At 32.3% G+C, this 62,377-nt stretch overlaps 10 protein-coding genes, 1 long non-coding RNA gene and 1 pseudogene across 13 annotated transcripts; all 12 read right to left on the bottom strand.

The window, feature by feature from the left end:
• Positions 1-3,812: 3,812 nt before the first annotated feature.
• On the bottom strand, positions 3,813-6,822 carry LOC123192256 (cysteine-rich receptor-like protein kinase 25). 2 transcript variants are annotated; one of them, XM_044604735.1, is made up of 8 exons: positions 6,071-6,209; positions 5,661-5,979; positions 5,413-5,529; positions 5,168-5,289; positions 4,869-5,079; positions 4,551-4,788; positions 4,325-4,469; positions 3,813-4,239 (listed from the first exon to the last, which is right to left on the bottom strand). In XM_044604735.1, the coding sequence occupies exons 2-8, from the start codon at positions 5,791-5,793 to the stop codon at positions 3,916-3,918; spliced, it is 1,290 nt and encodes a 429-aa protein (XP_044460670.1). In that variant the 5' UTR covers positions 5,794-5,979; positions 6,071-6,209; the 3' UTR covers positions 3,813-3,915. The 2 variants fall into 2 exon arrangements, with proteins under 2 accessions (XP_044460670.1, XP_044460669.1); XM_044604734.1 differs by having other exon boundaries at positions 5,661-6,822.
• Positions 6,823-12,390: 5,568 nt separating this feature from the next.
• LOC123192259 (cysteine-rich repeat secretory protein 38-like) lies at positions 12,391-14,085 on the bottom strand. The gene is made up of 3 exons (XM_044604740.1): positions 12,907-14,085; positions 12,718-12,775; positions 12,391-12,525 (listed from the first exon to the last, which is right to left on the bottom strand). The coding sequence occupies exons 1-3, from the start codon at positions 13,708-13,710 to the stop codon at positions 12,455-12,457; spliced, it is 933 nt and encodes a 310-aa protein (XP_044460675.1). The 5' UTR covers positions 13,711-14,085; the 3' UTR covers positions 12,391-12,454.
• A 1,494-nt stretch (positions 14,086-15,579) lies between these two features.
• Positions 15,580-16,994, bottom strand: LOC123192261 (cysteine-rich repeat secretory protein 38-like). The gene is made up of 3 exons (XM_044604743.1): positions 16,121-16,994; positions 15,928-15,988; positions 15,580-15,734 (listed from the first exon to the last, which is right to left on the bottom strand). Exons 1-2 carry the CDS (start codon positions 16,938-16,940, stop codon positions 15,945-15,947), a joined length of 864 nt encoding a protein of 287 aa, XP_044460678.1. The 5' UTR covers positions 16,941-16,994; the 3' UTR covers positions 15,580-15,734; positions 15,928-15,944.
• A 4,082-nt stretch (positions 16,995-21,076) lies between these two features.
• LOC123192255 (putative receptor-like protein kinase At4g00960) lies at positions 21,077-23,768 on the bottom strand. The gene is made up of 7 exons (XM_044604733.1): positions 22,952-23,768; positions 22,704-22,820; positions 22,459-22,580; positions 22,160-22,370; positions 21,843-22,080; positions 21,611-21,761; positions 21,077-21,525 (listed from the first exon to the last, which is right to left on the bottom strand). Exons 1-7 carry the CDS (start codon positions 23,751-23,753, stop codon positions 21,178-21,180), a joined length of 1,989 nt encoding a protein of 662 aa, XP_044460668.1. The 5' UTR covers positions 23,754-23,768; the 3' UTR covers positions 21,077-21,177.
• A 1,083-nt stretch (positions 23,769-24,851) lies between these two features.
• LOC123192262 lies at positions 24,852-25,235 on the bottom strand. The gene is made up of 2 exons (XR_006496844.1): positions 25,178-25,235; positions 24,852-24,983 (listed from the first exon to the last, which is right to left on the bottom strand). It is a non-coding gene; the product is annotated as an uncharacterized LOC123192262 (long non-coding RNA).
• A 52-nt stretch (positions 25,236-25,287) lies between these two features.
• On the bottom strand, positions 25,288-26,199 carry LOC123192080 (cysteine-rich repeat secretory protein 38-like). Its single transcript, XM_044604545.1, has one exon. It carries the CDS (start codon positions 26,167-26,169, stop codon positions 25,288-25,290), a length of 882 nt encoding a protein of 293 aa, XP_044460480.1. The 5' UTR covers positions 26,170-26,199.
• A 5,212-nt stretch (positions 26,200-31,411) lies between these two features.
• Positions 31,412-32,848, bottom strand: LOC123192260 (cysteine-rich repeat secretory protein 38-like). Of its 2 annotated transcripts, XM_044604742.1 has the most exons (3): positions 31,970-32,848; positions 31,770-31,830; positions 31,412-31,571 (listed from the first exon to the last, which is right to left on the bottom strand). In XM_044604742.1, exons 1-2 carry the CDS (start codon positions 32,820-32,822, stop codon positions 31,787-31,789), a joined length of 897 nt encoding a protein of 298 aa, XP_044460677.1. In that variant the 5' UTR covers positions 32,823-32,848; the 3' UTR covers positions 31,412-31,571; positions 31,770-31,786. The 2 variants fall into 2 exon arrangements, with proteins under 2 accessions (XP_044460677.1, XP_044460676.1); XM_044604741.1 differs by lacking the exon at positions 31,412-31,571 and having other exon boundaries at positions 31,628-31,830.
• Positions 32,849-37,482: 4,634 nt separating this feature from the next.
• Positions 37,483-39,013, bottom strand: LOC123192258 (cysteine-rich repeat secretory protein 38-like). The gene is made up of 2 exons (XM_044604739.1): positions 37,914-39,013; positions 37,483-37,667 (listed from the first exon to the last, which is right to left on the bottom strand). Exons 1-2 carry the CDS (start codon positions 38,911-38,913, stop codon positions 37,600-37,602), a joined length of 1,068 nt encoding a protein of 355 aa, XP_044460674.1. The 5' UTR covers positions 38,914-39,013; the 3' UTR covers positions 37,483-37,599.
• Positions 39,014-44,184: 5,171 nt separating this feature from the next.
• On the bottom strand, positions 44,185-47,213 carry LOC123192777 (putative cysteine-rich receptor-like protein kinase 16). Its single transcript, XM_044605427.1, has 7 exons — positions 46,228-47,213; positions 45,979-46,125; positions 45,713-45,837; positions 45,364-45,574; positions 44,976-45,045; positions 44,745-44,895; positions 44,185-44,668 (listed from the first exon to the last, which is right to left on the bottom strand). Exons 1-7 carry the CDS (start codon positions 47,042-47,044, stop codon positions 44,339-44,341), a joined length of 1,851 nt encoding a protein of 616 aa, XP_044461362.1. The 5' UTR covers positions 47,045-47,213; the 3' UTR covers positions 44,185-44,338.
• A 625-nt stretch (positions 47,214-47,838) lies between these two features.
• LOC123192775 (putative receptor-like protein kinase At4g00960) lies at positions 47,839-50,872 on the bottom strand. The gene is made up of 7 exons (XM_044605424.1): positions 49,910-50,872; positions 49,635-49,781; positions 49,368-49,492; positions 49,024-49,234; positions 48,635-48,872; positions 48,404-48,554; positions 47,839-48,321 (listed from the first exon to the last, which is right to left on the bottom strand). Exons 1-7 carry the CDS (start codon positions 50,703-50,705, stop codon positions 47,995-47,997), a joined length of 1,995 nt encoding a protein of 664 aa, XP_044461359.1. The 5' UTR covers positions 50,706-50,872; the 3' UTR covers positions 47,839-47,994.
• Positions 50,873-52,279: 1,407 nt separating this feature from the next.
• On the bottom strand, positions 52,280-55,363 carry LOC123192779 (annotated as a pseudogene).
• A 593-nt stretch (positions 55,364-55,956) lies between these two features.
• On the bottom strand, positions 55,957-58,893 carry LOC123192776 (putative receptor-like protein kinase At4g00960). The gene is made up of 7 exons (XM_044605425.1): positions 58,003-58,893; positions 57,728-57,874; positions 57,461-57,585; positions 57,117-57,327; positions 56,728-56,965; positions 56,497-56,647; positions 55,957-56,414 (listed from the first exon to the last, which is right to left on the bottom strand). Exons 1-7 carry the CDS (start codon positions 58,796-58,798, stop codon positions 56,088-56,090), a joined length of 1,995 nt encoding a protein of 664 aa, XP_044461360.1. The 5' UTR covers positions 58,799-58,893; the 3' UTR covers positions 55,957-56,087.
• Between the last annotated feature and the right edge of the window lie 3,484 nt (positions 58,894-62,377).

The following is a 62,377-nucleotide window of genomic DNA, read 5'->3' as shown; positions in this document are numbered from 1 at the left end:
TCATCAAATCTCTGTTTCTAATTGAATCGAAATTTATTGATGTCATTCTCCAAAATTTCCAAAGATTGATTTGAATACACATAGAACAAGGTAGATCTACTTTTCTAATGCATCAAGCATGAAAGTATCCCTGCCGATGTTGCAAAATTAGTTGGCGCGGGAGGTGGAGATGAAAATATACTTCTTTCCCGCAGCATCCAAGAACTTTGTTCAGATCAAAACTTGTTGAGTGACCAAAGTTAGACATCTCATGGGTACTCAAATCTTGAAAACTTGATTAACAAATTGTAAATTGTAAAGGTAGCTTAAATGTATATGATAGGAGAACAAGAACCACGGAAGCACAATGGCCACGGAAGTCTAGCCGAATGCGTAAGCCACCCATGTGGAGCAGAGATTTGTTTGGTAAGTACTATTGGTGGTGTAATTACCGTTGTTAACATAACAGCCATGGTACAGAGATTCTAGCTTACCAGCAATGGCAAGATAAAAATAGTAGAAGAAATACAGGAAAAGAAAGAATCGCAATCTTGAAGAAGAAGAAGCCGTGATTGTAATTTCTGACTCGTGCTCAACAGGTTGAGTGTTGAAAGTTCTGATGTGATGAATAAATATAAAAAAGACAAAATGGAGCCTACTTTATTACAGGAAAAATAAGTGGGCTGCCCTTGAAATTGGCAGCACATTGAGAGACTCTTCTTTCATATACTCGACTAAGTAGTGATGGTGAATATCAATCTCACTCCACTTGTCCCATCTCTATCTTTATATTTTATACAACAGATCATCTTTTTTTATAAACTTGTCACATCTTGTGAAATTTCGCTTTTAGGGGAGTCAAATAATTTAAAACCCCGAGCATATACCCTGTGAAATTTGGAAATCGGAAGATCCAATAGTTTAAGCTTTGAAACACTTTAGTTGAAAGAGTAAAAAAGAATTATAATTTAATGAGATAAAAAAATAATAATATTATGTATATCAGTTTTTAATAATCAAATGGATATATACTTATATATGTTATTATGTAATTATATATTACTTTATTTTTAATTTAAGATTATTAAATTACATAATAACTATAGCATATTTTATCTGATAGACCGATTCACCATCAAGATGTTATTCATTTTGGACACAAAGTCTAATATAGTTTTCCTTCTTGGCTTTGCAATATAAAATGAGTCTTAACAGCTTAAGAGGCTTACAAATTATTTAACCAATCAAATTCTCTTACCCTACTCCTAACTGATGTTGGATACACAGATAGACCTAACATCTCTCTTATGTTTTGTCAGTGTGAGATTTATCTAAAGTTATCACATACATCCTCTCTTACAGAACTAAACATTTTTGTTGAAATTTGCTCTATCATAGTTCAAGAGGACACGTGAAGCCATTTTGATATCATTTGTAATATTTTTGGTTCAATAGTTTGATCTACTGTCAAGATAGTGTTCACTTTGGACACAAAGTCTAACATGATTTTGCTTTTGGGATTTGTAACCTAAAACACATATTGATAATTTAAAAAACTCACAAGCTATTTAACCAGTCAAATTCTCTCATCCCACTCCTAACTGATGTGGGATACACAAAGAGAGTATAGACAAACCCAATATCTTTCTTATACTTTGTTGATGTGGTTGATGTGGGATTTGCATAAGATATAGACATAACCAACATCTCTCCTGTGTTTTGCCAATATGGGATCGACAAAGCATAAGAGAGATGTTGGATATGTTTGTACTCTGTCTATACATCTCACATTGGTTAGGGGTGAGAGGATTTGATTGGTTAAATAATCTGCAAACTTCTTAAACAGCTAAGACGTGTTTTAAATTGTAAAACCCAAAAGGAAAATCATGATGGACTATGTATCCAAAATAAATAATATTTTGATAGTGGATCAAGCTATTGGACCAAAGATTTTACAAATGATATCAGAGCGGCTTCACATATCCTTTTGAACAATAGTGGGGTAACCCTCAACGAAGACGCTAAGTCCCATAAAGGTTGTATGTAGAGATGACAATTTAGACCCGATTTTAGGGGCCCCGACCATCCCCGACCCTAACGGGGAGGAGATTCCTCGATAAAAACGGGGAAAGGGGCGGGGATGGGGATGAAAAAAATCTCCGTAGTCGGGGACGGGTCGGGGACGGGTCGGGGACGGGGATACATATGGCCCCGCCCCTCCCCTCCCCTCCCCTCCCCTCCCTCCCCGCCCCGGCCCGGCCCATCCCCTCCCCTCCCCACCCCACCCCTTCCCACCCCTTAAATCTAATATATTAATATAATAATTTCTAAACTATTAAGTTCTAGAAATTATAAACTTGATAAAATCAATTAAAGTAAATGAAAAGTGTTAAATTTAATGTTATTATAAAATTACCCTAAATCACATATATAAAGAGCTACTAATGAAGAGATTGATTATTGCATATTGTTAGATTTTATGAAAACTTTGTATTTGAACTAAAATAATAATGAATATTTTGTAGTTCTTGTAGCAAGTGATATTTTGGGAGAATATGATTTATTTTATTTATTGAAATACATAAAAGAATTAAAATTTATATTTACGGGTATGGGGAGGGGATTTTTCCCCGCGGGGACGGGGCGGGGATAGGGAGGGGATTTTTTCCCGCGGGGACGGGGAGGGGATGGGGAGGGGATTTTCCTTCGCGGGGAGGGGACGGGGATTCTTTTTTATCCCCGTAACGGGGACGGGGCGGGGACGGGGATTGATATCCCCTACGGGGACGGGGACGGGGACGGGGATTGATATCCCCTCCCCGGCCCTCCCCATTGCCATCCCTAGTTGTATGTGATACCTGAAGTAAATCCCACATAGGTAAAACACATAAGAGATGATAAGTTTATCTATATTCCATCTATGTATCTCATAGTGATTATGTCTTTTATATCTTTATTAAATAAAAACATTTCAAAATTGTATTCATTTAAAAAAATGAAATACGCTTTTTTATTAGTAAATTTAAATCGATGGAGACAAAAAATTCAATTTTATTGAATACCACTTGTGTCTTTTTGAGTCTTTTCACTAAATTATTGAGTTTAAAGCACTTTTGGCCCACCATATTTACAACTCTACAAATTGATTAATTTTTATAAGCCCAATGACCATTTTCCACCCAAACTTTTATGAAATAACTTTTCCATAAGTAGATTTGAAAAGTCCAATTTTTCCCTCGTCTGTTCAAGTTAGACATTATTTTTTACTGTCAAAAGATACTTTTGTTACTTTGTACATCATATATAATATTGTTCATATATTTAATAGTACTAACAAATGACATTTTAATTTTAATATTATTTGAGTCAAACAATATTAGTGTATATTCTATAAATTCTATGGATATAATTAAGATCTCAAATGAGGAGCTCTGGCCTCCCAAACATTTTGAATTTTGATTCATATATGGAAAGACCTTTTTTTAAAGCTAAAATCCATTGTTAAATGGTGAAAATTTGATAATATATTGATTAATTGGTTTAGTAAAACGATAATTTTAACCAAAAAAGTTTGACAATTTTTCCATCATCAAACATGAAAAACCTAGAAAGTGTGATCGTGTCTACTCACTATTTATCAAAGAATTTAGAGTTGAAAATTTTTGGTAAAACATTTTTTTTTTTACCATATCTTTATAATCCATATAATATTGCTAAAATTTTCACGTTTTTTAAAGGTATAAAATTGCAGGAGATATAAAAATTAGATAAAAGCGTATCCTGACTTAAATTTAAAATGTGTCAAATACAGTGAATTTGAAATAAACACCGAATCCCTTAATAGTATTTGTAATTTATTGAATTATCCAGAACTACAGCCTACTATTCTATTGCCTGGAAGCTGCTCTCAGGAGACCCATTTCAACTTCATTCACACTATCTAGGACATAGCTCTGTAATTGAAACGTCATTTTGTGATAATGGGGCGCCTTCAGTTCGGCGTCGAATTAAGTTATTTGGTGTCGTCCGTGATTCTGTTGCAGTATACGTATAGAATCCAGGTCTTTTAGGCGCTGGGAGATTGACAGAGTCGCTGTTAAGCATATGAACAACTGAGCCTATGGTTGGTCTGTCAGATACATTTTCCTGAACACATAACAAAGCAATGTGGATGCATTTCATCATTTCAGTTGTTGGATTATCCCTCATAGAAGGATCAATTAGATTTGCAGCTGACCCTTCATTCCAGCTTTTCCACGCCTGTAAAATTATAACAAAATTCGCCATCAAATTAGACATATTTCTGGCTCATATAGAATTGGAGCTAAATTGTTTTTATACTCACATAGGTTAGAAGGTCTTCGTCCTGGATTTCGAAGCCACTCCGCTTCTGATCACTTACGATTTCTAAAATTAGAACGCCAAAGCTGTAAATGTCTGACTTAACTGAGAATTGCCCATGTTTTATATACTCTGGAGGCATATACCCACTGCATATAATCAGAAATTTCCACCGTTTTGTCACAACAATTTCCACTATATGTAAATAGTTAAGCTTTGTTTATACTTACAAGGTCCCCACGACATGATTTGTGTTACCTTGACTCTGATCCATTTCAAACAATTTTGCCATACCAAAATCAGAAATTTTTGGATTCATGTCTGCATCTAACAAAATGTTACTTAATTTGAGATCACGGTGAATAATTCGAAGTCTTGAGTCTTCATGGAGATAAAGTAGCCCTCGAGAAATGCCTCCTATGATCTTGTAACGCCTTTCCCAGTTCATATATTCATGGTTGATTGATTCTACAATTTGAAACATTGAAGGATTTGAATTCAAAAAACGGCAAACTGCTAGATGAATGAGATCAGAAGTACAATCTTACTGGATATGTAGTGATCGAGGCTTGAATTAGGCACAAATTCGTAGATGAGAATCCTTTCATTTCGTTCCAAGCAGAAGCCAAGGAGCCTAACCAAATTTCTATGCTGAAGCTTGGCAACTAGTTGGACCTCATTCTTAAATTCTACTTCTCCTTGATTAGAATGTAAAGACAGTCTCTTAACAGCTACTTGTTGTCTGTCGGAAAGCATGCCCTGGAATATCAAGAAAATGTAAAAGCATGCCTTCAAGAAAATTATCAAAGCTTTACATTCAACACCTTTTTACATTGAAATTACTTACCTTGTATACCGCTCCAAATCCACCTTGTCCCAGCTTATTATCATCAGAGAAGTTGTTTGTGGCAATCCTGATGGTGCTGAAGTCGAACTGTAAGGACGCTGTATCTATTATATCTTCCACATCTTTAAGAGATCAAGTAGTAAACAACAACAATTTAGTCTTACTATGTGAATAATCTTCTTCAGATACAAAAAAACAGAGCCCGAGTCTTCTGAATCATTAGAACAAAAACAAAATGAACTTACTTTGATCTTTCTTCTCCGATTTCCTCCGTCTTATAAAGATGATGACGACTATGATTAGTATCAACGATATAGCAACCGAAACAACCACAATAATGATGAAATTATTGTTCTTCTTTCCTGCAGCATCCAAGAACTTTGTTCAGATCAAAACTTGTTGAGTGACTAAAGTTAGATATCTCATGGGTACTCAAATCTTGAAAACTTGATCAAGAAATCGAAAATTGTAAAGGTAGAGTGAGTTGTGGTACCGGATGGTGGTGTTGGAGAGGGGACTGGAGGTTCTGCAATTGAAGGATTGTAGAATTCGCTTATCCCGTATCTGAAACTACAGCTTGGGGTTATTACTCTCCCCCCTTGGCTTGTTTCACAACAATTTGGCATAAGTTTATTGGCATCATTGAGGCACTCATTGCATTTACTTTCGGTTAAGTCAGGAGTGCACTGAACAAGTCCATATAATGTTAAAATTCCTGAAACTACTTGTTTTCCAGCAGCATACTTGTCAGGACCCCGAGCTGCAGCTTCACTTGTTAGCCACTGCAACAAGCTCTGCCGTGTTTGATTGAACTGTTCCACATTTTGTGTGATGTTACTTTCCGTATACACAAAAAAATAAGGAGCATTTTCCATTACGCCAGTATAGTCATAATCTGCGTACCGCAACATACAGTTAGTGTAGTTATCATCATCGTATCCGCCGATTGCCATTTTATGCTTGGGACAGAGAAGTGTCAGGTTCCGAGTGGCGAAAGTTACACAATCTCGGCAACTGTCTGGATCCGTGTCTGGTCTGCAGATTGCACTTGCATAAACTTTGTCAGAATTTTCCCCATAAGAGGAATTGTAAAATCCATTGTATATGGGGGTGGTGTTGGTAAGGGAATTTAGAAGGTGGTTGAGGTTTGCCTGGTAGGTACTATTGGTGGTGTAATTTTGATCGTTGACGTAACAGTCGTGGTACAGATATTTCAGCTCAGCAGCAATGGTAAGATAAAAATAGTAGAAGAAATACAGAGAGAGAAAGAAACGCCATCTAGAAGAGAATCCCATGATTTTAATTTCTGAAGCGTGCTTCAAAGGTTGGGTGTGGAGAGTTTTGATATATGAATATAGGGTTATTATCAGATACCTTCCTCTTTCCCATAACCTCTCTCGTTTTCCAGCTTTCACACAGCTAAGACGGCCGCCAGCAACAAAAAGAAATAGAACATGAATATTGAAATTTGAGGGGAGGTTTTTAAGAATTTCCGATGCTTGGGGAAGGCATTTGGAAAACCTGATACCTCAGAGCAGGAACGTGATCATAACCATGACTTTATTATGTAGGGACTGAACATGATTTCTGTGAAATTTCCATGTAGGGGAGTCAAATAATAATTTAGAACACCGAGATTGAATGCTGACTAATCACGACTTGTGAAATTTCTACGTGGAAAATGGATCTGGAAGAGTCAATAGTTAAACTCTAGAATTAAACTCTAGAACACGCTAAGTTGAAAGAGTCAAAAAGAAATATAATTTAATGAGAAAAAGAAAATTAGATTATGTGGGCGCTATTTGTGAGAGAAATTAATTAAAATAAGTATGAAATTAGCCATGTAAACCTTTTTCAACAAAATTTTTGTAGTTTTATTTTTTTAAGTAAATTGTATTTTTTCTTTCAAAAATACCCTTTGTCTTTTTTCTTCTTATACAGAGTAGTTTTTATTGGAAAATCCTATTTTTAAAAGTATACAAATTAAGTTTATATTAATTTTTTTATAATTATTAAGATTTATAAATAAAAAACAAATTAATTTCTGATGTAGTAATTGATATTTACATATCATTACAAAATGATGAACATAACTACACGGGATGTGTGTGAGTTGTGCACGGATGTAAAAGGGTATGAAAATGAGTGAAAGGGTGTGCTTCTTTTTTGAAAGGGTGTGTTTTTTTCGAAAGGATGTAAAAATATACGAAAGTGTGAAGGGGTACGTGCAAATGTAAAAGGATTCGTAATAGTGTAAAGGGGTACGTGAAAATATAAAAAGATACGTGAAAATGTAAAGAGATGCGTAAAATAAAAAAAATGTACGAAAATTTAAAAAATGGTGTATGAGAATATAAAAAATAGGGAAATTGAAATTTTTAGACTTATTTTAATCTGTGTATATATATATATACCACTCATTTCAAAATTTAAACAAATATACCACAACAGTAATTTACTTCCTTAAAATACACCTCTTTAAATAATCTATATAGAAATTCCCTTTTTTCTTTGAAAATTTATTCTCTCTTCTTCCTCAACTTTTAAGTGAGAACTAATGCAAATAAATCCTCTCTTTTTTTCTCTATAACCTTAGAATTGTACTGTGATGAATTAAAAAAATCATTTGATAGAATTTAACTAAGAAAAATAAATAGTTCACGTTTAACTAAACAAAAACAATTACAAAAAAATTTTAAAAAAAGTTGGCATTGAATTAAAAAGGGTTGGCATTGAAAAAAGGGTTGGCATGAGCCCACATTTTTATAAAATAATAGAGTTGGTGTTGGCCAACCCTTTTTTAAAATAAAAGTGTTGGCGTCACGCCAACCCTTCTTAAAACTAAAAGCCAACCCTTTTATTGGATTGTTATGATTTTTTGGATTTTCTTTCATGTGATGGGGTCATATAAGTTAAAATATTATTTTTATGAAAGAGAATACAAAAATTTTCAAATGTAGTGGACCCTATTATATAAAAGAGAATCAAAAAATCTTTAAATTCAATGAGACCCACTGTATAGATGTTGGCGTGCACTGAATCTTCCATGCAGTGAACTAAATTTTAAAAAAATATAAGCCAGTGGGTGTTGGCGTTAATGCCAAGGGGTTGGCGACGCCAACCCGTTCTTCATTTGAAAATTTTTCAGATTTAAAATTTTGTATTTTATAACCATTAATATAATATTATAATAATTTTAAACAATAAAAACAATATGAAATAATAGTATTAAATAATTTAACAACATAAAATCATAACAAAATTAAATTTCATATGAACTCATGAACATGAATCTACCATGCATTATTTGATTTTCAATTGTTCATAAAGAAAACACATAACATATAAGTTTTATTGTTCAATCACATGTTTTCTTTGTTGAAGAATTTTTTTTTTCCATACTATAGAGATTTTTTTTCCATACTATAAAGAAAAAAAGAGATATGATATTCTCTCTTTCTGCATGAGTTACATTAATAAGGGTATTTTAAAAAAATGTTATACTGTTGTGGTAGTTTTGTTTAAACTTTAAAATAAGTAGTATATATGTATACACGGTAAAAAAAAAGGGTAAAAATTTCAATTTTCCTAAAAAATATATATTATATTATATAATATATATATATTATATTAATAATATAATATATAATATAATATATATATATATATATTACATTATATAATATAATATATATATTTTATATTCTCATGCACCATTTCACATTTTTACGCATCACTTCACACTTTGATGCACTCTTTTACACTTTCACGTACCCCTTTATATTTTTACGAACTCCTTTACACTTTCACGCACCCTTTTACACTTTTAAGTACCCCTTCACACTTTCATATATTTTCACACTCTTTCGCACATTTTTGCACTTTTTTAGAAAAACGTACCTTTTCAAAAAAACGCGCATCCTTTTGCATATTTTTACATCCTTTAAAAAAAAAATGCTCACCCTTTTGCACGCACTTTGTATAGTTATGCTTATTATTTTGTAATGATATGTAAATATCAACTATTACATCAGAAATTAATTTGTTTTTTATCTGTAAATCTTAATAATTATAGAAAAATTAATCTAAACTTAATCTGTATACTCTAAAAAATAAGATTTTCTAATAAAAATTACTCTGCATAGAAAGAAATAGGATAAAAAATATTCTTGAAAGAAAAAATATAATTTATTTAAAAAAATAAAACTACAAAAATTTTATTAAAAAATATCTACACAGCTAATTTGGTGTGTATTTTAATTAATTTCCCTTGTTTGTGACAAGGACTAGTAAGCATTGATAATGATATAAATAGAACACATCCCCCAAAAAATAAAGAGACAAAAGATGTTGCATCGTTTTCTACCATCCAAGCGCAAGCTGAAAAGACGGGCTACCGTGATGAAAATCAATAATAATGGGCCAAATGACTATTTCCCACCCAAACTATGAAATGTCAAAGTTCCCCCATTAATTATGAAAATACCGTTTACCCACCTATGAGCAATTAAAATTAACGGTAATAAGGGTAAAATCGTTATTTTATATTTAATATTAAAAATAAATTTAAATATGATTTCATTTCCCCCCCTAAATTTAAAAAACTAACTTTTCTCTCCTAATTCAAGTTTAAAAAGATCACATTTCCCCCCTTAGGGTTTAGTTTCCAAACCCATTCACTTTCTCCGGTGCCATAGCTAGCTGTCACTCCCTCTCGAAGGTTTCTCTTCCACCAATGGCCCATCTCAACCGCACCCCAACCCATCCGGCACCGAGAAACGTCGTATGAGAAGAGAAATCGTCTTCCCACTCATCCGAGAAGATGATTTCTCTTCCTAGATGACGTTTCTCGGTGTCGGATGGGTTGGAGTGGGGTTGAGGTGGGCCGTCGGTGGAAGAGAAACCGTCGGGAGGGAGCGATGGCCGACGATGACACTAGAGAAAGTGAACGGGTTTTGAAACTAAACTCTAGGGGGGAAATGTAATCTTTTCAAACTTAGCTTAGAGAATAAAATGTTAGGTTTTAAACTTTTAGGGGGTAAAATGAGATTAAATTTTTAGGAGTTAGAGTTCTGTTAATTTTAACTGTTTATGAGTAAGTAAACGGTATTTCTATAGTTAATGGGGGGAACTTTGTTAGTTCAACATAGTTTGGGTGGGAAATAGTCCTTTGGCCATAATAATGATATTATGTTGGGTAAGCCACCCAACTTTGGTCTGCCACCAACTTTGGTGTCTTATTATTGCTAGTCTTCTTTGTGGAAATGCAAAGAAGAGTACATGTTATGTTAGGTTTTGAGAATATTTTATTATTAAAATATTATTTTAAAAATTATTAAATATAAATGATATTATGTTTAATAAGATTTAATAAAAATAAGTAGATATAAATAATTATTGTGTTTAGTTAGAGATAATAAAAGAATACTAGTATATTATTTTACTAAAATATCTTTAGATATAATTATTCTAAAATATTTTTTATGTTATTTGTTATATTAATTGAAAATAAGATTATTTTTGTTCTAAAAAAATTAACAAATAAATTATATATTATAATACAATTAAGACTACCTCAATAATCTTTTAATACCTAAAATACAGAATCTTTTAATACCTAAAATGCAGGTAGTAATCAAATTATCTTTTATATTATCTACCACATCATTGTTGATAATAAAAAATTATCAAAATATTTTATTAGTTATAAACCAAACAAAATAATGTAAGTAATAAAAGATAGATTATCAGATTAACCTTTAATACCCCAACCAAACCCACCCTAAAGGTTATGGATTTTATCCCTCTTCCAAAGGATGATCATCACACAATACTAATCGATTGAACATTAATGCCTTCTTTAATCATCCAACTGGGCAACGAGTCATTTATGTTTTAACTGAAAGAGAAATCATCATTGCAATCAAATAAGAAGAGGAAGGACATACTCCTAACGATGATAACACAGAAATACAAAAAATTTCTGTGTCCAGGAAGATGTAAATACATGGTTGAAAAGTTAAATATTTTGGCTTCAATAAGAAGATGTTCATGCTAGTGAGTTAATATGTACCTTAAGTTCAAAAATATGGTAACAACCCTAACAAACAACTTTGAATAAAAATTTTATTTCATCTCAAAACTTTAATGTAAAATATATATATATATATATAAATATTTATATAAATATTTGTCAAATTTTTATAATTTTTCTTATTTGGAAACAAGTTTTTCACCTAAAAAATTCTAACTTATTATAATATAAAATTTATTTTTATTTAAAACTGACACAGTTTGGGGATATTAATGAAAATAGTTTATTTTTTTCCTATTTTATATATATATATATATATATATATATATATATATATATATATATATATATATATAATAGCCTAAAATGTAAAATATTTAAAATACCCTTAAACTTTATACTCACTTAGCTAAACATAAACTCACCTAGTCAAAACAAAAAATTCACCTACTCATTCAATCAAAGTTGAGATATGTGGTGAAATAAGATAGAAATGTAAAATTTTTTAATGACTTTGGCAATGAAAAAGTTGGTTGAGTGGTTGGCCAACAAGCCAAACACCCAGCCAACCAATTTATTTTTAAAAAATGGGTTGGCTAGATGGTTGTCTAGTTGGCTAAGCACCCAACCAACCAATTTTTAAAAAAATTGGTTGGTCGGGTGGGTTGGTGGTTGGCCGACCGGCTAACCCATCCAGCCAATCCGGCAACCCATCTAATCAACCTAAAATCTCAAATTTTTTTCTTTTTAAAGACAAAATCAAATTAAAAAGTGTTTGTATTTGTATAGTAAGAAAAAAAGTGATTATATATATATATAAAAGACAAAAAAAAATATGTAATTTAATTAATATCCCCCCAATTTGGGACCAAAATGAGTAAAACTATAAAAAAGTTTTACTCTCTAATTTTGAATCACTTACAAATTTGCCTTAATATTTATAGGGTATTTTGACCTCTGAAGCATTTGATCAGCTGTATCTTATTTTACATCATACCCAAATTAGTACAATTTATTTTAAGCATATATAAGGTATGAATTTCATATGTGAACATAATTGTTGGTTAGAAAATAGACGGCATTTTAGCAAATGAATTATTCTGTATTGTTAATTTCATGTAGATGCTAACTTTCCTTTAGTTGTAGCATGCTGAAAAGAGCTGTGAAGTTTTGCCAAGAGCCTTATTAATTGCTACATCAACATTATTTAGATAGATAGATGAAATTTACTGAAAGTAAATTCCTGAAGCGCATTACAAATATTGCAAAAGCAACAAGGGAACCGCAATGTGGAGGACAGTTTGAGACAGGTTACTCTGCTTTCCTGCAAATACCATAAATAAAATTTCATTAGCTAGATTAATGCATAACAAATTATCTATGGCTTTTTCAAATCTCTATTACTAATTGAAACGAAATTTAATGATTTCATTCTCCAAACTTCCTAAAGATCGATTTGAATACACATAGAAAAAGGTAGATTTACTCTTGTAATGCATCAAGCATGAATATATACCTGTCGATGCTGCAGATTTAGTTGGCGCCGGAGGTGGAGATGAAAATTTACTTCTTTCCTGCAGCAGCCAAGAACTTTGTTCAGATCAAAACTTGTTGAGTGACTAAAGTTAGATAACTCATGGGTACTCAAATCTTGAAAACTTGATCAAGAAATTGAAAATTGTAAATGTAGAGGGAGATGTGGTACCTCGGGTGGTGGTGTTGGAGAGGGAACCGGAGGTTCTGCAATTGAAGACTTGTAGAATTCGCTTATCTCGTATCTGAAACTACAGCTTGGGGTTATTACTCTCCCGCCCTGCCTTGTTTCACAACAATTTGGCAGAAGTTCATTGGCTTCATTGAGGCACTGTTTGCATTTACTTTCGGTTAAGTCAGGAGTGCACTGAACAAGTCCATATAATGTTAAATTTCCTGAAACTAATTGTTTTCCAGTAGCATACTTGTCCGGACTCCGAGCTGCAGCTTCACTTGTTAGCCTCTGCAACAAGATCTGCCGTGTTTGATTGAACTCTTCAAAATTTCCTGTGATGTTACTTGGCGAATACACAAAAAAATAAGGAGCATTTTCCATTACGCCAGTATAGTCTTCATATGCGTACCGCAACATACAGTTAGTGTATTTTCCATCATCGTATCCGCCGATTGCCATTTTATGCTTGGGACAGAGAAGTGTCAGGTTCCGAGTGGCGAAAGTTATACAATCTCGGCAACTGTCTGGATCCATGTCTGGTCTGCAGATTGCACTTGCATAAACTTTGTCAGAATTTTCCCCATAAGAGGAATTGTAAAATCCATTGTATAGGGCGGTGGTATCGGTGAGGGAATTTAGAAGGTGGTTGAGGTTTGCCTGGTAACTACTATTGGTGGTGTAATTTTGATCGTTGACATAACAGTCATGGTACAGAGATTCTATCTCGGCAGCAATGGTAAGATAAAAATGGTAGAAGAAATACAGAGAGAGAAAGAAACGCAATCTAGAAGAGAATGCCATTATTTTAATTTCTGAAGAGTGCTCGAAAGGTTGAGTGTAGAGAGTTCTGATATATGAATATAGGGTTATTATCAGATACCTTCCTCTTTCCCATAACCTCCTTCATTTTCCAGCTTTCACACAGCTAACACAGCCGCCAGCAACAAAAAGAAATAGAACATGAATGCTGAAATTTGAGGGGAGGTTTTTAAGGCATTTGGAAAGCCTGATACCTCAGAGGAGGAATGTGATCATAACCATGACTTAATTATGTAGGGACTGAACATGATTTCTGTGAAGTTTCCATGTAGGGGACGTCGAATAATTTACAACACCGTGATTGAATGCTGACTAATCACGACTTGTGAAATTTCTATGTGGAAAATGGATCTGGAAGAGTCAATAGTTAAACCCTAAAACACGCTAAGTTGAAAGAGTCAAAAAGAAATATAACTTAATGAGAGAAAGAAAATTATATTGTGTTAAAGCTATCGAGGGGCCACCACGATGAAAACCAATAATAATGACACGGCTTCTGGAATTGACTTTGGTAACCCCCCCAACTTTGGTGTCTTATTTTTAGTCTTCTTTGTGGAAATGCAAAGAAGACTATAGAGGTTATGGATTTTATTCCTCTTCCAAAGGATGATCATCACACAGTACTAATCGAATGAACGTTAATGCCTCCTTTAATCATCCAACTGAGCACCAAGTCATGTATGTTTTAACTAAAAAGAAAATCATCGTTGCAATTAGATGAGAAGAGGAAGGAGATACTCCTAAAGATGATAGTATAGAAATACAAAAACTTCGTATCAAGAAGATGTAAATACATCATTGAAAAGTTATATATTTTGGCTTCAATATGAAGATGTTCATGCTAGTGAGTTAATATGTACCATAAGTTAAAAAATATAGAAACAACTCTAACAAACAACTTTGAATAAAAATTTTATTTCATCTAAAAAATGTAATGTAATATATATATATATATACACACACACACACAAACACACACACATACACATATTTGTCAAATTTTTATAATTTTTCTTATTTGGAAACAAGTTTTTCACCTAAAAAATTATAATTTATTATAATATAAAATTTATTCTTATTTAAATCTCACCTAATTTGGGGATATTAATTAAAATAGTATATTTTTTTCTTACTTTATATATATATATATATATAAAACATAAAATAGTTAAAATATTTTTAGACTTTGTATTTACCTAACCAAATATAAATTCACCCAGTCAAGATATAAAATTCACCTACTCACTCATCTAAAGTTAAGATATGAGGTGAAATGAGATATAAATGTGAAATTTTCAGATGATTTTGATGGTGAGAAGGTTAGCTGAGTAGTTGACCGACCAGCCACGCACCTAGCCAACTAATTTATTTTTAAAAAATTGGTTGGTCAGATAGTTGTCTAGCCGACCAACCTATCGAACCAATCCAAAATCTCAGAATTTTCTCTTTTTAAAGACAAAATCAAATTAAAAAGTGTTTGTATTTGTATAGTAAAAAAAAGGTGATTATATATATATAAAACACAAAAAAAAAGGTAGGTAATTTAATTAATATCCCCCAGTTTGGGACCAAAATGAGTAAAACTATAAAAAGGTTTTACTCTTTAATTTTGAATCAATGATAAATTTGCCTTAATATTTATAGGGTATTCTGACCTCTTAAGCATTTCATCAGCTGTATTTTATTTTACATCATACCCAAATTAGAACAATTTATTTTAAGCATATATAAGGTAAGAATTTCATATGTGAACATAATTGTTTGTTAGAAAATAGACGGCATTTTAGCAAATTAATTTCATGTAGATGCTAACTTTCCTTTAGTTGTAGCAAGCTGAAAAGAGCTGTGAAGTTTTGCCAAAAGCCTTATTAATTGCCACATCAACATTATTTAGATAGATAGATGAAATTTACCAAAAGTAAATTCCTGAAGCACATTACAAAATTGCAAAAGCAACAAGGGAACTGCGATATGGAGGACAGTTTGAGACAGGTTGCTCTGCTTTCCTGCAAATACCATAAATACAATTTCATCAGCTAGATTAATGCATAACAAATTATCTATGGCTTTTTCAAATCTCTATTTCTAATTGAAACGAAATTCAATGATGTCATTCTCCAAACTTTCTGAAGATCGACTTGAATACACATAGAAAAAGGTAGATTTACTCTGTGTAATGCATCAAGCATGAATATATACCTGTCGATGCTGCAGAATTAGTTGGCGCCGGAGGTGGAGGCGAAAATATACTTCTTCTTTCCTGCAGCATCCAGTAACTTTGTTCAGATCAAAACTTGTTGAGTGACCAAAGTTAGACATCTCATGGGTACTCAAATCTTGAAAACTTGATCAAGAAATTGTAAATTGTAAAGGTAGCTTATATGTATATTACCTTGGTGGGCTGTGGTATTGGTTGGTGGTGTTTGAGAGGAGACTGGAGGTTCTTCAATCGCAGAATTGTAGAATTTGTTTATCTCGTATCTGAAACTGCAGCTTGGGGTAATTACTCTGCCGCCTTGCCTTGTTTCACAACAATCTGGCAGAAGTTTATTAGCATCAATGAGGCACTGTTTGCATTGACTTTCTGTTAAGTCAGGGGTGCACTGAACAAGTCCATATAATGTTACAGTATCTGAAACTGGTTCTTTTCCAGTAGCATACTTGAGAGGACCCCGAGCTGCAGCTTCACTTATTAGCGTCTGCAACAAGCTCTGCCGTTTTTTATTGAACTTATCAAAATTTCCCGTGATGTTTCTTAGCGAATACACAAAAAAATAAGGAGCATTTTCCATTACGCCAATATAGTTATAAAATGCATAACGCAACATACAATTAGTATAGCTTCCATCATCGTATCCGCCGATTGCCATTTTAAAGTTGGGACAAAGAAGTGTCAGGTTCCGAGTGGCGAAAGTTACACAGTCTTGACAACTTTTCGGATTCATGTCCGGTCTGCAGATTGCACTTGCATAAACTTTGTCAGATTTTTCCCCATAAGAGGAACTGTAAAATCCATTGTATAGGGGGGTGGTATTGGTGAGGGAATTTAGAAGGTGGTTGAGGTTTGCCTGGTAAGTACTATTGGTGGTGTATTTACCGTTGTTGACATAACAGTCATGGTACAGAGATTCTGGCTTACCAGCAATGGTAAGATGGAAATAGTAGAAGAAATACAGGGAAAGAAAGAATCGCAATCTAGAAGAAGAAGCCATGATTGTAATTTCTGACCAGTGCTCATCAGGTTGACCGTTGAGAGTTTTGATGTGATGAATAAATATAAAAGAGACAAAGTGGAGCCTACTCTTATTACAGTAAAAATAAGTGGCTGCCTTTGAAATAGGCAGCACATTAAGAGACTTTTACATATACATGACTAAGTGGTGACGGTGGATATCAGTCTCATTCCACTTATCCCATCTCTTCATTTATATTTTATACAACATGCTCATCATCTTTTTCTTTTTTTTTTTAAAGCTTTAATTACTTTTTTATTGTCTTATTCTTCGTCTTCAATAAATTCATTAATTAAAATTGCCACTTTTTTCTAATAAATTTTTTTATCCAAATCAGATCATTTCTTTGAAATATAACTAATCATATGAATAGATAAATTTTTAAATACAGATTATTTAAATTGATATTATTTTATATATAAAATCTCTTCTTTTATCCTTTAAATTACCTTTTAAAACTATCCCAACACCATGCTGATGAATTTCATTTCATTCTCTCTCAATTGGGTCCCTTTTGCTTCCATTATTTTAAATTGATTGGATATTACTGTCTCTGGTCACCTACACTTTACCTATTTCCTTTATTAAAAAAAAAGAACTCTCCCATTCGCTTTATATTTTATGTCTTTGTATCAATCTTCACATCTTCTTCTTCTTCTTCAATAATAATTAATTTTCTTTCTTAAAAAAATTATGCATCAGCCCCTTTGCTTTTACGTTTAAGACAAGACTCTTTTTACTGAAATTAGCTTATACTTATTTGTCTAACAAGAATTATCTTATTTTCATACTATTGAGATAAAGAATTTATTCACATGTAGATTTTGATCTATCAGGGTCATGATTTTGGCATTTCGACCACCTCCCTGAATCAAAATTTACATATAATATACCTATTATGCCCGTATGTAATTCAAGGCATAATTATTTTAATTAATCACTATATATTATATATGATAACATTTTCCACCATTTGAGTGTTTGCACAAGTGGGGTTTTGGATGTAAACATTGAAGGGATGACAATTCAACTCGGCCATCTTTGGACATCAAATTCTTATCAAATTGTCACAAAATAAATTATAACAATAGTAATAATGCGATCTTCCAAGTGCTTTTGGAAATCTAAGTGAATTCCTAAGGTATTTTATTATATTTATTATTGTGGACTTTATATTATAGTTAGTCAGTTGGACCACCATAAGAATTTATTAGTACTGAATATATATTCAGATTTTGACTGGTCAAATTAGGCATGATGACTGAGCTTTTTTGTTTATGTTTTTAAAAATTAAAAGAAAATTCAGGGTTTTCTTTTCCTTACAAGGAACACAGGATTTATCAAGAAGCTTGACTATGCTATATATATTTGCAGTTTTTCATTCATATTCTAAGTTTGGGCAGTCGTCAAGATTAAATTCTTATTTGGGTTGTCAACTGTAATTTTAAATAATAAAATTATATATATTTATTTTTAAATATATATATATATATATATATATATATATATATATATATATATATATAATATATGTTATCATATAATTAAATAATTTTAAAATAAAAATAAAATAATATTCAATCATATTATTATACATATAAATTTATACTAATTTATGAATTTAAAATATTGTGCTTCGAGTGGTTATACTTTTTTATCTTTGCCTGTAGTCTCATAAGAACACTAATCAAAGACTATAAAACTAACTGATAAGATTTCTTTGATCTCTCACAATTTTCTCCGGCCTTTTAATCAGTACTATTCACTAAGTATTACTTGTGATGCTAAAATATTAAGTAAATTGGATATATTTTATTATCCGAAAATTTTTGTCCAATTATTTTTTATCATATATATATTTTTTTAAATTTTATTTTTGTTAATTGTCTACTGTACATCTAACATTATTACAATTGACGGTTCGTTGATTTGCTTTTGCTCTAATCTTTGAAACCGAAGTTCCATTTAAGTTTAAAAAGTCAATTTGAGTGAATGCTGACTTGTCACATCTTGTTAAATTTCTACATAGAAGAGTCAACAGTTAACCTATAAAGCACGTGAAGTTGAAAGAGTTAAAAAGAATTATAATTTATTTCCACGTAATATCAGTGAAATTCCAAAGTTATATATGTTAATTTTTAAAAATTTAAACATTTATTTATCATCCAATTTTTGTTAAAGTTAAGAGTAAAATTATTATTTTATCAATAATATTAAAAAAAATTATAATTTTATCTCATTTTTCCTATAAGTTTTAAAAACTTGCAATTTCACTATAATATAAATTTTTTCAATTTTGAAAAGTGATATTTCCTATTAAATCCTTAAGTTTTTTTCCCTCTCTTTGACGACTATCCAACGACGGTGGTCATTTGAAGACGAGACTAAGAGACGTGTCTCATCACGAAGAGACGTCTCCGTCGACAAAGAAACGTCTACCAATGGGAGATGTCTCTTCGTTTCATTTTCAAATTGTCACCATCACTGGATAGTTGCTACAGAGGGAAAGAAACCTATGGATTCCTGGGGGGGTATTTACTCAATGAAATAAATAAATAAATATCAAAATGTCTTTACAATATAAAATATCTAAAAACCCTCCATATTTACCCTAAATTATTTTAACCCCCCATACTTGTCAAACATTGCATTTAACCCCCATATTATGACATAAAAACTAAACTTAACAAATAAAATTAAGTTTTAGGCTAAGATTGACATAAATACCTTTTTTCGATAAATAGTATTTTTTCGAGTCGAATTTAAAAATACGAACTTCTTTCGTCCGACCGAATCCCTACTAATTGATCTTGAATAAAAATGAAAGTGAGAGTGAGTGTTTGAGTAATATGAGAAGTGTGTGTAAATAAAGTGAGTGAGGAGAGTTTATATAGATGAGAGGAAAGGTAATTTTGATATTTTAGAAAAAGTAATGAAATAAATAAATAAATATCAAAATGCCTTTACAATGTAAAATATCCAAAACCCCCATATTTACCCTAAATTCATTTAACCCCCATACTTGTCAAACATTGCATTTAACCCCCATATTATGACATAAAAACTAGACTTAACAAATAAAATTAAGTTTTAGGTTAAGATTGACATAAATACCTTTTTTTGATGAATAATATTTTTTCGAGTCGAATTCAAAAATACGAACTTCTTCTGTCCGAACGAATCTCTACTAATTGATCTTGAATAAAAATGAAAGTGAGAGTAAGTGTTTGAGTGATATGAGAAGTGTGTAATAAAAGTGAGTGAGGAGGGTTTATATAGATGAGGGGAAGGGTAATTTTGACGTTTTAGAAAAAGTTTGAAATAAATATATAAATATCAAAATGCCTTTATAATGTAAAATATCCAAAAACCCCCCATATTTATCTAAAATTATATTTAACCCCCATAGTGAGTGAGGAGAGTTATATAAATGAGGGGAAGGGTAATTTTGACATTTTAAAAAAAGTTTGAAATAAATAAATAAATATCAAAATACCTTTACAATGTAAAATATCCAAAAACCCCCCATATTTATCTAAAATTACTTTAACCCTCATAGTGAGTGAGGAGAGTTATATAAATATGAGGGGAAGGGTAATTTTGATATTCTAAAAAAAGTCATGGGCATTTTGTTAGGAATAGTGAATTTGGGCATTTTGGCTTAGAAATAGTGATTTTGGGCATTTTTGCTTAATGGAAGGGTATTTTGGCCATTTTTTAAAATTTCCCTATTATTAAGATCTCAAATTAGGAGCTTTGGCCTCCCAAATATTTTGAATTTTGATTCATCTATCAAAAGATTTTTTTTAGTAAAATTCTGTTGTTAAATGATGAAAATTTGATAATATATTGATTAATCAGTTTAGTAAAACGATAATTCTAATCCAAAAAATTTGACAATTTTTCCGTCATTAAGCATGAAAACGTAGAAAGTGTGATCGTGTTTTTACTTACTGTTTATCATAGGTTTTGGAGTTGAAAATTTTTAAATTTTTTGTAAAACATTTGTTTTTTTTACTATGTCTTTATAATCCATATAATGTTGCTAAAATTTTCCCGTGCTTTTATGCAATAAAAAGGTTTAAAATTGCAGTGAATTTGAAATAAACACCGAATCCCTTAATAGTATTTGTAATTTACTGAATTATCCAGAACTACAGCCTACTATTCTATTGCCTGGAAGTTGCTCCCACGAGACCCATTTCAACTTCACTCACTATCTAGGATATGGCTCTGTAATTGTAACGTCATTTCGTGATAATGGGGCGCCTTCAATTCGGCGTCGAATTAAGTTATTTGACCCAGGCTGCTCAAAAGATGATGGTGTCGTCCGTGATTCTTTTTCGGTTTGCATAAAGAATCCAGGTTTTTTAGGCGCTGGGAGATTGACAGAGTCGCTGTTAAGCATATGAACAACTGAGCCTATGGTTGGTCTGTCAGATACACTTTCCTGAACACATAACAAAGCAATGTAGATGCATTTCATCATTTCAGTTGTTGGATTATCCCTCATAGTAGGATCAATAAGATTTGCAGCTGATCCTTCATTCCAGCTTTTCCATGCCTGTAAAATTATAACAAAATTCGCCATCAAATTAGACATATTTCTGGCTCATATAGAATTGGAGCTAAATTGCTTTTGTACTCACATGGGTTAGAAGGTCTTCCGATTCGTCCTGGATTTCAAAGCCACTCCGCTTCTGACCACTTACGATTTCTAAAATTAGAACGCCAAAGCTGTACATGTCTGACTTAACTGAGAATTGCCCATGTTTTATATACTCTGGAGGCATATACCCACTGCATATAATCAGAAATTTCCACCATTTTGTCAGAACAATTTCCACTATATGTAAATAGTTAAGCTTTGTTTATACTTACAAGGTCCCCACGACTTGATTTGTGTTACCTTGACTCTGATCCATTTCAAACAATTTTGCCATACCAAAATCAGAAATTTTTGGATTCATGTCTGCATCTAACAAAATGTTACTTAATTTGAGATCACGGTGAATAATTCGAAGTCTTGAGTCTTCATGGAGATAAAGTAGCCCCCGAGAAATGCCTCCTATGATCTTGTAACGCCTTTCCCAGTTCATATATTCATGGTTGATTGGTTCTACAATTTGAAACATTAAAGGATTTGAAATCAAAAACAGCAAACTGCTTGATGAATGAGAACAGAATTACAATCTTACTGGATATGTAGTGATCGAGGCTTGAATTAGGCACAAATTCGTAGATGAGAATCCTTTCATTTCGTTCCAAGCAGAAGCCAAGGAGCCTAACCAAATTTCTATGCTGAAGCTTGGCAACTATTTGGACCTCATTCTTAAATTCTACTTCTCCTTGATTAGAATGTGAAGACAATCTCTTAACAGCTACTTGTTGTCCGTCGGAAAGCATGCCCTGGAATATCAAGAAAATGTAAAAGCTTGCCTTCAAGAAAATTATCAAAGCCTTACATTCAACACCTTTTTACATTGAAATTACTTACCTTGTATACTGCTCCAAATCCACCTTGTCCAAGCTTATTATCATCAGAGAAGTTGTTTGTGGCAATCCTGATGGTGCTGAAGTCGAACTGTAAGGACGCTGTACCTATTATATCTTCCACATCTTTAAGAGATCAAGTAGTAAACAACAATAATTTAGTCTTACTATGTAAAAAATCTTCTTCAGATACAGAAGAAAAGAGCCCGAGTCTTCTGAATCATTAGAACAAAAACAAAATGAACTTACTTTGATCTTTCTTCTCCGCTTTCCTCCATCTTACAAAGATAATGATGCCTATGATTAGTGTCAATGATATAGCAACCGAAACAACCACAATAATGATGAAATTATTGTTCTTCTTTCCTGCAGCATCCAAGAACTTTGTACAGATCAAAACTTGTTGAGTGACTAAAGTTAGATATCTCATGGGTACTCAAATCTTGAAAACTTGATCAAGAAATTGAAAATTGTAAAGGTAGAGTGAGTTGTGGTACCGGGTGGGGGTGTTGGAGAGGGGACTGGAGGTTCTGCAATTGAAGACTTGCTAAATTCGCTTAGCTTGTATTTGACACTACAGCTTGGGGTTATTACGCTCCCCCCTTGGCTTGTTTCACAACAATTTGGCATAAGTTTATTGGCATCATTGAGGCACTGTTTGCATTTACTTTCAGTTAAGTCAGGAGTGCACTGAACAAATCCATATAATGTTAAAATTCCTGGAACTACTTGTTTTCCAGTAGCATACTTGTCAGGACCCCGAGCTGCAGCTTCACCTGTTAGCCTCTGCAACAAGCTCTGCCGTGTTTGATTGAACTGTTCCACATTTTGTGTGATGTTACTTTCCTCATGCACAAAAAAATAAGGAGCATTTTCCGCTGCGCCATTATAGTCATAATATGCGTAACGCAACATACAAGTAGTATATTTATTATCATCGTATCCGCCGATGGCCATTTTATGCTTGGGGCAGAGAAGTGTCAGGTTCCGAGTGGCAAAAGTTACACAATCTCGGCAACTGTCTAGATCCCTGTCTGGTCTGCAGATTGCACTGGCATAAACTTTGTCAGGTTTTTCCCCATAAGAGGAATTGTAAAATCGATTGTATAGGGGGGTGGTGTTGGTGAGGGAATTTAGAAGGTGGTTGAGGTTTGCGTGGTAAGTACTATTGGTGGTGTAATTTTGATCGTTGACATAACAGTCATGGTACCGAGATCTTAGGTCAGCGGCAATGGTAAGATAAAAATAGTAGAAGACATACAGAGAAAGAAAGAAACGCAATCTAGAAAAGAATGCCATGATTTAATTTCTGAAGCGTGCTCGAAAGGTTGAGTTTAGAGAGTTTTGATATATGAATATAGGGTTATTATCAGATACCTTCCTCTTTCCATAACCTCCCTCGTCTTCCAGCTTTCACACCGCTAACACAGCCGCCAGCAACAAAAAGAAATAAAACATGAATATTGAAATTCGAGTGGAGGTTTTTAAGAAATTCTGATACTTGGGGAGGCATTTAGAAAGCCTGATACCACAGAGGAGGAATGTGATGATAACCATGACTTTATTATGTAGGGATTGAACATGATTTCTGTGAAGTTTCCATGTAGAGGAGTCAAATAATTTAGAACACCGAGCAAGAATGCTAACAAGTCACCTCTTGGAAGAGTCAATAGTTGAATTCTAAAGTACGCTAAGTTGAAAGAGTCAAAAAGAAATATAATTTAATTAGAGAGAAAATTATACTGTAACGATTTTAACAATGGAAAGGTCGGCTGAGTGGTTGGTTGGTCGGCCAAGCATTCAAACAACCAATTTATTTTTAAAAAATTGGTTGATTGGGTGGTTGTCAAGCCAAACCAAGCACCCAACCAACTAATTTTTTTTGTTTTAAATCGGTTGGTTGGATGGATTGGCAGTTGACCAGCCAGCCCAAAATATTAAATTTTTTTTTTTAAAACAAAATCAAATTAGAAAGCGTTTGTTTTTTTTATATAGTAAGAAAAAAAGTGATTTTATATATATATAAAAGACAAAAAAGAGTGGGAAATTTAATTAATATCCCCCAGTTTGGGACCAAAATGAATAAAACTATAAAAAGGTTTTACTCTTTAATTTTGAATCACTGACAAATTTGCCTTAATATTTATAGTGTATTTTGACCTCTTAAGCATTTGATCAGCTGTATTTTATTTTACATCATACCCAAATTAGAACAATTTATTTTAAGCATATATAAGGTATGAATTTCACATGTGAACATAATTGTTTGTTAGAAAATAGACGGCATTTTAACAAATGAATTATTCTGTATTGTTAATTTCATGTAAATGCTAACTTTCCTTTAGTTGTAGCATGCTGAAAGGAGCTGTGAAGTTTTGCCAAGAGCCTTATTAATTGCCGCATCAACATTATCTAGATAGATAGATGAAATTTACTAAAAGTAAATTCCTGAAGCACATTACAAATATTGCAAAAGCAACAAGGGAACTGCAATATGGAGGACAGTTTGAGACAGGTTACTTTGCTTTCCTGCAAATACCACAAATACAATTTCATTAGCTAGATTAATGCATAACAAATTATCTATGGCTTTTTCAAATCTCTATTTCTAATTGAAACGAAATTTTATGATGTCATTCTCCAAACTTTCTAAAGATCGATTTGAACACACATAGAAAACGGTAGATTTACTCTTGTAATGCATCAAGCATGAATATATATACCTGTCGATGCTGCAGATTTAGTTGGCGATATACTTCTTTCCTGCAGCATCCAAGAACTTTGTTCAGATCGAAACTTGTTGAGTGACTAAAGTTAGATATCTCATGGGTACTCAAATCTTGAAAACTTGATCAAGAAAATGAAAATTGTAAAGGTAGCTTATATGTATTTTACCTGGGTGGGTTGTGGCATTGGTTGATGGTGTTGGAGAGGAGACTGGAGGTTCTTCAATCGAAGAATTGTAGAATTTGTTTATCTCGTATCTGAAACTACAGCTTGGGGTAATTACTCTGCCGCCTTGCCTTGTTTCACAACAATCTGGCAGAAGTTTATTAGCATCAATGAGGCACTGTTTGCATTGACTTTCTGTTAAGTCAGGGGTGCACTGAACAAGTCCATATAATGTTACAGTATCTGAAACTGGTTCTTTTCCAGTAGCATACTTGAGAGGACCCCGAGCTGCAGCTTCACTTATTAGCGTCTGCAACAAGCTCTGCCGTGTTTGATTGAACTTATCAAAATTTCCCGTGATGTTTCTTAGCGAATACACAAAAAAATAAGGAGCATTTTCCATTACGCCAGTATAGTTATAAAATGCATAACGCAACATACAATTAGTATAGCTTCCATCATCGTATCCGCCGATTGCCATTTTAAAGTTGGGACAAAGAAGTGTCAGGTTCCGAGTGGCGAAAGTTACACAATCTTGACAACTTTTCGGATTCACGTCCGGTCTGCAGATTGCACTTGTATAAACTTTGTCAGATTTTTCCCCATAAGAGGAACTGTAAAATCCATTGTATAGGGGGGTGGTATTGATGAGGGAATTTAGAAGGTGGTTGAGGTTTGCCTGGTAAGCACTATTGGTGGTGTATTTACCGTTGTTGACATAACAGTCATGGTACAGAGATTCTGGCTTACCAGCAATGGTAAGATGGAAATAGTAGAAGAAATACAGGGAAAGAAAGAATCGCAATCTAGAAGAAGAAGCCATGATTGTAATTTCTGACCAGTGCTCATCAGGTTGAGCGTTTGAGAGTTTTGATGTGATGAATAAATATAAAAGAGACAAAGTGGAGCCTACTTTTATTACAGTAAAAATAAGTGGCTGCCTTTGAAATAGGCTGCACATTAAGAGACTTTTACATATACATGACTAAGTAGTGACGGTGGATAGCTTTAATTACTTTTTTATTGTCTTGGTCTTGGTCTTCAATAAATTCATTAATTAAAATTTCCACTTTTTTCTAATAAAAAATTTTATCCAAATCAGATCGTTTCTTTAAGATATAACTAATCATATGAATAGATAAATTTTTGAATTCAGATAATTTAAATTTATATATAAAATCTCTTCTTTTATCATTCAAAGTACCTTTTAAGAGTATCCCCACACCATGCTGATGAATTTCATTTCATTCTCTCTCAATTGGGTGCCTTTTGCTTCCATCATTTTAAAATTGATTGGATATTACTGTTTCTGGTCACCCACACTTTACCTATTTCCTTTATTAAAAAAAAAAACTCCCCCATTCGCTTTATATTTTTTGTCTTTGTATCAATCTTCACATTTTCTTCTTCTTCAATAATAATAATTAATTTTCTTTCTTAAAAAAATTATGCATCAGTCCCTTTGCTTTTACGTTTAAGACAAGACTCTTTTTACTGAAATTAGCTTATACTTATTTGTCTAACAAGAATTATCTTATTTTCATACTATTGAGATAAAGAATTTATTCACATGTAGATTTTGATCTATTAGGGTCATGATTTTGGCATTTCGACCACCTCCCTGAATCAAAATTTACATATAATACACGTATTATGCCCTTATGTAATTCAAGGCATAATTATTTTAATTAATCACTATATATTATATATGATAACATTTTCCACCATTTGAGTGTTTGCACAAGTGGGGTTTTGGATGTAAACATTGAAGGGATGACAATTCAACTCGGCCATCTTTGGACATCAAATTCTTATCAAATTGTCACAAAATAAATTATAACAATGGTAATAATGCGATCTTCCAAGTGCTTTTGGAAATCTAAGTGAATTCCCAAGGTATTTTATTATATTTATTACTGTGGACTTTATATTATAGTTAGTCAGTTGGACCACCATAAGAATTTATTGGTATTGAATATTTATTCAGATTTTGACTGGTCATATTAGGCATGATGATGACAGAGCTTTTTTGTTTATGTTTTTGAAAATTAAAAGAAAATTCAAGGTTTTCTTTTCCTTACAAGGAACACAGGATTTATCAAGAAGCTTGACTATGCTATATATATATTTGCAGTTTTCCATTCATATTCTAAGTTTGGGCAGTCATCAAGATTAAATTCTTATTTGGGTTATCAACTGTCATTTTAAATAATAAAATTATATATATTTATTTTAAATAAATAAATATATATATATATATAAAATATATGTTATCATATAATTAAATAATTTTAAAATAAAAATAAAATAATATTCAATCATATTATTATACATATAAATTTGTACTAATTTAAGAATTTAAAATATTGTGCTTCTAGTGGTTATACTTTCTTATCTTTGACTGTAGTCTCATAAGAACACTAATGAAAGACTATAAAACTAACTGATAAGATTTCTTTGATCTCTCGCAATTTTCTCCGGCCTTTTAATCAGTACTATTCACTAAGTATTACTTGTGATGCTAAAATATTAAGTAAATTGGATATATATTTTTATCCGAAAATTTTTGTCCAATTATTTTTTATCATATATATTTTTTTAAATTTTATTTTTGTTAATTGTCTACTGTACATCTAAATTATTACAATTGACAGTTCGTTGATTTGCTTTTGCTCTAATCTTTGAAACCGAAGTTCCATTTAAGTTTGAAAAGTCAATGCGAATGAATGCTGACTTGTCACATCTGGTTAAATTTCTACATAGAAGAGTCAACAGTTGACCTATAAAGCACGTGAAGTTGAAAGAGTTAAAAAGAATTATAATTTATTTCCACGTAATATCAGTGAAATTCCAAAGTTATATATGTTAATTTTTAAAAATTTAAACATTTATTTATCATCCAATTTTTGTTAAAGTTAAGAGTAAAACTATTATTTTATCAATAATATTAAAAAATTATAATTTTATCTCATTTTTCTTATAAGTTTTAAAAACTTGTAATTTCACTGTAATCTAAATTTTTTCAATTTTAAAAAGTGATATTTCCTTTTAAATTCTTAAGTTTCTTTCCCTCTCTTTGACAACTATCCAACGACGGTGGTCATTTGAAGATGAGACTAACAGACGTGTCTCATCACGAAGAGACGTCTCCGTCGACAAAGAAACGTCTACCAATGGGAGATGTCTCTTCATTTCATTTTCAAATTGTCACCATCACTGGATAGTTGCTAGAGAGGGAAAGAAACCTATGGATTCCCCGGGGGTGGGGGGGAGGGGAGTCGTTTTTCAAATTAGAAAAGTTGAGACTGAAGTGAAATTGTTGTTTTCAAAACTTAGGGAGGGGGGGGGGGGGGGGGGAATAAAATTATAATTTTTAATATGATTGATAAAATGACAATTTTACCCTTGACTCTAATAAAAAATTTTAATAGAAATTAGGTGATAGATGAGTGTTTATGTTTTTTAAAGTTAACGTATGAGTTTGAGATTTCACTATACCATGAGTGAAAATAAGTCTTTGGGCCTATAATTTAATGAGATAAAGAAAATTATACTGCGTTTCAACTATTTTTTATAAGGACCAGTGTATGATAGTATTGTAATTGAATTATGTATCGTATCATATATCGAAAATTTAATTCATGTATCATATATCACAATATAAAGGTTATTCTTATTTATAACTTAATAAAATTGGGATCACTATTTTTATGACTACATGATATAGAGTAAAATTATACAGGGGTTTTATTCTATAACTTTGTAATAAAACTATGTACACAAATAATGACATGTCATCATATGATTTAGTATTGTTTTATTTCTAATTTAAAATTATCTAATTACATGGTGATATATCATTAGTTATATACAAAATTATACTCAGAATTTTGAATCAATGATTAATAATTATTTTAGTATTTATAGGATATATTAATATCTAAAACATTTGTTCAACTGTATTTTATTTTACATCATTATTAATAAATGAATTAATATTTATTATAAATGTATATAACATTATTCTTTATTTTAAACACAACATTTATTTTAAACACAATGTGAATTATAAGGATATGTCTATGAACAACTATGAGCAAATATGCTAAATAATGCTATGAAATTCATATGTGAACATAATTGTTTGTTCGAAAATAGACGGCATTTTTAGCAAGTGAATTATTTTGTTTTGTTAATTTCATGGAGATGTTAACTTTCCTTTAGTTCTAGCATGCTGAAAGCCTTACTTGGTAAAAATGTGTATAATTCATGTTTCTATTTAATGCGTGTATTAAATATAATGTTCGAATTTTTTTAACTCGAAACATATTAAATACGTATTTTATAGGTTTTTCATATTAAATATGTATTAAACGGTCATTTTATTCATTTTTCCTTTTCTTGAATTTTTAAAAAATCTAAAACGACATCATTTTGATGCCTAAGTCTAAAATACAAAAAAATCCTTTTAATTTTCAATTAATTACCATAATTTTGACCAAAAAAACCCATTTTTTTCAAATCTTTAATCTCTCCATTCATTACATCAAGTTTATATTCATAACAACAATAAACATTTTTTCATATAATTTTTCTTACACCAGATAGGTGTCTTTCTTTTTGTTGGGCTCAACTTTTCATTTTTGTTATTCTCAGAAAAGGTAAACTTTGATTGTTTTTTCCTTTATTTGTTTATAACTTTGTTATATTTGTAATTTCTTTAAGACCAAAAGACTTATTCTCATTTAAGGTTTAGTGAAAACCTAAACTCATACAATCTAACTTTCAAAAACCAAATACTCACAAATTTGTTAAAATTCATTGTTAGAGTTAAAGGAAAAAATATTTAAAAAATATAAAATTTCATCACATTTTTACTTTCTTAGTTTACAACACTAACATTTCCCCACCTAAAGTTTTAAAAGTGGCAATTTTCCCCTAAGGTTTTGAGGTCTCTTTTCTGGTGACAACCACAGTTCCAACTAATGGACAACAAACGCTATAATCTTCCTCTCCTTTCAATCTGCTCGTGTCGTTGTCCATTTTCGTCAAACAAAGATGGATTCATTTTTATTTGATCAGAAAATGAAAACAAATCATCTTTATCTTGAACAAATAAAAAACATTCTATGTTGGACTGTTGTCTAGACGATGAAGATGAATCGTCTTCATTTGTCCAAGGAGACAAAGACAATTCATTTTTGTCTCCTCGTTGGATGACGACGAATCTATCTTCACTTGATGAAAATGGATGACGACGCAGGTAGATTAACGAGAGAGGAAAATTATAGTGTTCATCATTTGTCGTCCGTCAGTCAAAACTGTGGTTATCGCTAGAGAAGAGACCTCAAAACCCTAAGGGGGGAAATTATTACTTTTTAAACTTTGTGTGGGGGGAAATTGTTACTTTTAAAACTTTGTGTGAGGGGAATGTCATATTTTCAAACATAGGGGTAAAATGAAATAGAACTTTAGTTTTTAAGATTTTTTTTCTAAATGATGATTTTGTCCTTGACTTTAACTGAAATTTGTATTAAAATTTTGTTCATGGATGAGACTTTGTGTTTTTGAAAGTTGGAGAGTATGGGTTTGGGATTATACCCAGCCGTAGGTGGGAACAAGTCTTTTGGCCTTCCCTTAATGTTTGAAATATAAGCTAATTTGAGACATCAATTATTCTTTAATCTTGTTGCATATTCATTTAGTAGTACAGTAATTAAATATGATGTATTATATTTATTAGTTTTAATAATCAATTAAATACTTTACATACAAATTGTTATAATTATTTTAATCAGAGATTCTATAAAAAGTGCTAAAATTATTATTTATATTATCGTATTTTTAGAAACATATTATTGATGATGTATTGTATTAAATCTGTGTATAAGCATTCTAAATTTTTTCTATATATGAATTTTACAATCGTTTTCTAGAAATATATTTTTTACTATTTACTATATTATACTCATATAATTTTTATATCATTTTTTTCCCTATACCCATATTTACTGACCAGGTTGAAAAGTGCTGCGAAGCTTTGGCAAAAGCCTTATTAACTGCTACATCAACGTTATTTAGATAGACATTTTTCTGCAGTAAGAACATAATACCACGTTTTACATGCTGCAAACGAAATTGAAACACCGCTTTTTTTTTTTTTAACTAAAAGAAAATTCCCGAACTAGATGACAAATACTGCAAAAGCAACGAGGGAACTGCAATCTGCTTTCGTGCAAATACCACAAATACAATTTCATCAGCTAGATATGCATAACAAATTATCTATGGCTTTTTCAAATCTCTATTTCTAATTAAAACGAAATTTATTGATGTCATTCTCCAAACTTTCTAAATATCGAATTGAATACACATAGAAAAAGGTAGATTTATCGTTGTAATGCATCAAGCATGAATATATACCTGTCGATGCTGCGGAATTAGTTGGCGCCGGAGGTGGAGACGAAAATAAACTTCTTCTTTCCTGCAGCATCCAAGAACTTTGTTCAGATCAAAACTTGTTGAGTGAACAGAGTTAGACATCTCATGGGTACTCAAATCTTGAAAACTTGATCAAGAAATTGTAAATTGTAAATTGTAAAGGTAGCTTATATGTATATAACCTTGGTGGGTTGTGGTATTGGTTGATGGTGTTGGAGAGGAGACTGGAGGTTCTTCAATCGAAGACTCGTAGAATTTGTTTGTCTCGTATCTGAAACTACAGGACCTGTAGAATTTGTTTGTCTCGTATCTGAAACTACAGCTTGGGGTAATTACTCTGCCGCCTTGCCTTTTTTCACAACAATCTGGCAGAAGCTTATTAGCATCATTGAGGCACTCTTTGCATTTACTTTCTGTTAAGTCAGGAGTGCACTGAACAAGTCCATATAATGTTACAGTATCTGAAACTGATTTTTTTCCAGTAGCATACTTGAGAGGACCCCGCGCTGCAGCTTCACTTATTAGCGTCTGCAACAAGCTCTGCCGTGTTTGATTGAACTTATCAAAATTTCCTGTGATGTTACTTAGCGAATACACAAAAAAATAAGGAGCATTTTCCATTACGCCAATATAGTCATAAAATGCATAACGCAACATACAATTAGTATAGCTTCCATCATCGTATCCGCCGATTGCCATTTTAAAGTTGGGACAGAGAAGTGTCAGGTTCCGAGTGGCGAAAGTTACACAATCTCGGCAACTTTTCGGATTCATGTCCGGTCTGCAGATTGCACTTGCATAAACTCTGTTAGGATTTTTCCCATAAGAGGAATTGTAGAATCCATGGTATGTGGGGATGGTGTATGTGAGGGACTTCAGAAGGCGGTTGAGGTTTGCTTGGTAAGTACTATTGGTGGTGTAATTACCGTTGTTGACATAACAGTCATGGTACAGAGATTCTAGAGCAATGGTAAGATAGAAATAGTAGAAGAAATACAAGGAAAGAAAGAATCGCAATCTAGAAGAAGAAGCCATGATTGTAATTTCTAACCCGTGCTCAAAAGGTTGAATGTTGAGAGTTTTGATGTGATGAATAAATATAAAAAAGACAAAGTGGAGCCTACTTTATTACAGGAAAAATAAGTGGGCTGCCTTTGAAATTGGCAGCACATTAAGAGGCTCTTACATATGCTTGACTATGTAGTGATGGTGGATGCCAATCTCATTGCACTTATCCCATCTCTTCATTTATATTTTATACAATATGCTCATTATCCTTTTTTTTCATAGCTTTAATTACTTTTCTCTTGTCTTCGTCTTCAATATGTTCATTAATTAAAATTGCCGTTTTTTCTTAATAAGAAATTTTATTTGAATCTAACCCTTTTTTGGGACATAATTAACTATAAAAGTAGGTAAAATTTCAGATCCAAAGAATTTAAATTTATATTCTCTTTTATATAAAATTTCTTTTTTTTACCACTCAACTTATCTTTTTAGATCATCTCCACACCATGCCGATGATTTTCATTTCATTCTCTCTCAATTGGGTCCCTTTTGCTTCCATTATTTTAAAATTGACTGGATAGTACTGTTTCTGGTCACCTACACTTCACCTAATTTCCTTTATTAAAAAAAAAAAACTCCCCCATTCGCTTTATATTTTATGTCTTTGTATCAATCTTCACATTTTCTTCTTCTTCTTCTTCTTCTTCAATAACAATTAATTTTCTTTCTTAAAAAAATTATGCATCAGTCCCTTCGCTTTTACGTTTAATACAAGACTCTTTTCACCATGTGAATTATAAGGATGCGTCTATGAACAACTATGAGGCTATGAAATTCATATGTGAACATAATTTTTTCTTCGAAATTAGACGGCATTTTTAGCACGTGAATTATTTTGTTTTGTTAATTTCACGGAGATGTTAACTTTCCTTTATCTAGCATGCTGAAAAGTGCTGCCATCTTTTCATAAACAATAATATTATATGCAAAATTTTTATGTATAAACAACAATGTATTATCATTTTATCTTTTATTTTTAATTTTTTAATCATATAATGACCTATCATTGTTTATACATAAAATTATGCATATAACACTTATTTTATCAATTGCTACGTCAACATTATTTAGGTAGATATTTTTCCCGCTGTAACAATACAAATACCACGTTTTACATGCTGCGCCATTATAGTCATAATATGCGTAACGCAACATACAAACAGTATATTTGCTATCATCGTATCCGCCGATGACCATTTTATGCTTGGGACAGAGAAGTATCAGGTTCCGGGTGGCGAAAGTTACACAATCTCGGCAACGGTCTGGATCCATTTCTGGTCTGCAGATTGCACTTGCATAAACTTTGTCAGGTTTTTCCCCATAAGAGGAATTGTAAAATCCATTGTATAGGGGAGTGGTGTTGGTGAGGGAATTTAGAAGGTGGTTGAGGTTTGCGTGGTAAGTACTATTGGTGGTGTAATTTTGATCTTTGACATAACAGTCATGGTACCGAGATTTTAGGTCAGCGGCAATGGTAAGATAAAAATAGTAGAAGAAATACAGAGAAAGAAAGAAACGCAATCTAGAAGAGAATGCCATGATTTTAATTTCTGAAGCGTGCTCGAAAGGTCGAGTGTAGAGAGTTTTGATATATGAATATAGGGTCATTATCACATACCTTCCTCTTTCCCATAACCTCCCTCATTTTCTAGCGTTCTGATAACGTCGTTAATTGTTATTATTTTGAATTCTAATTCTCTTATGTTGTATGAAAATTTAATTCAATTTAATGAAATTATTTATTTTTTGTACTTAGGAAGCTTGAATATTTTTGGAGTGAAGTTTGGGCCAAGAAGACTAAAATTGGAGCAAGTTTACCAGTTAACAAAATCTGTGATGTTGACTAGGCGTAGACACGTGAAATTACAAGAGCAGAATTCAAAAATTAAATCTGGACGTCCAAATCAACTAAAAAAATCCACAAAATGTCAAGATTTGTTTCCTAAAAAATGGATGATTATTAGCTGAAAAAAAGGATTATTTTAGATAGAAAAAGAAGGATATTTTTGGGAAAAAAATATACATTAAAATATTTTTTTTCTTTCTTTTAGGGAAGATATGTATCAAATTTGTTTGGGTAGATAAGGAGATTAGTATTATCTTTTATTTCCAGATTTAAGTAGGGCGAAAATATATATATATATTTTTTTATTTTGCGGGATCATTCATTATTGTAATTGGCAACAACATTTTTTTGGATTTGTGATTTGCTTAGGATGGTTTATAGTGGCTAAACCTTTTTCTCTTAGTTGAAGGGATCTGAAACCATGAAACTTCAAGAATTGTGAGATTAAGTTTTGTTCTTTAATACATATTTTAATTATTCAAGTATTGATTATTTTCGTTAATTATTTATTATGATTGTATTAGTTGATTACTTAGGCGCGTGATTAGTTAATTGATTAATACGATCTAATACTAGTTTAGATGTTGAATCCGTAATTGTTCGATTCATCTAATTGAAGTGGCAACTGAGATTTATTGTTTGTTGCATCAGAAACTGTAATTCCTAGGAAAAATATTTAACTAGATTAAATGCAACATCGTACGCTTGTGTTGTCTTACTTCGTTGGTTTTTCTAATTCTTAATACTATTGTTTAATTAAATTCGAGATCGTATCCGAATTATTAATCAATAAAGGTTAACTGAAATACATGTTTTTTGTTAACTAATCATAAGGAAAGATAAGTAATTAATACCACAACGAATATTTGAATAATTAATTTGATAGTTTTGGTTGTCAATAATCAATCGTAGTTCCAATGGTGGATGTGACTATAGACCAAGGTTTGTCTAATTGATTATTTGTTTTAAATTATTTTTTCTGAATTTTTATTATTGTTTTTAATTATAATTTGCATCCAATTCAAAATACCCATTTATTCTTTATTTTGATTGATTTGTGACGACGTACTAATTGAAACTCTTCGAGAGAACGATCCTTACTTTTCTTTACTACATTTTTGTTACAGGAATTTAGGATTTTAATTTAGTTATCGATGACAACACTTACCATTTTCACACAGCTAACACAGCCGCCAGCAACAAAAAGAAATAGAACATGAATACTGAAATTTGAGGGGAGGTTTTTAAGAATTTCTGATACTTGGGGGAGGCATTTTGAAAACCTGATACCTCAGAGGAGGAACGTGATCATAAGCATGACTTTATTACGTAGGGACTGAACATGATTCCTGTGAAGTTTCCGTGTGGGGGAGTCACATAATAATTTAGAAAACCGAGATTGAATGCTGACTAATCACGACTTGTGAAATTTCTATGTGGAAAATGGATCTGGAAGAGTCAATAGTTAAACTCTAAAACACGCTAAGTTGAAAGAGTCAAAAAGAAATATAATTTAATGAGAGAAAGAAAATTATATTGTGTTAGAGCTATTTATGACGAGGACTAGTGTCTCATAGTAAGCATTGATAATGATATAAACAAAACACATCCAACCTCAAATTTTAACCCCAAAAAATAAAGAGACCAAAGATTTTGCAGACAAAAAGTGTTGCATCGCTTTCTACCATCCAAGCGCAAGCTGTAAAGAGGGGCCACCACGATGAAAACCAATAATAATGACACGGCTTCTGGAATTGACTTTGGTAAGCCACCCAACTTTGGTGTCTTATTTTTAGTGCTCTTTGTGGAAATGCAAAGAAGACTATAGAGGATATGGATTTTATTCCTCTTCCAACGGATGATCTTCACACAGTACTAATCGAATGAACATTAATGCCTTCTTTAATCATCCAACTGAGCACTAAGTCATGTATGTTTTAACTAAAAGGAAAATCATTGTTGCAATTAGATAAGAAGAGGAAGGAGATACTCTTAAAGATGATAGTATATAAATACAAAAATTTCGTGTTAAGAAGATGTAAGTACATCATTGAAAAGTTTAAGTCTTTTGACTTCAATATGAAGATGTTCATGCTAGTGAGTTAATATGTACCATAAGTTCAAAAATATAGTAACAACTCTAACAAACAACTTTGAATAAAAATTTTATTTCATCTCAAAAATTTAATGCAAAATATATATATATAGACACACACACACACACACATATTTGTCAAATGTTTATAATTTTTCTTATTTGGAAACAAGTTTTTCACCTAAAAAATTATAATATAAAATTTATTCTTATTTAAATCTCACCTAATTTGGGGATATTAATTAAAATAGTATCTTTGTATCAATCTTCACAATCTCTTCTTCTTCTTCTTCTTCAATAATAATTAATTTTCTTTCTTAAAAAAATTATGCACCAGTCCCTTTGCTTTTACGTTTAAGACAAGACTCTTTTCACTATGTGAATAATAAGGATACGTCTATGAACAACTATGAGGCTATGAAATTCATATGTGAACATAATTGTTTCTTCGAAATTAGACGGCATTTTTAGCACGTGAATTATTTTGTTTTGTTAATTTCACGGAGATGTTAACTTTCCTTTATCTAGCATGCTGAAAAGTGCTGCGATCTTTTCATAAACAATAATATCATATGCAAAATTTTTGTGTATAAACAGCGATGTATTATTATTTTATCTTTAATTTTTAATTTTTTAATCATATAATGATATATTATTTTTTGTGTATAAAATTATATATATAACACTTATTTTATCAATTGCTAAGTCAACTTTATTTAGGTAGATATTTTTCCCACTGTAACAATACAAATACCACGTTTTACATGCTGTAAAAGAAATTGAAACAGCTTTTTTTTTTTTAACTAAAAAAAAATTCCTGAAGTAGATAACAAATATTGCAAAAGCAACAAGGGAACTGCAATCTGCTTTCCTGCAAACACCATAAGTACAATTTCATTAACTAGATTAATGCAGAACAATTTATCTATGCGTTTTTCAAATCTCTATTTCTAATAGAAACGAAATTTATTGTTGTCATTCTGTGCAAAAACTGTTTTTTTTCAGTGACGTATTAATGCAAAACAAGTTAATTTTTTCAAACTTGATAAAGATCTATTTGAATTCATATAGAACAAGGTAGATCTACTTTTGTAATGCATAAACCATGAATATATACCTGTCGATGGTGCAGAATTAGTTGGCGCCGGAGGCGGTTGTGGAGATTTTGTGTCTTCTTCCGGTGCGGCAGGATTAGTCGGCCCCGGAGGTGGAGATGGAGATGGAGATTTTGAGTCGTCTTCCGATGGTGGTGGTGGTGTTGGTGATAGTGATTGTGGCGATGGTGATAGTGATTGTGGCGATGGTGCTTCCGACGATGATGGTGTTGGTGAAGATGGTGATGGTGATGGAGAGGGCGAGGGTGTAACAGCATGAACAGTAGAGTCATAGAAAATATTTTGCTCGTACCTGAAATTACAACTAGGTGAAATAACCCGCCCTCCTATACTTCGATCACAGCACTGTGGAAGCAAGGAAGTCGCATTATTTAGGCAATCAACACATTGCTTCTCAGACAGGTCAGGAGTACACTGCGTAAGTGCATATATGTGCTGAGAGCTCGCCGTAGTTGAATTTCCCGTTGCAAACTTCCGAAGAGAATCACCAGAGGCTGCTTCTTTTGTCAAGTTATTCAGTAAGTTTCTCAACACCTCATGAAATTGATTTACTTCCGTAACATTGTTTAAATTATACATCGAAAAGTAAGGCCCGAATTCCATATTACCAAAGAAGGAACGGTTTGAGTACCTTAACATGCAATCATCGTACCAGATAACAGCTTCTTTCTGGTTGGGGCAGCTTTCTGTAAGTTCGGAAGATGAATTCTTGATGCAACTACGGCAATTGTCCGGCTGAACATCTCCTCTACAAAGTGCCATTGCGTTAACTTTGGCAGTGCCTTTGCCGTATGAGGCGTTGTAGAAACCATAGTCGATTTTATTGTTGGAAGTGAGAGAAGAGAGGAGGTGCTTCAGGTTTGCCTTGTAGCTACTATTTGCAGTGAAGTTTCCCTTGTCATATAAACAGATGGTATTGAGGCGATCACCCTGGGCAAAGGTGAGAGAACAAAGGTAGATAACGATGGAACACCACACGAATAGCAATTTTAGTGAAGCCATTTCTGTAGATTGCTTGTATCACTAACCTGAAATTCTGGCCTTTAAATGCCAAAGTGAAGGACTAATTGCTGTTTGAAATGGTCAATGAGTCTTCTCTACCCGAAAAGCAATTCAATTGGTCACTGCAAAGTATAAATGCAATGAAGCTTCCCGTCTAGCACGTTTGGACCCATTTCCTACAAAATTATATATATTTTATATATATATAATATTATTTATACATAAAACATATACATTAATAATGTATTGCATATAATTAAAAATTTTGCAATAATACTGAATTATAATATGAAATTTAATTTTCTTTTATTATTAAAAATAAAATAAAACTTAAATATATAATAATATCCACCTGTATATCTGTTGTATATATTCGTGAGAGATGGTTTTATTGTTATTTTTAAAATTTGAAGCTGTGTCAATTAAAAAAATCTAAGAAATTTATCAATTATGACATTATTTCACTTAGCCCGTAAAACACGTCAGGAAAAAATCTCTCACAATTAAAGCAACTTGTCGAGCTTGAGTATCCAAAATTTGAAAATTCTAAATGTTCAAAAATTTGAAAATTCTAAAAAATTCAAAATTTTCCAGACATCTCCTGAAATTAAACTTGAAAGTTGAAGAAAATTTAAACTAAAAAAATTATTACAAAGAATTTACTATTAATCTCTCACAGCAGACTGTCATAATGAAATAGTATTTGGAAAGTGGTTCAAATTAAAAATTAAAAGAACATCAAGTTTTGTGACAGCTTAATTAAAATTTTAACTTCTGTCTGCATCACCGAATAAAGATGCTTCACCATTTAAACAATAAGAAAGAAGAAAAATCAAAGTCTTTGTTGATTGGGATAGAAAGTTTGAAGTGTTGTAAACGTTCTTGACAATTTATTCCCTTAATTTCTTGTATTCTTGATAATTCATGAACATCACTGCTAAAGCAAAACATTCTGAAGAATAAATATTGATGCAGGAAAGGAATTCAGACTATAAACAATTCCTTTAATTAACAATTGAGTTCAACGACTTACATATCATTCTAGATCAAAAGCAGCGGATCCGAAATTATTGAAACTCAAAACCAGAAAAAAAAAAAAAAGAATATAAACAAGTCTGGCCATTGCTTGAAGTGATGCCTTTAGAGAGGAAAGTAGGAAGACGAAGTAGAATTGTAAAAGCCATGGCATTTTGAGGTAATTCTCATGTCTAATTCAATTTAACAGTTTGAGAAGATGAAACAAGATACAAATTTTAATAACTTAGAGATGGCGGTCCTAGTACAGAAATGTATGGCTTAAGAACATGAGTTTTATCCAAGAGACTGGTAGGATTATGACATGGCATTGATACATGAATAGTCATGCTATTAAAGTTATCGAACTTGAGCCATGGTTGCTAAACTCGAGTATCAGAACTGTCATACCAATACTAGGGGTGTTTAAAGTCAGGTAACCGAACCGGTCTGAGAGATTTGTAAACCGAACCAAATTTCTGGTTCAAAGAAAATTCTAAACCAAAACCAAACCGATGTTTTATAAAAATCGATTGTTAACCGAATCGATTTTGAGGAAAACCGAACCAAATTTTTGGTTACCCGATTTTTGAGTGTATGGTACAGAACCTGTGTAGATTAAAATGTAAATATCATGATAATTACCGAGAGGGCTAAACAAAAAATGGAGATTGTCATGCAATATCGGTTGAAATTTCGACTGAAAAAGATTTGTGACTGTCGTCGAACATAGACTGATGAACAGAAGAGAGAAAAAATGGAATTGGAGTAGTTGAAGACTCGAAGACAAGATCAAAATGCTAAAATCATCATCGACGACCTTGGAATCATTAAAAAACAGAATAACTGATAGTATATTAGTGATGGCGAGGGGAAGAGTGGAGCTGAGGTCCTGAGGAGGATACAGAACAAGATAAGCTTGCAAAGAGAAGAAATGGATTGCTAAAAGAAGGCTTAGAGAAGAAACAATTTTTACCTGAACAACTCAATGGATACAAAATGGAGAGAGCAATATAATTATTTGAAATGTTGGTGCCGGGCGATTGTAGAAGAAAATGTGAACTGAAAAGTTGAAAGAAGAAAATGTGAAAGAGTTGAAAGATGAAAATGTAAAGAGTTGAAATGGTTGAATGCAGCCTGCAGGGGAGTGGTGGAGTCCTGTGATAGAGTACAAAGTACAATATTTGAAAGATGAAATTTTCTTTGGAAAGGCAAACAGTCGTCTTGCTAATATGATTCTGTAGATTGACTTTTAAGTTAATAATATTTTATTTGCTTAAATTCAGTTTTTGTAAAATTTTAAACCAATAATCAAACCGAATTTACAAGTATCTTCTTTTTAATTAAATTTATGATTTGAATAGTGGTTCAATTTGGATAGCGGTTAATTTTGTAGACCCCTATCCAATACCATATTTGATTAAAGACTTTGACTATATAATATTGACTGGTGTTATTAATGCAGAAGACCATGACTAATTAAATATAAAGAAAAGGGAATGCATAACCGTGTATTGGGTTGGAAATACTCGTTTCCCATCTTTGGAAAAGTTTCTTTATTTACAATCATGGGGCTAAAAATAATAAAATTATGTTTACCCAAGATAATTTTGAATAAAATAATACTGAATTATATAATATATAAATATATATTTATTTATGTATTCATTTATTTACTTAAAATAAATAAATATAATATTACTCTTATAAAAATTGTCCAAAATTCATGTTACAACAAAGAAAACTTTTAAATACTAGGTCAAATGACTATTTCCCACCCTGGTATAGTGTGATCCAAAACTAATATCCATTAACTTTTAAAAACTCAAAGTTTAACTTATGAGTCAATTTCTGTAAAAAATTTTAGTTAGGGTAAGGGTTATAATCGTTATTTTAAAAAATTGATAATTTTTAAAAACTGACAATTTCACAACAAGTTAAAGCTTTCTGGTTTTGAAAAGTCGTTTCCCCCCCCCCCCCCCCAGGTATAATGTAATCCAAAACTGATACTCACTAACTTTTAAAAACTCAAAATTCCACTTATGAGCTAATTTCTATAAAAAATTTTAGTTACAGTTAGGGGTATAATTGTTATTTTGATAATAATATTAAAAATATATATAATTCATTAAATTTTCACTCCTAAGTTTTAAAAATTGACAATTTCACAACTGGTTAAAGTTTTCTTGTTTTGAAAAGTCGTTTATATTTTTAAAAGGCCAAACGACTATTTCCCACCCAAGGTTTGATGTATTCTCAAAAGTCTCCCCTTTAACTATGGAAACACCAAATACCCACCCATGGCCGGTTAGATTTAACCAAACCCTAACGTCTGAAAATTTTATCTCCTTTTACCCCCCTAAACTTTAAAAACTGAAATTTTCCCCCTGCCTAAGTTTTAAAAAATTGCATTTTCACCCTAGGGTTTGGTTTTGAAATCTCCGGCGACCTCTCCGGCTCCGTTGCCGACGGCCGCTCCCTCCCGAAGCAACCTCTCCTTCCGGCGATCTCTTTCCTCCCATTTGGAGGTCCGATCGACGCCCGGAGACGTCGTGGGAGACGAAGAACTTCGTCGGGAAGACGAAGTTCTTCGTCTTCCCAGACGAAGATGACGCCGTCGTCTTCGTCTGGAAAGACGATCGTCTTCCCAGAAGAAGACCTCTGGGAAGACGACGACGTCGGCTTCGTCTGGGAAGACGAAGCTTCGTCTTCCCGACGAAGTTCTTCGTCTCCCACGGAGTCTCCGGACGTCGATCGGACCTCCAAATGGGAGGAAAGAGATCGTCGGAAGGAGAGGTTGCTTCGGGAGGGAGCGACCGTCAGCAACGGAGTCGGAGAGGTCGCCGGAGATTTCAAAACCAAACCCTAGGGTGAAACTGTGATTTTTTAAAACTTAGGGTGGGGGAAAATTTTAGTTTTTAAAGTTTAGGGGGGTAAAATTAGATTCTATTTTAGTTTATTTTTAATATTATAGCAAAAATGACGATTTTACCCCTACCACCGTTAGGGTTTGGTTAAATCTAACCGGCTATGGGTGGGTGTTTGGTGTTTCCATAGTTAAAGGGGGGACTTTTGAGAAAAAGCTAAACCTTGGGTGGGAAATAGTCGTTTGGCGTTTTTAAAAGTCAATTTCTATAAAAACTTTTAGTTAGGGTAAGGGTTATAATCGCTATTTCGAAAAATTGACAATTTTTAAAAACTGACAATTTCACAACAAGTTAAAGTTTTCTGGTTTTGAAAAGTCATATTTCCCCCCAAGGTATAGTGTAATCCAAAACTGATACCCACTAACTTTTAAAAACCCAAAATTCCACCTATGAGCTAATTTCTATAAAAAATTTTAGTTACAGTTAGGAGTATAATTGTTATTTTGATAATAATATTAAAAATATATATAATTCTTTATATTTTCACCCTTAAGTTTAAAAAATTGACAATTTCACAACTGGTCAAAGTTTTCTAGTTTTGAAAAGTCGTATTTCCCCCCCAAAACCTAGGGTTTTCTTTCCACTTTTCTCCAGCCACCAACGGCCTCCACAAAACTCCTTAACTCATCGTTGACCACCACATTGGTCTGGATTCATCTGGATTAAAGGAATCCAAATGAAGCGTCTTTTGGTGATGCCTTTGTTGTCCAAATTGTTTGGATTCGTCTAATCTAGACCAAGGTGGTGGTCAAAGATGGGTTAAGGAGTTTAGTAGAAATCCCTGATGATTGGAGATGTTGCCAAAGAGGAGAGGAAAGGTTTTGGAGGGAAACTGTCACTTTTCAAAATTAAAAACTTTAACTAAAGGTGAAATTATTAATTTTTAAAACTTAGAGATGAAAAAATAATGAATTACATATTTTTCTAATATTATTGTTAAAATGATGATTTTACCTCTAACTCTAATTAAAAATTTTAACAGAAATTGACTCATAAGCGAAACTTTGGATTTTTTAAAGTTAGCATGTATCAGTTTTGGATCACAGTATGCCTCGGGTGGGAATAAGTCATTTCACCCGAATGTCATATCTATCCTTAAGATCTTCTATGAAATCTTTTTTGCACCCTTATTATCTTTTTTTTTTTTTTAATATGTAAAGTTGTGTCCGATAAAATAAAGAAATCTATCTAATAGATTTATCAATTATGATGCATAAATCACTTTTTGAATAAGAATAATATCATACCTATTCATTTTGTATATTCAAATAAATACATATTTTTTATTTGAATTGTTAAATTAAAATAAGTGTTTTCAGGAAAATTGTACTAACTATTAAAAAGTCCTTTAATTAATACTTCAGTTTAATGACTTGCATATCATTCTAGATCAAAAGCAAAGGATCTGAAATTATTGAAACCCAAAAGCTTTAAAAAAAATAATAATAATATGAACAAGCTTAAAGATCCATCATCATTATACATTATCGAGGATACAACTCGGTAATTGAAGCTTCATTCACTGTAAATTGGGCATCATTGATTTTTGATCTACCACGCAAAGTGATTCTTGTTGAATCATCCGGTCTCACGGATGTGTTCATGTAAAATGCAGGTTTTGAGGGCACTGCGATAGACACAGAGCCGCTAGTAAGCATGAGAACAACTGCAGTCATCGTTGGTCTATCAGCTTCATTTTCTTGAACACAAAGTAATCCAATATGAATACATCTGATAATTTCACCACTGAAATGACCCCTTAAAGTGGGATCTATCATGTTTAAAGCTGTCTCCTCTTTCCAATTTCTCCATGCCTGCAAAAAATGAACAATACAATATCAGTGCCTTTGTCTGATTTTCAACCTTTCATGGTAAAAGATTTTTGCTTACATAAGTTAGCAGGTTCTCTCCTTCTTTTCCGCCGCAAAAGCTATTGATCTTTTGGCCAGTTATGATTTCCAAGACTAATACGCCAAAGCTGAAAACATCGGATTTGACTGAAAAGTGTCCATAATACACATATTCAGGAGGCATATACCCACTGCATAAGTTGAAATTAGTTAGTTATACTGAAAATCAGAGCTATCTGAGATGTCTAAGTATGTTGTAGCATATACTTACAAGGTTCCAACAATTCTACTTGTATCACCTCGAGTTTGATCGAATTCGAATAACTTTGCCATCCCAAAATCTGAAATTTTTGGAGTCATATCTTTATCTAAGAGAATGTTACTTGCTTTTATGTCACGATGAATGATTTTTAATCTTGAATCTTCGTGAAGGTATAAAATTTCTCGAGCTATGCCTCTTATGATTTTGTATCGGATTTCCTAATCTAATGATAATCGCTTGGTTGGATCTATGAATTCATAAAAACCAAAGCTTTTAACAAGTTGCATATATCTAAACAGAAGCATTTGCTTTTTAAATGCTACATATGTCCCCAAGAAGAATACATAGTAACACAACTCATTTTTGTTAAAGAAACAAAAACGTAGTGAAAGCATACCAAATACAAAGTTATCTAGGCTTGAATTTGGCACAAACTCATATATAAGAAGCCTTTCTTTATCTTCCAAGCAGAAACCTAGAAGCCTAACTAGATTTCTGTGATGAAGCTTGGCCATCAAGAGGACCTCATTTTTAAATTCTAGATCTCCTTGTCCTGAATCTCTGGACAGCCTTTTCACGGCTATATCCTGTCCGTCTGGAAGTCTTCCCTGAAATCATATTAAGAAACAAAAAAAAAAAAAGAGGTAACTGTAAAATGATTGAATTGCAACTCGACTTGAGAACTCAAGCTTTACGACTGAATACAATTTTGATCAATCAGTGCTCCTTGTCACTTTCTCAATTACCATGTAAACGGAACCAAATCCACCTTGTCCAAGCTTATTACCAGTGGAAAAATTATCAGTTGCAGCTTTGATAGTGCTGAAGTCGAATTGCAGGGATTCCACAGGCTCAATTTCATCAGCGTCATCTTAAAATTAGTGTCAAGTTAGCATATAAAAATATGGCTACTGATAAATGAAAAAAATTATAATGGACCTCTATTCTAGTTAAAATTTCATCCTTAAATTTGATAACCCTTAACATAAAAAACAATGCATAAATGACTAACCCTTTAACTCTTGCTTTCTTCTTATCTCCTTCTTCGCCTTTCTTCTCCTTCTTAAAGGGACATAACTGACAGCAGCAAATACTGCTATGGTAAAAATTATAGAGACAACAATAATTGCAACAGCTACAGGGGAAATGCCTCCTTTGTCTGCAAAAATCATAAAGGGCACAGATATATATAATACAAAAATTCAATGATTAGATCTGAAATTCCCTTTATAAATTTGAGTTAAATTAAGCTCGTGCTTACCAGGTATCTCATTAGTTACCTGTGGAGGAGAAATTCTCGGTGGTGGTGGAGGAGATGGAGATGGAGATTGAGCCTCAATTGAATCATAAAAGGGATACAAATCCCAGCGAAAAACACAGTTCGGCCTATCAACATAACCTCCTTGCTTCCCATGACAGCAACTCTGGTATTTAGATACAGACTGACGAAGGCAATAATCGCAATTACTCGGGGGTAAGTCAGGAGTACACTGCATAAGAGAATATATCTTCCGAAACAAAGTCAAATTAGCTTCTCCAGTTGCAAATTTGAGCATAGAAGAACCCATAGAGGCTTTTGTAACCAGGCGATCCATTAAACTTTCCCAGATCTGATCAAACAGTGTCAAATTCATATTGAGATCACCCGTATTATATCCAGATTCCGTAGGATCCAGCTGCAATACCCCATAAAAACGCTGGTTTGAATAGCGTACAACGCAGAACACTTCCCAGTCAATGGCTTGGCTTTGGTTGGTACAATTGGTTACGAGATCATGGAATGTGGAATTGACACAGCTGGAACAAACTTCTGTAGAAGAATCGCCTCTGCAAAGTGCAGAAGCATAAACTTGGTTGGTGTCTTGGCCAATTGTGGCAGTATAAAAGCCACCTTTTGTTGATACATTAGCTGCAAGAGTTGAGACGATTAGGTTGCGATTCTTGCCATAAGTACTGTTTGTTGTGAAGTTTGCTGTGCCGTAACATCTCCGGCCATTGCTAAAAGTGATGCCTATAGAGAGGAAAGTAAGAAGACGAAGTAGAATTGTAAAAGCCATGGCATGTTGAGGAATTCTCATGTCTAATTCAATTTAACAGTTTTGAGAAGATGAAACAAGATACAAACTTTAATAACTCAAAGATGGCGGTCCTATTACAGAAATCTATGGCTTGAGAACATGATTTTTATCCAAGAAACCGGTAGGATTATGAAATGGCATTGATACATGAATAGTCATGCTATTAAAATTTACGAACTCGAGCTGTGGTTGCTAAACTCGAGTATCAGAACTGCCATATCACTACAATATTTGATTAAAGACTTTGACTATATAATATTGACCGACCAAGACCAAGACCAAGACCAAGACTAATTAAAAATAAAGAAAAGCGAATGCAAACCGTCTATTAGGTTGGAAAATAACTCGTTTCTCATCTTTGGAAAAGTATACTTTATTTACAAGCATGACTCTGAAAATAATAAAATAATATTAATTTTAAATTAATAATAAAATTATATTTAATTATATAATAAAATATATAAATATATATTTATTTATTTATTCAAAATAAATATGTATAATATTATCTTTATAAAAATCATCCAAGATTAACATTACAACAAAAAGAACTTTTAAATACTATATCTATTTTAAGATCTTAGATGGAATCCTTTTTAACCCTTATTATCTTTAAATTTTTTTTTTAATATGTAAAATTGTGTCAGTTAAAAAAAAAAAATCTATCTCACATATTTATCAACTACGATGTCATTTTACTTAGTCCTTAAATTACTTTTGAAATAAGAGTAATATTATATAAATTTATTTTATATACTTAAATAAATATATATTTTACATGTATCATCATACAATTGGAATAAATGCTTTAAAAATTCCTTGAATTAATACTTCAGTTCAATGACTTGCATATCATTCAAGATCAAAAGCAGAGGATCTGAAATTATTGAAACTCAAAAGCTAAAAATAATAGAATATGAACAAGCTGAAAGATCCATCATCATTATATATTATCGAGGATCCAACTCGGTAATTGAAGCTTCATTCACTGTAAATTGGACATTATTGATTTTCGATCTACCACGCAAAGTGATTCTGGAATCATCCCGTCTCACGGTTGTGTTCATATAAAATGCAGGCTTTGAGGGCACTGAGATAGACACAGAGCTGCTAGTAAGCATGAGAACAACTGCAGTCATCGTTGGTCTATCAGCTTCATTTTCTTGAACACACTGTAATCCAATATGAATACATCTGATAATTTCACCACCGAAATGGCCCCTCAAAGTGGGATCTATCATATTTAAAGCTGTCCCCTCTTTCCAATTTCTCCATGCCTACAAAAAATGAACAATGCAGATACAATGTCAGTGCCTTTCTCTGATTTTCAACATTTCATGGTAAAACATTTTTGCTTACATAAGTTAGCAGGTCCTCTCCTTCTTTTTCATCACAAAAGCTGTTGATCTTTTGGCCAGTTATGATTTCCAGGACTAATACGCCAAAGCTGAAAACATCAGATTTGACTGAGAAGTGTCCATAATGCACATATTCAGGAGGCATATACCCACTGCATGAGTTGAAATTAGTTAGTTACACTGAAAATCAGAGCTATCTGAGATCTCTAAGTATGTTGTAATATAAACTTACAAGGTTCCAACAATTTTACTTGTATCACCTCGAGTTTGATCGAATTCGAATAACTTTGCCATTCCAAAATCTGAAATTTTTGGAGTCATATCTTTATCTAAGAGAATATTGCTTGCTTTTATGTCACGATGAATGATTCTTAATCTTGAATCTTCGTGAAGGTACAAAATTCCTCGGGCTATACCTCCTATGATTTTGTACCGGATTTCCCAATCTAATGATAATCGCTTGGTCGGATCTACGAATTCATAAAAACCAAAGCTCTTAAACAGATTGCATATATCTAATCAGAAGTATTTGCTTTTTAAATGCTACATATGCCCACAAGAAGCATACATAGTAACACAACTCATTTTTGTTAAAGAAACAAAAACGTAGTGAAAGCATACCAAATATAAAGTTATCTAGGCTTGAATTTGGCACAAACTCATATATAAGAAGCCTTTCTTTATCTTCCAAGCAGAAACCTAGAAGCCTAACTAGATTTCTGTGATGAAGCTTGGCCATCAGGAGGACCTCATTTTTAAATTTTAGATCTCCTTGTTTTGAATCTCTGGACAGCCTTTTGACAGCTACCTCCTGTCCGTTTGGAAGTCTTCCCTGAAGTCATATTAAGAAGCAAAAATATGAGGTAATTGTAAAACGATTGAATTGCAACTAGATTTGAGAACTCAAACTTTACGACTGAATACAATTTTGATCAATTGGTGCTCTTTGTCACTTTCTCAATTACCTTGTAAACAGAACCAAATCCACCTTGTCCAAGCTTATTATCAATGGAAAAATTATCAGTTGCAGCTTTGATAGTGCTGAAGTCGAATTGCAGGGATTCCTCAGGCTCAATTTCATCAGCAGCATCTTAAAATTAGTGTCAAGTTAGCATATAAACATATGACTACTGATAAATGAAAAAAATTATCATGGACCCTTATTCTAGTTGAAATTTCGTCCTTAAATTTGATAACCCTTAACATAAAAAACCAATGCATAAATGACTAACCTTCTAACTCTTGCTTTCTTCTTTTCTTCTCCTTTGCCTTTCTCGTTCTCCTTAGAAGGACATAACTGAAAGCAGCAAGTACTGCCATGGTGATAATTATAGAGACAACAATAATTGCAACAACTACTGGCGCAATACCTCCTTTGTCTGCAAAAATCACAATGGATATTAAAAGTAAATATCCTACCTACTCACCCATATATATGCATTCAAAAATTCAATGATTAGATCTAAAATTCCCCTTAAAATTTGAGTTAAATCAAGTTCGTACTCACCAGGTGCGATAGTTATCTGTGGAGGAGATGGAGGAGATGAAGACGGAGATTGAGCTTCAATTGAATCATAAAAGGGATACAAATCCCAACGAAAAACGCAGTTAGGCCTGTTAACATAACCTCCTTGCTTCCCATGACAGCAAGTCTGGTACTGAGATACAGACTGACGAAGGCAATAGTCGCAATTACTCCGAGACAAGTCTGGAGAACACTGCATAAAGGAGTATATCTTCTGAAACAAAGTCAAATTAGCTTCTCCAGTGGCGAATTTGAGCTTAGAAGAGCCCATAGAGGCTTTTGTAGCCACGCGATCCATTAAACTTTCCCAGATCGGATCAAACCGTGTCAAATTCATATTGAGATCACCCGTATTATATCCGGCTGTCATAGGATCCAGCTGCAGTACTCCAAAAAAAGGCTGGTTTGAATAGCGTACAACGCATCCCATCCATTCAATAGCTTCGTTTTGGTTGGGACATTTGGTTATGAGATTATGGGATGTGGAATTGACACAGCTGAAACAATCTTCTGGAGAAGAATCACCTCTGCAAAGTGCAGAAGCATAAACTTGGTTGGCGTCTTGGCCAATTGTGGCATTATAAAAGCCACCATTTGTTGATGCATTAGCTGCAAGAGTTGAGACGATAAGGTTGCGGTTCTTGCCATAAGTACTGTTGGCTGTGAAGTTTCCTGTGTCGTAACAATTCTGGCCATTGCTTAAAGTGATGCCTATAGAGAGGAAAGTAAGAAGACGAAGTAGAACTGTAAAAGCCATGGCATGTTGAAGGATTCTCATGTCTAATTCAATTTAACAGGTTTGAGAAGATGAAACAAGATACAACCTTCAATAACTCAGAGATGGCGGTCCTAGTACCGAAATCTATGGCTTAAGAATATGCCTTCTGAAATATAAAACGCGGATATTTTAACTAGGATTTTTTCCAACTTTTGAAGTCCAATTGTGCCAAATTGAACACTGAAGACTTTGACTATATAATATAATATTGACTGGCGTTATTAATGCAGAAGACGAAGACCAATTAAAAATAAAGAAAAGAGAATGCATAAGCATAACCGTGTCCAAAGACAAAGACAACGACAACGTTTTCATCTCATTTTCAATTTATTATTTGTTATCAATCGTTATCATGTGATTTGTTATTAATTTATTTTCAATTTTTTTAATTGATGGCTAAAATATTTATCAATGTTTAATGATAACAAAATTTGTATTTAAATAATAATTTTTTCCTTTTAATTTGAATAAAGGTGGCTTTTGGTCGAAATCCAACTGAGAAAGTGTGTCCATTCAAACTCTCTTCAATAGATTCTAATCAAACATTACAATTTTCGCAAAATCAAATTGTAGTGACAGATAGAACATCAAATGAAGATTGTCTTGACACCAATGTTGTGACCATATTAATTTGAAATTTTTTAATCAAAATAAATATTTAAACATTTTTATTTAATTTTAAATTCATTATATTCAAGCAAATACTAATGGTTTCTTAATAATAACATATCGTCTATAAAATACTCATAATATGAAACATAACTTTATTGTTATTTTCAAAATGTGAAGTTGTGTCAATTAAAAAAATCTAAGAAATTTATCAATTATGACATCATTTCACTTAGCCCGTAAAACCCTTCAGGAAAAAATTCTCTCTCAATTGTCGCGCATGAGTTTCCAAATTTTGAAAATTCTAAATATTTCAAAATTTGAAAATTCTAACAAATTCAAAATTTTCCAGATATCTCCGGAAATTATTCTTTTTGCTTCCGTGTGAACACTCCCTTAATTGTTGGGACTTTTGCTTGACGACAATTCTCAGAAACACGAAATTTTGTTTTGGTGTGAGAACACGTTTATGTTTTTTAGGGAAAATGCTGCATAGATGCTGGTGTAAATTCACAGTCTATTTCCTAAAACAGTCTACTTAAAAGTTCTAAAATTATTTTTTAGGCTAAAAGTTTGATATAATTCCAAATTTTATTTATAACTTTTAAAAATTCAAACATTCACCTATAAATCAATCTTTATTAAAAATCTTAATTAGGATATCATTTACTAAAAAACTATTAAAAATTAAAATTTTACCATATTTTTACTTTCTAAATTTAAAAATCTAACAATTTCTCCTACTAAAAATTTGAAAACTCACATTTCCTTTCAAAGTTTTTTTTCTCTTCTCTCCTCGGCAATTCACCATCTTTGTTGATTGGGTTAGAGAAGATTGTTTTTGAGTGTTGGAAACGTTTTTGACAATTTATTCCCTTAATTTCTTGTACTCTTGACAATTCATGAACGTCACTGCTGAAGCAAAAACATTCTGAAGAATGAAATATTAATGCAGGAAAGGAATACAGACTATAAACAATTCCTTTAATTAACACTTGAGTTCAATGACTTGCATATCATTCTAGATCAAAAGCAGCGGATCCGAAATTATTCAAACTCAAAAGCAGAAAAAAAAATATATGAACAAGCCATCATCATTATACATTATCGAGGATACAACTCGGTAATTGAAGCTTCATTCACTGTAAATTGGGCATCATTGATTTGTGATCTACCACGCAAAGTGATTCTTGTTGAATCATCCTGTCTCATGGTTGTGTTCATGTAAAATGCAGGTTTTGAGGGAACTGAGATAGGCACAGAGCTGCTAGCAAGCATGAGAACAACTGCAGTCATCGTTGGTCTATCAGCTTCATTTGCTTGAACACAAAGTAATCCAATATGAATACATCTGATAATTTCACCACTGGAATGACCCCTCAAAGTGGGATCTATCATGTTTAAAGCTGTCTCCTCTTTCCAATTTCTCCATGCCTGCAAAAAATGAACAATACAACATCAGTGCCTTTCTCTCATTTTCAACCTTTCATGGTAAATGATTTTTGCTTACATAAGTTAGCAGGTTCTCTCCTTCTTTTCCGCCGCAAAAGCTATTGATCTTTTGGCCAGTTATGATTTCCAAGACTAATACGCCAAAGCTGAAAACATCGGATTTGACTGAAAAGTGTCCATAATACACATATTCAGGAGGCATATACCCACTGCATAAGTTGAAATTAGTTAGTTATACTGAAAATCACAGCTATCTGAGATGTCTAAGTATGTTGTAGCATATACTTACAAGGTTCCAACAATTCTACTTGTATCACCTCGAGTTTGATCGAATTCAAATAACTTTGCCATTCCAAAATCTGAAATTTTTGGAGTCATATCTTTATCTAAGAGAATGTTGTTTGTTTTTATGTCACGATGAATGATTTTTAATCTTGAATCTTCGTGAAGATACAAAATTCCTCGAGCTATGCCTCCTATGATTTTGTACCGGATTTCTCAATCTAATGATAATCGCTTGGTTGGATCTACGAATTCATAAAAACCAAAGCTTTTAACAAGTTGCATGTATCTAAACAGAAGCATTTGCTTTTTAAATGCTACATATGTCCCCAAGAAGCACACAACTAATTTTTGTTAAAGAAACACAAAGGTAGTGAAAGCATACCAAATACAAAGTTATCTAGGCTTGAATTTGGCACAAACTCATATATAATAAGCCTTTCTTTATCTTCCAAGCAGAAACCTAGAAGCCTAACTAAATTTCTGTGATGAAGCTTGGCCATCAAGAGGACCTCATTTTTAAATTCTAGATCTCCTTGTCCTGAATCTCTGGACAGCCTTTTCACGGCTATATCCTGTCCGTCTGGAAGTCTTCCCTGAAATCATATTAAGAAACAAAAAAAAAAAAAAAATGAGGTAACTGTAAAACGATTGCATTGCAACTCGACTTGAGAACTCAAGCTTTACGACTGAATACAATTTTGATCAATCAGTGCTCTTTGTCACTTTCTCAATTACCATGTAAACGGAACCAAATCCACCTTGTCCAAGCTTATTACCAATGGAAAAATTATCGGTTGCAGCTTTGATAGTGCTGAAGTCGAATTGCAGGGATTCCACAGGCTCAATTTCATCAGCGGCATCTTAAAATTAGTGTCGAGTTAGCATATAAAAATATGGCTACTGATAAATGAAAAAAATTATAATGGACCTCTATTCTAGTTAAAATTTCGTCCTCAAATTTGATAACCCTTAGCATAAAGAACAATGCATAAATGACTAATCCTTTAACTCTTGCTTTCTTCTTATCTCCTTCGCCTTTCTTCTTCTCCTTCTTAAAGGGACATAACTGACAGCAGCAAATACTGCTATGGTGAAAATTAAAGAGAACAATAATTGCAACAGCTACAGGGGAAATGCCTCCTTTGTCTGCAAAAATCATAAAGGGCACAGATATATATAATACAAAAATTCAATGATTAGATCTGAAATTCCCCTTATAAATTTGAGTTAAATCAAGTTCGTGCTTACCAGGTATCTCATTAGTTACCTGTGGAGGAGAAATTCTCGGTGGTGGTGGAGGAGATGGAGATGGAGATTGAGCCTCAATTGAATCATAAAAGGGATACAAATCCCAGCGAAAAACACAGTTCGGCCTATCAACATAACCTCCTTGCTTCCCATGACAGCAACTCTGGTATTCAGATACAGACTGACGAAGGCAATAATCGCAATTACTCGGGGATAAGTCAGGAGTACACTGCATAAGAGAATATATCTTCCGAAACAAAGTCAAATTAGCTTCTCCAGTTGCAAATTTTGAGCATAGAAGAACCCATAGAGGCTTTTGTAACCAGGCGATCCATTAAACTTTCCCAGATCTGATCAAACAGTGTCAAATTCATATTGAGATCACCCGTATTATATTCAGATTCCATAGGATCCAGCTGCAATACCCCATAAAAAGGCTGGTTTGAGTAGCGTACAACGCAGAACACTTCCCGGTCAATGGCTTGGCTTTGGTTGGTACAATTGGTTACGAGATCATGGAATGTGGAATTGACACAGCTGGAACAAACTTCTGGAGAAGAATCGCCTCTGCAAAGTGCAGAAGCATAAACTTGGTTGGTGTCTTGGCCAATTGTGGCAGTATAAAAGCCACCTTTTGTTGATACATTAGCTGCAAAAGTTGAGACGATTAGGTTGCGATTCTTGCCATAAGTACTGTTTGTTGTGAAGTTTGCTGTGCCGTAACATCTCTGCCCATTGCTAAAAGTGATGCCTATAGAGAGGAAAGTAAGAAGACGAAGTAGAATTGTAAAAGCCATGGCATGTTGAGGAATTCTCATGTCTAATTCAATTTAACAGTTTTGAGAAGATGAAACAAGATACAAACTTTAATAACTCAAAGATGGCGGTCCTATTACAGAAATCTATGGCTTGAGAACATGATTTTTATCCAAGAAACCGATAGGATTATGATATGGCATTGATACATGAATGGTCATGCTATTAAAATTTTCGAACTCGAGCTGTGGTTGCTAAACTCGAGTATCAGAACTGCCATATCACTACAATATTTGATTAAAGACTTTGACTATATAATATTGACCAACCAAGACCAAGACAAGACCAAGACTAATTAAAAATAAAGAAAAGCGAATGCAAAACCGTGTATTAGGTTGGAAAATAACTCGTTTCTCATCTTTGGAAAAGTCTACTTTATTTACAAGCATGACACTGAAAATAATAAAATAATATTAATTAAATTAATTTTAAATTAATAATAAAATTATATTTAATTATATAATAAAATATATAAATATTTATTTATTTATTTATTCAAAATAAATATGTATGATATTATTTTTATAAAAATCGTTCAAGATTAACATTACAATAAAGAAAACTTTTAAATATTATATCTATTTTAAGGTCTTTGATAAAATCTTTTTTAATCTTTATTATCTTTAATTTTTTTTTGTTAAGTATGTATCTATCCCACAAAAATTGTCAGTTAAAAAAGAAAATCTCTCTCACATATTTATCAACTACGATTCCATTTTACTTAGTGCTTAAATTACTTTTGAAATAAGAATAATATTATGTTAACTTATTTTATGTACTCAAATAAATATATATTTTATGTGTATCATTATATAATTGGAATAAATGCTTTAAAAATTCATTGAATTAATACTTCAGTTCAATGACTTGCATATCATTCAAGATCAAAAGCAGAGGATCTGAAATTATTGAAACTCAAAAGCTAAAAATAATAGAATATGAACAAGCTGAAAGATCCATCATCATTATATATTATCGAGGATCCAACTCGGCAATTGAAGCTTCCTTCACTGTAAATTGGACATTATTGATTTTCGATCTACCACGCAAAGTGATTCTGGAATCATCCCGTCTCACGGTTGTGTTCATATAAAATGCAGGCTTTGAGGGCACTGAGATAGACACAGAGCTGCTAGTAAGCATGAGAACAACTGCAGTCATCGTTGGTCTATCAGCTTCATTTTCTTGAACACACTGTAATCCAATATGAATACATCTGATAATTTCACCACCGAAATGGCCCCTCAAAGTGGGATCTATCATATTTAAAGCTGTCCCCTCTTTCCAATTTCTCCATGCCTACAAAAAATGAACAACGCAGATACAATGTCAGTGCCTTTCTCTGATTTTCAACATTTCATGGTAAAACATTTTTGCTTACATAAGTTAGCAGGTCCTCTCCTTCTTTTTCATCACAAAAGCTGTTGATCTTTTGGCCAGTTATGATTTCCAGGACTAATACGCCAAAGCTGAAAACATCAGATTTGACTGAGAAGTGTCCATAATGCACATATTCAGGAGGCATATACCCACTGCATGAGTTGAAATTAGTTAGTTACACTGAAAATCAGAGCTATCTGAGATCTCTAAGTATGTTGTAATATATACTTACAAGGTTCCAACAATTTTGCTTGTATCACCTCGAGTTTGATCGAATTCGAATAACTTTGCCATTCCAAAATCTGAAATTTTTGGAGTCATATCTTTATCTAAGAGAATGTTGCTTACTTTTATGTCACGATGAATGATTCTTAATCTTGAATCTTCGTGAAGGTACAAAATTCTTCGGGCTATACCTCCTATGATTTTGTACCGGATTTCCCAATCTAATGATAATCGCTTGGTCGGATCTACGAATTCATAAAAACCAAAGCTCTTAAACAGATTGCATATATCTAATCAAAAGTATTTGCTTTTTAAATGCTACATATGCCCACAAGAAGCATACATAGGAACACAACTCATTTTTGTTAAAGAAACAAAAACGCAGTGAAAGCATACCAAATATAAAGTTATCTAGGCTTGAATTTGGCACAAACTCATATATAAGAAGCCTTTCTTTATCTTCCAAGCAGAAACCTAGAAGCCTAACTAGATTTCTGTGATGAAGCTTGGCCATCAGGAGGACCTCATTTTTAAATTCTAGATCTCCTTGTCCTGAATCTCTGGACAGCCTTTTGACAGCTATCTCCTGTCCGTTTGGAAGTCTTCCCTGAAGTCATGTTAAGAAGCAAAAATATGAGGTAATTGTAAAACGATTGAATTGCAACTAGATTTGAGAACTCAAACTTTACGACTGAATACAATTTTGATCAATTGGTGCTCTTTGTCACTTTCTCAATTACCTTGTAAACAGAACCAAATCCACCTTGTCCAAGCTTATTATCAATGGAAAAATTATCAGTTGCAGCTTTGATAGTGCTGAAGTCGAATTGCAGGGATTCCTCAGGCTCAATTTCATCAGCAGCATCTTAAAATTAGTGTCAAGTTAGCATATAAACATATGACTACTGATAAATGAAAAAAATTATCATGGACCTTTACTCTAGTTGAAATTTCGTCCTTAAATTTGATAACCCTTAACATAAAAAACTAATGCATAAATGACTAACCTTCTAACTCTTGCTTTCTTCTTTTCTTCTCCTTTGCCTTTCTCGTTCTCCTTAAAAGGACATAACTGAAAGCATCAAGTACTGCCATGGTGATAATTATAGAGACAACAATAATTGCAACAACTACTGGAGCAATACCTCCTTTGTCTGCAAAAATCACAATGGATATTAAAAGTAAATATCCTACCTACTCACCCATATATATGCATACAAAAATTCAATGATTAGATCTAAAATTCCCCTTAAAATTTGAGTTAAATCAAGTTCGTACTCACCAGGTGCGATAGTTATCTGTGGAGGAGATGGAGGAGATGGAGACGGAGATTGAGCTTCAATTGAATCATAAAAGGGATACAAATCCCAACGAAAAACGCAGTTAGGCCTGTTAACATAACCTCCTTGCTTCCCATGACAGCAAGTCTGGTACTGAGATACAGACTGACGAAGGCAATAGTCGCAATTACTCCGAGACAAGTCTGGAGAACACTGCATAAAGGAGTATATCTTCTGAAACAAAGTCAAATTAGCTTCTCCAGTGGCGAATTTGAGCTTAGAAGAGCCCATAGAGGCTTTTGTAGCCACGCGATCCATTAAACTTTCCCAGATCTGATCAAACTGTGTCAAATTCATATTGAGATCACCCGTATTATATCCAGCTACCATAGGATCCAGCTGCAGTACTCCAAAAAAAGGCTGGTTTGAATAGCGTACAACGCATCCTTCCCATTCAATAGCTTCGTTTTGGTTGGGACATTTGGTTATGAGATCATGGGATGTGGAATTGACACAGCTTAAACAAGCTTCTGGAGAAGAATCCCCTCTGCAAAGTGCAGAAGCATAAACTTGGTTGGCGTCTTGGCCAATTGTGGCATTATAAAAGCCACCATTTGTTGATGCATTAGCTGCAAGAGTTGAGACGATAAGGTTCCGGTTCTTGCCATAAGTACTGTTGGCTGTGAAGTTTCCTGTGTCGTAACATTTCTGGCCATTGCTTAAAGTGATGCCCATAGAGAGGAAAGTAAGAAGACGAAGTAGAATTGTAAGAGCCATGGCATGTTGAGGGATTCTCATGTCTAATTCAATTTAACAGGTTTGAGAAGATGAAACAAGATACAAACTTCAATAACTCAGAAATGGCGGTCCTGGTTCGGAAATCTATGGCTTAAGAATATGCCTTTATGGCATTGGTACCTGAAATATAAAACGCGGGTATTTTAACTAGGATTTTTTCCAACTTTGAAGTCCAATTGTGCCAAATTAAACACTGAAGACTTTGACTATATAATATTGACTGGCGTTATTAATGCAGAAGACGAAGACTAATTAAAATAAAGAAAAGAGAATGCATAAGCATAACCGTGTCCAGAGACAAAGATAACGTTTTCATCTCATTTTCAATTTATTATTTGTTATCAATCGTTATCATGTGATTTGTATTAATTTATTTTTAATTTTTTTAATTGATAGTTAAAATATTTATCAATGTTTAATGATAATGAAATTTGTGTTTAAATAATAATTTTTTCACTTCAATTTGAATAAAAATGGCTCTTCGCTGAAATCCAACCGAGAAAGTGTGGCCATTCAAACTTTCTTCAATAGATTCTGATCAAACATTGCAAATTTTTGCAAAATCAGATTGTAGTGATAGATAGAACATCAAATGAAGATTTTCTTGATACCAATGTTGTGACCATATTAATTTGAAAATTTTTTAATCAAAATAAATATTTTAACATTTTTATTTAATTTTAAATTCATTATGATAGGTAATTATATTCATGTATCTAGACAAGGATTTCAGATTTTACAATTAAGGCATAAAAGTTTACCTTTTTCTATTAAGTGAAAATTGCTAAAAATAAAACTGATTTTAATTAAAATTTAAATGAGGAAAAGTACCCTCATTCCATTTTTTGTTTCATTGAACCTTTTCTCCTTATTTTGGTGTGATAAATGTTGGAAATTTAATAGAGATTTGTTGGAAGATTATGTTTTTTAAGACATGCAAAAATTTTCTCTTAAGTGATTTGCACTTTTGGAATCATGCAAATTCATTTTCAAAATGCAATAAAGCTCTAGAATTTTGCACTCTGCTAACACTAAGGGTGCGTTTGGTTACGGGTATGTAAGATTACCTTGGTAATCTATCTTTTATTCCTTTGTTTGGTTTGTCAGTAATAAAAGATTACAGTAATCTTCTATTACCAATGCTGACGTGACAGGTAATATAGGTGGTAATCTGATTACCACTTTCACCTTAGGTATTTAAAGATTACTGAGGTAATCTTTAGTTTATTATAGAAAAATTATTATTTATTAATTTTTTGAGATAAAAATAAATTTATTTTTAATTAATATGACAAATAATATAAAAAATATTTAAAAATAATTATATTCAAGGGCATTTAAGTAAAATAATTTACTAGTAATCTTTTATTACCTTTAACCAAACACAATAATTATTTATACCTATAAAATTTTATCAAACATAGTAATCATTTATACCCAGTAATCTTCTAAGTAATCTATCTTCAAGGTAATCTTTCTATTTTAGTAATCAAACATTACCCAAACCAAACGCCCCCTAATGGTTTCTCAATAATAACATATCATCTATAAATTACTCATAATACGAAACATAACTTTATTGTTATTTTCAAAATGTGAAGCTGTGTGTCAATTAAAAAAATCTAAGAAATTTATCAATTATGACATCATTTCACTTAGCCCGTAAAACCCTTCAGGGAAAATTCTCTCTCAATTGCCGCGCATGAGTTTCCAAATTTTGAAAATTCTAAATGTTCCAAAATTTTCCAGACATCTACGGAAATTACTCTTTTTGCTTCAACACTGCTTTGGTTGTTCGGATTTTTGCTTGACGACAATTCTCAGAAACACGAAATTTTGTTTTGGTGTGAGAACACGTTTATGTTTTTTAGGGGAAAAGCTCGATAGATTGTTTTGAGTGTTGGAAACGTTTTTGACAATTTATTCCCTTAATTTCTTGTACTCTTGAAAATTCATGAACGTCACTGCTAAAGCAAAAACATTCTGAAGAATAAAATATTAATGCAGGAAAGGAATTCAGACTATAAACAATTCCTTTAATTAACACTTGAGTTCAATGACTTGCATATCATTCTAGATCAAAAGCAGCGGATCCGAAATTATTCAAACCCAAAAGCAGAAAATAAAATAAAATATGAACAAGCCATCATCATTATATATTAAAAATAATATATTAAAAACATTATCTCTATTAAAAATAATAAAACATATATTAAAAATATATGTATTAAAAATAATAAAATATTAATAATATATTAAAATTAATAAAACATTACTAACAATTTTCCCCTTAAGTTTTAATAATAAAATTATTATTTCATTAGTAATATATTAAAAATAATATATTTTTCTTTTTAGGATTTCATTTTTTACTTTTTTCCTTTTTTGGTATCGTCATCAATTGTAATCAGATGACGACTGTCTTTGTCACTAGATACGATGATAACATCTTCATATCATTTTTAATTTATTATTTGTTATCAATCATCATGTGATTTGTTATTAATTTATTTTTAATTCTTTTAATTGACTATTAAAAAATTTATCAATGTTTTGCAATTACCAAATTGGTGTTTAAAAAAATTATTATTTGACTTTAATTTAAATAAAGGTGGCTTTTGGCTGGAGTCCAACCGAGAAAGTGTGGCCATTAAAACTCTCTTCAATAGAGCCCAATCAAACATTGCATTTTTGGTAAAATCAGATTGTAGTCATAAATAGAACATTAAATGAAGATAGTCTTAATACCAATGTTGTGACCATATTAGTTTGAAAGTATTTTAATCAAAATAAATATTTTAACATTTTTATTTAATTTTAAATTCATTATGATGTAAGAGTATTTTAGGTAATTATATTCATGTACCTAGACAAGGATTTCAGATTTTACAATTAAGGCACAAAAGTTTACCTTTTTCTAATAAGTGAAAATTGCCAAAAATAAAACTGATTTTAATTAAAAATTTAAATGAGGAAAAGTACCCTAATTCCACTTTTTGTTTCATTGACCTTTTCTCCTTATTTTTGGTGTGATTTATGTTGGAAATTTAAGAGAGAGTTGTTGGAAGATTATGTTTTTTAAGACATGTAAAAATTTTCTTTTAAGTGATTTGCACTTTTGGAATAATGCAAATCCATTTTCAAATTGCAATAAAAGCTCTAGATTTTTGCACACTGCAAACACTAATAATTTCTTAGTAAAGTTTTAATTACCCTCCTCAAGTTATCACGCATGTTCAATTTCAATAATAAGGCCTCAACCACAATAAGTGAAAATTAAACGTGGCACATCTTCATTAATTGGTCTTACATTTGATTCTTACCATATTAGGTAACAATCTTATTCACATATAATTCAACAACACAACAAATATTTTTATTAAAATAACAATAAACCCTAAAACCTGTAACTTCATTAATAAAATGCCAGAAATCTTATTCTCACCTAAAGTTTAGTATATCCCCAAACTTTTACTTATTAAGTTTTAAAAACTCAAATATTTATTTATCTATTAAATTTTGTAGATAGTGCCAAGGTTAAAAATGTTATTTATTGATTTTATTTAAAAAAAGACAAAT

Source organism: Mangifera indica, chromosome 12 (assembly GCF_011075055.1).
Source record: "Mangifera indica cultivar Alphonso chromosome 12, CATAS_Mindica_2.1, whole genome shotgun sequence".
In the NCBI taxonomy this organism is placed as follows: Eukaryota; Viridiplantae; Streptophyta; class Magnoliopsida; order Sapindales; family Anacardiaceae; genus Mangifera; species Mangifera indica.
Note: the sequence above shows the minus strand (reverse complement) of the source record. Positions and strands in the feature narration are given on the sequence as shown.

What these genes read in the sequence shown, in the direction of transcription:
- LOC123192256 (XM_044604734.1), bottom strand. Translation starts at nt 6,462, where the DNA reads ATGGGATTCTCTTCTAGATGGCGTTTCTTTCTCTCTCTGTATTTCTTC. An exon ending in AATCATGTCGTGGGGACCTT is followed by an intron (nt 4,470 to 4,550) that starts GTAAGTATAAAC and finishes GATTATATGCAG; the next exon opens with TGGGTATATGCCTCCAGAGT. An exon ending in ACGAAGACCTTCTAACCTAT is followed by an intron (nt 4,240 to 4,324) that starts GTGAGTATAAAA and finishes ATAATTTTACAG; the next exon opens with GCGTGGAAAAGCTGGAATGA.
- LOC123192259 (XM_044604740.1), bottom strand. Translation starts at nt 13,710, where the DNA reads ATGGCATTCTCTTCTAGATTGCGTTTCTTTCTCTCTCTGTATTTCTTC. An exon ending in CTCCAACACCACCACCCGAG is followed by an intron (nt 12,776 to 12,906) that starts GTACCACATCTC and finishes TGGCTGCTGCAG; the next exon opens with GAAAGAAGTAAATTTTCATC. An exon ending in TAAATCTGCAGCATCGACAG is followed by an intron (nt 12,526 to 12,717) that starts GTATATATTCAT and finishes TGGTATTTGCAG; the next exon opens with GAAAGCAGAGTAACCTGTCT.
- LOC123192261 (XM_044604743.1), bottom strand. Translation starts at nt 16,940, where the DNA reads ATGGCTTCTTCTTCTAGATTGCGATTCTTTCTTTCCCTGTATTTCTTC. An exon ending in CAATACCACAGCCCACCAAG is followed by an intron (nt 15,989 to 16,120) that starts GTAATATACATA and finishes TGGATGCTGCAG; the next exon opens with GAAAGAAGAAGTATATTTTC.
- LOC123192255 (XM_044604733.1), bottom strand. Translation starts at nt 23,753, where the DNA reads ATGGCATTCTTTTCTAGATTGCGTTTCTTTCTTTCTCTGTATGTCTTC. An exon ending in CCTCGATCACTACATATCCA is followed by an intron (nt 22,081 to 22,159) that starts GTAAGATTGTAA and finishes TTCAAATTGTAG; the next exon opens with AACCAATCAACCATGAATAT. An exon ending in CGGAAGACCTTCTAACCCAT is followed by an intron (nt 21,526 to 21,610) that starts GTGAGTACAAAA and finishes ATAATTTTACAG; the next exon opens with GCATGGAAAAGCTGGAATGA.
- LOC123192080 (XM_044604545.1), bottom strand. Translation starts at nt 26,169, where the DNA reads ATGGCTTCTTCTTCTAGATTGCGATTCTTTCTTTCCCTGTATTTCTTC.
- LOC123192260 (XM_044604742.1), bottom strand. Translation starts at nt 32,822, where the DNA reads ATGGCTTCTTCTTCTAGATTGCGATTCTTTCTTTCCTTGTATTTCTTC. An exon ending in CAATACCACAACCCACCAAG is followed by an intron (nt 31,831 to 31,969) that starts GTTATATACATA and finishes TGGATGCTGCAG; the next exon opens with GAAAGAAGAAGTTTATTTTC.
- LOC123192258 (XM_044604739.1), bottom strand. Translation starts at nt 38,913, where the DNA reads ATGGCTTCACTAAAATTGCTATTCGTGTGGTGTTCCATCGTTATCTAC. An exon ending in TAATTCTGCACCATCGACAG is followed by an intron (nt 37,668 to 37,913) that starts GTATATATTCAT and finishes TGGTGTTTGCAG; the next exon opens with GAAAGCAGATTGCAGTTCCC.
- LOC123192777 (XM_044605427.1), bottom strand. Translation starts at nt 47,044, where the DNA reads ATGAGAATTCCTCAACATGCCATGGCTTTTACAATTCTACTTCGTCTT. An exon ending in GATTTGGTTCCGTTTACATG is followed by an intron (nt 45,575 to 45,712) that starts GTAATTGAGAAA and finishes ATATGATTTCAG; the next exon opens with GGAAGACTTCCAGACGGACA. An exon ending in CCTAGATAACTTTGTATTTG is followed by an intron (nt 45,046 to 45,363) that starts GTATGCTTTCAC and finishes CAAAAATTTCAG; the next exon opens with ATTTTGGGATGGCAAAGTTA.
- LOC123192775 (XM_044605424.1), bottom strand. Translation starts at nt 50,705, where the DNA reads ATGAGAATCCTTCAACATGCCATGGCTTTTACAGTTCTACTTCGTCTT. An exon ending in ACAGATAACTATCGCACCTG is followed by an intron (nt 49,782 to 49,909) that starts GTGAGTACGAAC and finishes TGATTTTTGCAG; the next exon opens with ACAAAGGAGGTATTGCGCCA. An exon ending in CCTAGATAACTTTATATTTG is followed by an intron (nt 48,873 to 49,023) that starts GTATGCTTTCAC and finishes ATGAATTCGTAG; the next exon opens with ATCCGACCAAGCGATTATCA.
- LOC123192776 (XM_044605425.1), bottom strand. Translation starts at nt 58,798, where the DNA reads ATGAGAATCCCTCAACATGCCATGGCTCTTACAATTCTACTTCGTCTT. An exon ending in GATTTGGTTCTGTTTACAAG is followed by an intron (nt 57,328 to 57,460) that starts GTAATTGAGAAA and finishes ACATGACTTCAG; the next exon opens with GGAAGACTTCCAAACGGACA. An exon ending in CCTAGATAACTTTATATTTG is followed by an intron (nt 56,966 to 57,116) that starts GTATGCTTTCAC and finishes ATGAATTCGTAG; the next exon opens with ATCCGACCAAGCGATTATCA.